Source organism: Arachis ipaensis, chromosome B6 (assembly GCF_059453495.1).
Source record: "Arachis ipaensis isolate K30076 ecotype BB chromosome B6, ASM5945349v1, whole genome shotgun sequence".
Classification (NCBI taxonomy): domain Eukaryota; kingdom Viridiplantae; phylum Streptophyta; class Magnoliopsida; order Fabales; family Fabaceae; genus Arachis; species Arachis ipaensis.
Window position 1 is genome coordinate 19,363,410 of NC_142441.1, and position 72,089 is coordinate 19,435,498.

Genomic DNA, 72,089 nt, shown 5'->3' on the forward strand with positions numbered 1-72,089 from the left:
CACTACGTGCAACACACTTACATAATCAATTTGTATTTTGAACTGTGAACATCTTCATGAAATTAAACAAGTCTGTAAGTTGCGTTTTGGAATAATTACGTTATTTCCTTCTTGTAAGCTTGAGTTTAGTGTACATACTCAGTCAAATTAAATTATATCCAATTCGTTTGGGTAAATGTATTGCCTCATATGGTATGATTTTTATAGCACAACAAAAGCTTATATTCCAGTCTTCACCGTTTAACAGGCCATAGACATTTAGGGAAAAGGGCATTCATTAGCATAGACTTTAACTATTCATATCCACATCTTTGAAATTCACAGAGAATAACTTGTTCTATTTTCTAGACAGGAAATGTTCAAGCCTGAGCCATCAATGTAGTTTCCTTACGAGGCTTTGGAAGCAATACCTCATGTTGTAAATGCTATTTTAGAATATCTGAAAGTTGAGGAAGCATGTTTTGTCGTCACCCTACGCACTCAGTCCAAAACATGTCTCTGAATTCAGAAGATGATGAAGAAAGTTTGAGAATTCTAGAAAGTGATCTTATAAATATGTTGAAAACTAAACATTTTAGTGCACTGGAGGCCAATATATAGATACTTGACAATAAACCCCCTAGTTATGCATTGTTCAACCTCTTTACCACTTTATCCTAGTTATGAATAAAGCTTCTGCTGTATGATCAATTAGATGCCCTTGTTGATCAACTCTTCAAGGTTGCATTACTTTCATATCTGATGCTGCTTCAGAGATCCAAAATATGCATACTGTTAAAAGTGACTTATTATACATTTATACCTATAAAAATGACCCATATTTTTAATATTTGTTGTTGTAATTATTTATAAATTTCGGATTTAATTCTTATTTTGAAACCCCTGAAAATTGCTTGGTAACAACACTACGAGTAACGCACTTACATAATCACTTTGTATTTTGAACTGTGAACATCTTCATGAAATTAAACAAGTCTGTAAGTTGCGTTTTGGAAAATTTACGTTATTTCCTTCATGTAAGCTTGAGTTTACTGTACATACTCAGTCAAATTAAATTATATCCGATTCGTTTGGGTAAATGTGTTGCCTCATTTGGTATGATTTTTATAGCACAACAGAAGCTTATATTCCAGTCTTCACCGTTTAACAGGTCATAGAGATTTAGGGAAAAGAGCATTCATTAGCAAAGATTTTAACTATTCATATCCACATCTTTGAAATTCGTGGAGAATAACTTGTTCGGTTTTCTGAACAGGAAATGTTCAAGCCTGATCCATCAATGCAGTTTCCTGACGAGGCTCTAGAAGCAATACCTCGCGTTGAAAAAGCTATTTCAGAGTATCTAAAGGTGGACAATGCATGTTCTGTCGTCACCATTCGCATTCAGTCCAAAACATGTCTCTGAATTTATAAGTGGATGAAGAAAGTTTGGGAATTCCAGAAATTGATCCTATAAATATGTTGGAAACTGAACAATTTGGTGTCCTAGAGGCCAATATATAGATACTTGGCAATAAACCTCCTAGTTATGCATAGTTCATACTCTTTACCACTTTACCTAAGTTATGAATAAAACTTTCTGCTGTATGATCAATTAGATGCCCTTGTTCATCAACTCTTCAAGGTTGCATTACTTTCATATTTGATGTTGCTTCAGAGATCTAAAATGGGCATATTGTTAAAAATGATTTATTATATATTTATACCTATAAAAATGACCCTATTTTAAATATTTGTTTTTGTGACTTGTTATGAATTTCGGATTACATCCTTATTTTGAAACTTCTGAAAATTGCCTGGTAACAACACTACGTGCAACACACTTACATAATCACTTTGTATTTTGAACTGTGAACATCTTCATAAAATTAAACAAGTCTGTAAGTTGTGTTTTGGAATATTTACGTTATTTCCTTCTTATAAGCTTGAGTTTGCTGTACATACTCAGTCAAATTAAATAATATCCGATTCATTTAGGTAAAAATATTGCCTCATTTGGTATGATTTTTATAGTACAAGAGAAGCTTATAGTCCAACTTTCACCGTTTAACAGGCCATAGACATTTAGGGAAAAGGGCATTCATTAGCAAAGACTTTAACTATTCATATTCACATCTTTGAAATTTACGGAGTAACTTGTTCTATTTTCTAAATAGGAAATGTTCAAGCCTGAGCCATCAAAGCAGTTTCCTTACGAGGCTCTGGAAGTAATAACCCGTGTTGAAAATGCTAATTTAGAGTATCGAAAAGTGGAGGATGCTTGTTCTGTCATCACCCTTCGCACTCAGTCGAAAACATGTCTCTGAATTCAGAAGTGGATGAAGAAAGTTTGGGAATTCCAAAAAGTGATCTTATAAATATATTGGAAACTGAACATTTTGGTGCCTTGGAGGCCAACATATAGATACTTGACAATAAACCTCCTAGTTATGCATAGTTCATACTCTTTACCACTTTACCCTAGTTATTGATAAAAAATCTGCTGTATGATCAATTAGATGCCCATGTTGATAAACTTTTCAAGGTTGCGTTACTTTTATATTTGATGCAGCTTCAGAGATCCAAAATGTGCATACTATTAAAAGAGACTTATTATACATTTATACCTATAAAAATGACCCTTATTTTTAATATTTGTTGTTGTAACTTGTTATGAATTTCATATTACATCCTTATTTTGAAACCCCTGAAAATTGTCTGGTAACAACGCTACGAGCAACACTTACATAATCACATTGTATTTTGAACTGTGAACATCTTCATGAAATTAAACAAGTCTGTAAGTTGTGTTTTGGAATATTTACGTTATTTCCTTCTTCTAAGCTTGAGTTTGCTGTACATACTCAGTCAAATTAAATAATATCCGATTCATTTAGGTAAAAATATTGCCTCATTTGGTATGATTTTTATAGTACAAGAGAAGCTTATAGTCCAACTTTCACCGTTTAACAGGCCATAGATATTTAGGGAAAAGGGCATTCATTAGCAAAGACTTTAACTGTTCATATTCACATCTTTGAAATTCACGGAGTAACTTGTTCTATTTTCTGAATAGGAAATGTTCAAGCCTGAGCCATCAATGCAGTTTCCTTACGAGGCTCTGGAAGTAATAACCCGTGTTGAAAATGCTAATTTAGAGTATCAGAAAGTGGAGGATGCATGTTCTGTCGTCACCCTTCGCACTCAGTCGAAAACAAGTCTCTGAATTCAGAAGTGGATGAAGAAAGTTTGGGAATTCCAAAAAGTGATCTTATAAATATGTTGGAAACTGAACATTTTGGTGCCCTGGAGGCCAATATATAGATACTTGACAATAAACCTTCTAGTTATGCATTGTTCATATTCTTTACCACTTTACCCTAGTCATGAATAAAACTTTTGCTGTATGATCAATTAGATGACCATGTTGATCAACTCTTCAAGGTTGCGTTACTTTTATATTTGATGCAACTTTAGAGATCCAAAATGTGCATACTATTAAAAGAGACTTATTATACATTTATACCTATAAAAATGACCCTTATTTTTAATATTTGTTGTTGTAACTTGTTATGAATTTCATATTACATCCTTATTTTGAAACCCCTGAAAATTTTCTGGTAACAACGCTACGAGTAACACACATAATCACATTGTATTTTGAACTGTGAACATCTTCATGAAATTAAACAAGTTTGTAAGTTGTGTTTTGGAATATTTACGTTATTTCCTTATTGTAAGCTTGGGTTTACTGTACATACTCAGTCAAATAAAATAATATCTGATTCATTTGGGTAAAAGTAGTACCTCATTTGGTATGATTTTTATAGTACAAGAGAAGCTTATAGTCCAACCTTCACCGTTTAACATGCCATAGACATTTAGGGAAAAAGAAATTTATTAGCAAACACTTTAACTGTTCATATCCACATCTTTGAAATTCACGGAGTAACTTGTTCTGTTTTTTGAATAGGAAATGTTGAAGCCTGAGCCATCAATGCAGTTTCCTTACGAGGCTCTAGAAGTAATAACCCGTGTTGAAAATGCTAGTTCAGAATATCGGAAAGTGGAGGATGCATGTTTTGTCATCACCCTTCGCACTCAGTCGAAAACATGTCTCTGAATTCAGAAGGGGATGAAGAAAGTTTGGGAATTCCATAAAGTGATCTTATAAATACGTTGGAAATTGAACATTTTGGTGCCTTGGAGGCGAATATATAGATACTTGACAATAAACCTCCTAGTTATGCATAATTCATATTTTTTACCACTTTACCCTAGTTATGATGAAACTTCTGCTGTATGATCAATTAGATGCCCATGTTGATCAACTCTTCAAGGTTGCGTTACTTTCATATTTGATGCAGCTTCAGAGATCCAAAATATGCATACTGTTAAAAGAGACTTATTATACATTTATACCTATAAAAATGACCATTATTTTTAATATTTGTTGTTGTAACTTGTTATGAATTTCGGATTACATCCTTATTTTGAAACCCCTGAAAATTGCCTGGTAACAACACTACGAGCAACAAACTTACATAATCGCTTTGTATTTTGAACTGTGAATATCTTCATGAAATTAAACAAGTATGTAAGTTGTGTTTTGGAATATTTACGTTATTTCCTTCTTGTAAGCTTGAGTTTACTGTACATACTCAGTCAAATTAAATAATATCCGATTCGTTTGGGTAAAAGTATTGCCTCATTTGGTATGATTTTTATAGTACAAGAGAAGCTTATAGTCCAATCTTCATCGATTAACAAGCCATAGACATTTAGGGAAAATGGCATTCATTTGCAAAGACTTTAATTGTTCATATCCACATCTTTGAAATTCACAGAGAATAACTTATTCTATTTTCTGAATAGAAAATGTTCAAGCCTGAGCCATCAATGCAGTTTCCTTATGAGGCTCTGAAAGCAATTACTCGTGGTTAAAATGCTAGTTCAGAGTATCAGAAAGTGGAGGATGCATGTTCTGTCGTCACCCTTCGCACTCAATCCCAAACATGTCTCTGAATTCAGAAGTGGATGAAGAAAGTTCGGGAATTTCACTAAGTGATCTTATAAATATGTTGAAAACTGAACATTTTAGTGCCCTGGAGGCCAATATATAGATACTTGACAATAAACTCCCTAGTTATGCATTGTTCATACTCTTTACCACTTTACCCTTGTTATGAATAAAACTTATGCTGTATGATCAATTAGATGCCCTTGTTGATCAACTCTTCAAGGTTGCATTACTTTCATATCTGATGCTGTTTCAGAGATCCAAAATGTGCATACTATTAAAAGTGACTTATTATACATTTATACATATAAAAATGACCCATATTTTTAATATTTGTTGTTGTAACTTGTTATGAATTTCGGATTACATCCTTATTTTGGTACCCATGAAAATTGTTTGGTAACAACACTACGAGCAACACACTTACATAATCACTTTGTGTTTTGAACTGTGAACATATTCATGAAATTAAATAAGTCTGTAAGTTGTGTTTTAGAATATTTACGTTATTTCCTTCTTGTAAGCTTGAGTTTACTGTACATACTCAATCAAATTAAATTATATTGGATTTGTTTGGGTAAATGTATTGCCTCATTTGGTATGATTTTTATAGCACAACAGAAGCTTATATTCAAATCTTCACCATTTAATAGGCCATAGACATTTAGGGAAAAAGGGCATATATTAGCAAAGATTTTAACTGTTTATATCCACATCTTTGAAATTCACGGAGAATAACTTGTTCTATTTTCTGAATAGGAAATGTTCAAGCCGGATCCATCAATGTAGTTTTCCTACGAGGCTCTGGAAGCAATACCTCGTGTTGAAAAAACTATTTCAGAGTATCTGAAAGTGGAGGATGCATGTTCTGTTGTCACCCTTCGCACTCAGTCCAAAACATGTCTCTGAACTCAAAAGTGGATGAAGACAGTTTGGGAATTCCAGAAAGTGATATTGTAAATATGTTAAAAACTGAACATTTTGGTCCCCTGGAGGCGAATATATAGATACTTGACAATAAACCTCCTAGTTATGCATAGTTCATACTCTTTACCACTTTACCCTAGTTATGAATAAAACTTCTGCTGTATGATCAATTAGATGCTCTTGTTGATTAACTCTTCAAGGTTGCATTACGTTCATATTTGATGTTGCTTCAGAGATCTAAAATGTGTATATTTTTAAAAGTGACTTATTATACATTTATACCTATAAAAATGACCCTTATTTTTAATATTTGTTGTTGTAACTTGTTATGAATTTCAAATTACATCCTTATTTTGAAACCCCTTAAAATTGCCTTGTAACAACACTATGAGCAACACTTACATAATCACTTTGTATTTTCATCTGTGAACATGTTCATGAAATTAAACAAGTCTGTAAGTTGTGTTTTGGAATATTTACGTTTTTTCTTTCTTGTAAGCTTGAGTTTACAGTACATACTCATTTAAATTTAATAATATCCGAATCATTTGGGTAAAAGTATTGCCTTATTTGGTATGATTTTTATAGTACAAGAGAAGTTTATAGTCCAACCTTCACCGTTTAACAGGCCATAGACATTTAGGAAAAAGGGCATTCATTAGCAAAGACTTTAACCGTTCATATCCACATCTTTGAAATTCACAGAAAATAACTTGTTCTATTTTCTGAATAGGAAATGTTCAAGCCTGACCCATCAATGCAGTTTCCTTACGAGGCTTTGGAAGTAATAACCCGCGTTGAAAATGCTAGTTCAGAATATCCGAAAGTGGAGGATGCATGTTCTGTCATCACCCTTCGCACTCAGTCAAAAACATGTCTCTGAATTTAGAAGTGGATGAAGAAAGTTTGGGAATTCCATAAAGTGATCTTATAAATATGTTGGAAACTGAACATTTTGGTGCCCTGGAGGCCAATATATATAGATACTTGACAATAAACCTCCTAGTTATGCATAGTTCATACTCTTTACCACTTTACCCTAGTTATGAATAAAACTTCTGCTGTATGATCAATTAGATGCCCATTTTGATCAACTCTTCAAGGTCGCATTACATTTAATATTTGATGCTGCTTCAGAGATCCAAAATGTGCATACTGTTAAAAGTGACTTATTATACATTTATACTTATAAAAATAACCCTTATTTTTAATATTTGTTGTTGTAACTTGTTATGTATTTCGGATTATATCCTTATTTTGAAACCCCTAAAAATTGCCTGGTAACAACACTACGTACAACACACTTACATGATCACTTTGTATTTTGAACTGTGAACATCTTCATGAAATTAAACAAGTCTGTAAGTTGTGTTTTGGTATATTTACGTTATTTCATTCTTGCAAGCAGGAGCTTAGTGTACATATTCAGTCAAATTAAATAATATCCAATTCATTTGGGTAAAAGTATTGCCTCATTTGGTATGATTTTTATAGTAGAAGAGAAGCTTATAGTCCAATCTTCACCGATTAACAGGCTATAGACATTTAGTGAAACGGGCATTCATTAGCAAAGATTTTAACTGTTCATATCCATATTATTGAAATTCACGGAGAATAACTTGTTCTGTTTTCTGAATAAGAAATGTTCAAGCCTGAGCCACCAATGTAGTTTCCTTACGAGGCTCTGAAAGCAATAACTCGTGGTTAAAATGCTAGTTCAGAGTATCGAAAAGTGGAGGATGCATGTTCTATCGTCACCCTTCGCACTCAGTCCAAAACATGTCTCTGAATTTAGAAGTGGATGAAGAAAGTTTAGAAATTCCATAAAGTGATCTTATAAATATGTTAGAAACTGAACATTTTGGTGCCTTGGAGTCCAATATATAGATACTTGACAATGAACCTCCTAGTTATGTATAGTTCATATTCTTTACCACTTTACCATAGTTATGAATAAAACTTCTGCTGTATGATCAATTAGATGCCCATGTTGATCAACTCTTCAAGTTTGCATTACTTCCATATTTGATGCTGCTTCAGAGATCTAAAATGTGCATATTGTTAAAAGTGACTTATTATACATTTATACCTATAAAAATGTCCCTTATTTTTAATATTTGTTGTTGTAACTTGTTATGAATTTCATATTACATCCTTATTTTGAAACCCCTGAAAATTGCCTAGTAACAACACTACGAGCAACACACTTACATAATCACTTTGTATTTTGAACTGTGAACATCTTCATGAAATTAAACAAGTCTGTAAGTTGTATTTTGAAATATTTACGTTATTTCCTTCTTGTAAGCTTGAGTGTACTGTACATAATTAGTCAAATTAAGTAATATCCGATTCGTTTGGGTAAAAGTATTGCCTAATTTGGTATGATTTTATAGTACAAGAGAAGCTTATAGTCCAATCTTCACCGATTAACAGGCCATATACATTTAGGGAAAAAGGACATTCATTAGCAAAGACTTTAAGTGTTCATATCCACATCTTTAAAATTCATAGAGAATAACTTGTTCTGTTTTCTAAACAGAAAATGTTCAAGCCTAAACCATCAATGTAGTTTCCTTACAAGGCTTTGGAAGCAATAATTCGTGTTGAAAATGCTATTTTAGAGTATCTGAAAGTGGAGGAAGTATGTTCTGTCGTCACCCTACGCACTCAGTCCAAAACATGTCTCTGAATTCAAAAGAGGATGAAGAAAGTTTGGGAATTTTAGAAAGTGATCTTATAAATATATTGAAAACTGAACATTTTAGTGCCCTGGAGGCCAATATATAGATACTTGACAATAAACCTTCTAGTTATGCATTGTTCATACCCTTTACCACTTTTCCCTAGTCATGAATAGAACTTCTGCTGTATGATCAATTAGATGCCTTTGTTGATCAACTCTTCAAGGTTGCATTCCTTTTATATCTGATGCTACTTCAGTGATCCAAAATGTGCATACCGTTAAAAATGACTTATTATACATTTATACCTATAAAAATGACCTATATTTTTAATATTTATTTTTGTAACTTGTTATGAATTTCGGATTACATCCTTATTTTGAAACTCCTGAAAATTGTCTGGTAACAACTCTACGAGCAACACACTTATATAATCACCTTGTATTTTGAACTGTGAACATCTTCATGAAATTAAACAAGTCTGTAAGTTGCGTTTTGGAATATTTACGTTATTTCCTTCTTGTAAGCCTGAGTTTACTGTACATACTCAGTCAAATTAAATTATATCAGATTCGTTTGGGTAAATGTATTGCCTCATTTGGTATGATTTTTATAGCACAACAGAAGCTTATATTCCAGTCTTCACCGTTTAACAGGTTATAGGCAGTTAGGGAAAAGGGCATTCATTAGCAAAGATTTTAACTGTTCATATCCACATCTTTGAAATTCACGGAGAAGAACTTATTCTGTTTTCTGAACAGGAAATGTTCAAGCCTAATCCATCAATGCAGTTTCCTTACGAGGCTCTAGAAGCAATACCTCACGTTGAAAATGCTATTTCAGAGTATCTAAAGGTGGACGATGCATGTTTTGTCGTCACCCTTCCCACTCAGTCCAAAACATGTCTCTGAATTTAGAAGTGGATGAAGAAAGTTTGGAAATTCCAGAAATTGATCCTATAAATATGTTGGAAATTGAAAATTTTGCTGTCCTAGAGGCCAATATATAGATACTTGGCAATAAACCTCCTAGTTATGCATAGTTCATACTCTTTACAACTTTAGCCAAGTTGTAAATAAAACTTTCTGCTGTATGATCAATTAGATGCCCTTGTTCATCAACTCTTCAAGGTTACATTACTTTCATATTTGATGTTGCTTCAGAGATCTAAAATGGACATATAGTTAAAAATGATTTATTATATTATACCTATAAAAATGACCCTTATTTTTAATATTTGTTGTTGTGACTTGTTATGAATTTCGAATTACATCCTTATTTTGAAACTCCTAAAAATTGCCTGGTAACAACACTACGTGCAACACAGTTATATAATCACTTTGTATTTTGAACTGTGAACATCTTCATGAAATTAAACAAGTCTGTAAGTTGTGTTTTGAAATATTTACGTTATTTCCTTCTTGTAAGCTTGAGTGTACTGTACATAATCAGTCAAATTAAATAATATCCGATTCGTTTGGGTAAAAGTATTGCCTAATTTGGTATGATTTTATAGTACAAGAGAAGCTTATAGTCTAATCTTCACCGATTAACAGGCCATATACATTTAGGGAAAAAGGACATTCATTAGCAAAGACTTTAAGTGTTCATATCCACATCTTTAAAATTCATAGAGAATAACTTGTTCTGTTTTCTAAACAGGAAATGTTCAAGCCTGAACCATCAATGTAGTTTCCTTACATGGCTTTGGAAGCAATAACTCGTGTTGAAAATGCTATTTTAGAGTATCTGAAAGTGGAGGAAGTATGTTCTGTCGTCACCCTACGCACTCAGTCCAAAACATGTTTCTGAATTCAAAAGAGGATGAAGAAAGTTTGGGAATTCTAGAAACTGATCTTATAAATATGTTGAAAACTGAACATTTTAGTGCCCTGGAGGCCAATATATAGATACTTGACAATAAACTTTCTAGTTATGCTTTGTTCATACTCTTTATCACTTTTCCCTAGTCATGAATAGAACTTCTGCTGTATGATCAATTAGATGCCCTTGTTGATCAACTCTTCAAGGTTGCATTACTTTTATATCTGATGCTATTTCAGAGATCCAAAATGTGAATACAGTTAAAAATGACTTATTATACATTTATACCTATAAAAATGACCCATATTTTAAATATTTTTTTTTGTAACTTGTTATGAATTTCGGATTACATCCTTATTTTGAAACTCCTGAAAATTGCCTGGTAACAACACTATGAGCAACACACTTATATAATCACCTTGTATTTTGAACTGTGAACATCTTCATGAAATTAAACAAGTCTGTAAGTTGCGTTTTGGAATATTTACGTTATTTCCTTCTTGTAAGCCTGAGTTTACTGTACATACTCAGTCAAATTAAATTATATCTGATTCGTTTGGGTAAATGTATTGCCTCATTTGGTATGATTTTTATAGCACAACAGAAGCTTATATTCCAGTCTTCACCGTTTAACAGGTTATAGGTAATTAGGGAAAAGGGCATTCATTAGCAAAGATTTTAACTGTTCATATCCACATATTTGAAATTCACGGAGAATAACTTGTTCTATTTTCTGAACAGGAAATGTTCAAGCCTGATCCATCAATGCAGTTTCCTTACGAGGCTCTAGAAGCAATACCTCACGTTGAAAATGCTATTTCAGAGTATCTAAAGGTGGACGATGCATGTTTTGTCGTCACCCTTCCCACTCAGTCCAAAACATGTCTCTGAATTTAGAAGTGGATGAAGAAAGTTTGGGAATTCCAAAAATTGATCCAATAAATATGTTAGAAACTGAACATTTTGGTGTCCTAGAGGCCAATATATAGATACTTGGCAATAAACCTCCTAGTTATGCATAGTTCATACTCTTTACCACTTTACTCAAGTTATGAATAAAACTTTCTGCTGTATGATCAATTAGATGCCCTTGTTCATCAACTCTTCAAGGTTGCATTACTTTCATATTTGATGTTGCTTCAGAGATCTAAAATGGGCATATTGTTAAAAATGATTTATTATATTATACCTATAAAAATGACCCTTATTTTTAATATTTGTTGTTGTGACTTGTTATGAATTTCGGATTACATCCTTATTTTGAAACTCCTGAAAATTGCCTGGTAACAACACTACGTGCAACACACTTACATAATCACTTTGTATTTTGAACTGTGAACATCTTCATGAAATTAAACAAGTCTGTAAGTTGCGTTTTGGAATATTTACGTTATTTCCTTCTTGTAAGCTTGAGTTTAGTATACATACTCAGTCAAATTAAATTATATCCGATTCATTTGGGTAAATGTATAGCCTCATTTGGTATGAATTTTATAGCACAAAAGAAGCTTATAGTCCAATATTCACCATTTAACAGGCCATAGACATTTAGGGAAAAAGGGCATTCATTAGCATAGACTTTAACTATTCATATCCACATCTTTGAAATTCACAGAGAATAACTTGTTCTGTTTTTTAGACAGGAACTGTTCAAGCCTGAGCCATCAATGTAGTTTCCTTACGAGGCTTTGGAAGCAATACCTCCTGTTGAAAATGCTATTTTAGAATATTTGAAAGTGGAGGAATCATGTTCTGTCGTCATCCTACACATTCAGTCCAAAACATGTCACTGAATTCCGAAGATGATGAAGAAAGTTTGAGAATTCTAAAAAGTGATCTTATAAATATGTTGAAAACTGAACATTTTAGTGCCCTGGAGGCCAATATATAGATACTTGACAATAAGCCTCCTAGTTATGCATTGTTTATACTCTTTACCACTTTACCCTAGTTATGAATAAAACTTCTGCTGTATGATCAATTAGATGCCCTTGTTGATCAACTCTTCAAGGTTACATTACTTTCATATCTGATGCTGCTTTAGAGATTCAAAATGTGCATACTGTTAAAAGTGACTTATTATACATTTATACCTATAAAAATGACCCATATTTTTAATAGTTGTTGTTGTAACTTGTTATGAATTTCGGATTATATCCTTATTTTGAAACCCCTAAAAATTGCTTGGTAACAACACTACGAGCAACACTTTATATACTCACTTTGTATTTTGAAATGTGAACATCTTCATGAAATTAAACAAGTCTATAAGTTGCGTTTTGGAATATTTACGTTATTTCCTTCTTATAAGATTGAGTTTACTGTACATACTCAGTCAAATTAAATTATATCCGACTCATTTGGGTAAATGTATTGCCTCATTTGGTATGATTTTTATAGCACAATAGAAACTTATAGTCCAATCTTCACCGTTTAACAGGCCATAGGCATTTAGGAAAAAGGGCATTCATTAGCAAATATTTTAACTGTTCATATTCACATCTTTGAAATTCACGGAGAATAACTTGTTCTGTTTTTTGAACAGGAAATGTTCAAGCCTAATCCATCAATGTAGTTTCCTTACGAGGCTCTGGAAGCAATACCTCGTGTTGAAAATGCTATTTCAGAGCATCAGAAGGTCGACGATGCATGTTCTGTCATCACCCTTCGCACTCAGACCAAAAAATGTCTCTGAATTTAGAAGTGGATGAAGAAATTTTGGAAATTCAAGAAAGTGATCTTATAAATATGTTGGAAACTGAACATTTTGGTGCCCTGGAGGCCAATATATAGATACTTGACAATAAACCTCCTAGTTATGCATAGTTCATACTCTTTACCACTTTACCCTAGTTATGAATAAAACTTCTGCTGTATGATCAATTAGATGCCCCTGTTGATCAACTCTTCAAGGTTGCATTACTTTCATATTTGAAGTTGCTTCAGAGATCTAAAATGGGCATATTGTTAAAAATGACTTATTATAGATTTATACCTATAAAAATGACTCTTATTTTTAATATTTGTTATTGTAACTTGTTATGAATTTTAGATTACATCCTTATTTTGAAACTCCTAAAAATTGTCTGGTAACAAAACTATGTGCAACACACTTACATAATCACTTTGTATTATGAACTATGAACATCTTCATGAAATTAAACAAGTTTGTAAGTTGTGTTTTTGAATATTTATGTTATTTCATTTTTGTAAGCTTGATTTTAATGTACATACTCAGTCAAAATAAATAGTATCTGATTCGTTTGGGTAAAAGAATTGCCTCATTTGGTATGATTTTTATAGCACAACAGAAGCTTATAGTCCAATATTCACCGTTTAACAGGCCATAGACATTTAGGGAAAAGGGCATTCATTAGCAAAGACTTTAATTGTTCATATCCATATCTTTGAAATTCACGGAGAATAACTTGTTCTGTTTTCTGAACAGGAAATGTTCAAGCTTGAGCCATCAATACAATTTTCTTACGAGACTCTGGAAGCAATACCTCGTGTTGAAAATGCTAGTTCAGAGTATCTGAAAGTGGAGGATGCATGTTCTGTCGTCACCCTTCGCACTTAGTCCAAAACATGTCTCTGAATTCAGAAGTGGATGAAGAAAGTTTGAGAATTCCATAAAGTGATCTTATAAATATGTTGAAAATTGTACATTTTGGTGTCCTGGACGGCAATATATAGATACTTAAAAATAAACCTCCTAGCAATTTTACCGAGACAAAGGTGCTAGAAAACAAAGTAGACATTAATCATATTGGAATTTGGATCCTCTAAATTTTAAATTTATACTTTAGAGAGTAAAGTGTGAACTTCTACCTTTGAATAGTTTCTCTCTCATATTTATTTTTGGTCCCACCTAAAAAATAAATGGTGAGAGATCACACTTTATTCTCAAAATTGAAATTCAAACTTTAGAGCAAATCCATTGTATTGAGAAAGTGAGCATTGCTAATTATCAGCATCATTACTTTACCATGACCCACCACAAATGGCTCATCTATCTATCTATCTATCTATCTATTCTTAATATATATTATAAAAGTAGGTGGATAAGTTTACCCACATTACTTTTAAGACATCTTTCTCTTCTTACTAATGCGATGTCAACAACGTCGCTTACTTGGCAAAACTTTAGAATAAACTACTCAATTTTTGCCAAATCAGCTATTATTTCCAAATAAGCAAAAAATAAAATATACAAATAATATACAAATAATAGAAATATATGCAAATTAGACTGCAAAATTACCACTGACAATAATTAAAAATTAATATTGAATCTGTTCCTATAAGAATTGAAACTTTTCACAAGATGCAATTATGTTGCATCCGTCAAATAAAGTAGAACCAAGCACAAAGTTAGTGTGAGCCAGCTGGGAGGACTTAAAGTGATTGTCTTATCTACTAGTTTGTACTACAAACTAAGAAAAACTTACAAGGTATGGATTAAAATTGTTGCATAACTCTGATTAATAATTCAGAAGAGTGGAGTGTCGGGATTCATTAGAAACAAAAAAGTATAACACAAAGACCAAAGCAATTTTACCTAGACAAAGGTGCTAAAGAACAAAGTAGACCTTAATCATATTGGAATTTGGATCCTCTAAATTTAAAATTTGTACTTTAGAGAGTAAAATGTGATCTTCTACCTTTGAATAGTTTCTATCTCATATTTATTTTTGGTCCCACCTATAAAATAAATGGTGAGAGATCACATTTTATTCTCTAAAGTGAAATTCAAACTTTAGAGGAAATCCATCGTATTGAGAAAGTGAGCATTGCTAATTATCAGCATCATTACTTTACCATGACCCACCATAATGACTCATCTATCTATCTATCTATCTATTCTTAATATATAAAATAAAAGTAGATGGATAAGTTTACCCACATTACTTTTAAGACATCTTTCTCCTCCTACTAATGTGATGTCAACAACATCGCTTACTTGGCAAAACTTTAGAATCAACTACTCAATTTTTGCCAAATTAACTATTATTACAAAATAAGAAAAAAATAAAATATACAAAAAATACACAAGTAATAGAAATATATGCAAATTAGACTGCAAAATTACCAATGACAATAATAAAAAATTAATATTGAACCTGTTCCTATAAGAATTGAAACTTTTCACAAGATGCAATTATGTTTCATCCATCAAATAAAGTAAATCTAAGGACAAAGTTAGTATGAGCCAGCTGGGAGGACTTAAAGTGATTATCTTATCTACTAATTTGTACTACAAACTAAGAAAAATTTACAAGGTATGGATTAAAATTGTTGAATAACACTGATTAAAAATTCAGAAGAATGGAGTGTCGGGATTCATTAGAAACAAAAAAGTATAACACAAAGACCAAAGCAATTTTACCCAGACAAAGGTGCTAGAGAACATAGTAGACCTTAATCATATTGGAATTTGAATCCTCTAAATTTTAAATTTATACTTTAGAGAGTAAAGTGTGATCTTCTACCTTTGAATAGTTTTTCTCTTGTATTTATTTTTGGTCCCACCTATAAAATAAACGGTGAGAGATCACACTTTATTCTCTAAAGTGAAATTCAAACTTTAGAGCAAATCCATCGTATTGAGAAAATGAGCATTGCTAATTATCAGCATCATTACTTTACCATGACCCACCACAAATGGCTCATCTATCTTTCTATCTATCTATTCTTAATATATATTATAAAAGTAGGTGGATAAGTTTACCCACAATACTTTTAAGACATCTTTCTCTTCTTACTAATGTGATGTCAACAACGTCGCTTACTTGGCAAAACTTTAGAATAAACTACTCAATTTTTGCCAAATAAGCTATTATTTCCAAATAAGCAAAAAATAAAATATACAAATAATATACAAATAAAAGAAATATATGCAAATTATACTGCAAAATTACCAATGACAATAATTAAAAATTAATATTGAACCTGTAAGACCCGGTTAATTAATGGCTAATTAACCCATAAAATGAGAATTTATTGTAGAAATCCAAAAATGTTATTTTTATGGCTTAATATGATAGAGGAGATTGAGACGAGAATTTCGGTACCAATTTTATAGAAATCGGACCAAGATTGGACCGAACGGGCCAAACCGGACTAATCGGACCCAAAGTGGGCCCTTGGCCCAACTAAACTAAATCAAAACCCTAGTTTTCAGCATTCTCTCTCCTCATTAAACACACACACACGCTGAAATGGGGTGAGGGAGGAGAAGAACACTCTCTCAAGTTCTATCTCTCACTTGATCTTCAAACCACCATAACTTTTGATCTAGAGCTCCGATTGCCGCACCAATTGCGGCCACGCGTTCACCGCGGAGAGCTCTACAAAAACCATACAATCAATTTTGAGGTAAGCCACGTTTTGCTCTTCGAAATTCCAGCCCTTGTTTTCGAGTTTCATGGGTGAAATGTTGAGATTTTGTGTTCTTTGATGTTATAGGACCCAACTCTCTTGAAGGAGAAGGTTAATCTTGTCTCCTTGGACCTTGGGTGTGGTAAGATTCTCAACCCTAGTGTAAATTGTTGTTCTATGATGTTTGGGTATTGAGATGTTGTGTATGGATATGATGATTGTGGCTTAGGTTGTGTATATGTGAATATTAGAGCTTGATTGGTGATTTTGGAAAGCTTGGAAGAGGGTTTTGTGTGATAAAATCTGTTCTTAGAGGTGTTGATACATTGAGTGCTTGTGGACAAGTGGTTTGGAAGTGCTCCGATTGAGCTTGGGTAATCGACTAAGGTATGGTTTCGGTTTCTCGTATCTAATATGTAATATGGTAGGAAATACTTAGGCTAGAGGCTCTAAGATAGGCATTGAATTGATGATGTTGTTGAATGGTTGAGATATATGATGTGATCATATATGTGATTATGAATATTGATGCCTTGATTGTGTGATATATGAGAAAATGCATGTTGTGATATATGCTTGATGAATGATTGAGATTGAATTGGTGGGTGGTACCATGTTGATGGTGAGTATGATGATGATTATGTATAATGATGGTTGATTGGGAATGGTATTATTGGAAATTGGGATGAGAAGGATGTATGACATGATATTGTGTTTGTCCTTTAGCCATTTTATTGAGAAGTGTTAGAATGGTTGGATGTGGTTTTGGGAATTTTGGTAAAGGGTCAATGTGTGAGTTGAGGATGGCTTGTTGTTGATTTTGGTACATTTTGAATGATTTCAAAGAAAAGGGTTGAAATTGGCATGTTTTGATTGATTTTGAAAAGTGTTGAAAGTGGCTTGTTTTGAAAATGGCACTTTGTGGTTTTGTATGAAAACATGGTTTTTGGGCATATTTTGACGGGACATAACTTGGACTACGGATCTCTGATTTGTGCCAAATCTGTTTAGAAATGAAATTGGATCCGGGATGTCCATGCCGTTCGAAGAACGGGTGAAAAATGATTTAAAATGAGAGAGTTATGACCGTCGGAAGATTGGGGGTTGAATCTGTGAATTCTGCAGCTTTTAACTTAGAAAATTTTTAGCAGAATAACCCTCCGCGCATAGGCGCACTTGGCGCGTGCGCGCCATTCTTCCAGGAAGCACCATCCACGTGTGCGCGTGGTGTGCACGGGAGCGTCGATGCGCTGCGCCATATGCCCAGCTATTTTCCAGAGAGTTGTGCCAGAATTGTGCCAGTTTTGTGCCTGGACGCAAGAGCACCCACGCGTACGCGTGGCTGACACTTGCGTGCCGTTTGGATATTTTTCAACCCACGCGTTCGCGCGTATGACGCTTGCGCGTTGATGAGTTTTTGGCCATCCGCGCGTGCGCGTGGAGTGCGCGTACGCGTGGCCCTGTTTTCATCCCAAAGTTGATTTTTGAGTTTTAAAAGCCAAATTTCATACTTCTAAGCCTCCGATCTCACCACTTATGTCTTAAATCATTATGATATACCTAGCATGAGAAAAAGGGCTAGTGAATGTGGTAACTTGCGAGTGAAGCAAGGGGAAAAATGAATGATCATTGAGGATCAAAGATGATTATGTGAGATGCGGAGAATGGCGGTGGGAGTGCTTGTTATGCCATGGGCCGAAGGGCCGTAAATGTTAATGAATTGGCTGGTTATGGATTTAACCGTGAGCCAGATGGCTAGATTATTGCCGTGTGACGGCGGAGCCATGTTTATGGCTAAGTATAAATGCATATATGTTGTTGAATGAATTGTGAATGTTGCACTTCCACCATTGGAGATGAGGGTTTCCCTGGGTAGTAGCAATGGCTAGCCACCATGTGTTCCAGGTTGAGACTCGAAGCTCTGTTAACCCAATGTCGTAAGTGTGGCCGGGCACTGTGAAAGGCCCGGATGAGCTCGCCCCCATAAATATTCACCAGTGATGGTGATGGATAAATATTCACCAGTGAGGGTGATGGATATGGATCATGATTATGATGAAGTTTATGATGAGTATAACTCGAGTTGGGGATGCACGACAGAGGGACAGTCCAATGGTTAGCTACCAGGACTTGTCGGGTTGGCTCTATAACCGACAGATGATATCATCAGCCACTAGGGACAGGCATGCATCATAAGCATACTACATGAATTGTTTGAGATTGCCTATTTGACTGCATATTACTTGCTAATTGTCTAAATGCCTTATCTGTTCCTATTTGTGAATCTCTTGTCTGATATAACTGTGTTTGCTATATTATACTCTTGCTGGTGGTTGGGAGGCCTGAAGGAATTGGAAAGGGAAGTATTAGTTAGACTGAAGGATCTTTAGTCAGTTGCCACTTACGGTTTAGTTTGTTTATAAGCTTTGATATTATCTAGAGGAAGTTCTAGGATTGCCTTCGGCTTTCCTCTATTATTATGTATTATATATGTGGAAGCTGTTACCGTGCTGGGGACCTCTGCTTCTCACCCATGCGGATTTTGTGGTTTTCAGATGTAGGACGCGAGGCTCCTCGTTAAGGCATGCTGGAGACTTCTGGATTAGCGAAGATCCCTTGTTCTCGGGACTCTGTTTTGGGTTTATATGTTTTGCTTAGATACTTTTATCTCCATTAAATAATACAAACTGTGATGACTCCTCTTATAGGAGGTTTTGGAGAATAGGTTTCTGTATTTGTGTCCCTTTTGGGTTTCCTTTGGGGTTTCCTTATTTTATCATATGTATATACTACTACGCTCGGACCGGTTATCTTCGCGGCCGGATTTTGAGTCTTGATATTCCTGTTTTTGACACTCCTTTGTATATATATAATCTCGCGTTGTCTTATCCTTGTTCGTTACGTTATCGATCGGAGTGTTGCACGATCGAGTTACGGTTTTTGTTTACCCCTTTTTTCTACAAAGGCTCCTAGTTATAAATCCTTATTCATACTACTATACGTACTAAATTTTTGTTTTAGAGGTCGTAATACCTTGCCATCTCTGAATTATGACTTAAGCATAAGTCTCTGTATGGTAGGGTGTTACATTATGGTATCAGAGCAGTTCGTTCCTGTAGAGCCTGGGGAATGGACTGACTATGCTTCTGTGCATTCTCTGTGTGTGTGTTATGTGCTACTAGTATATCTGCTTGATATAATTGGCATAAACGTTCATGAGCATGCATTTGGGACTTTGAAGCACTAGACTTCCGATATTGAGACTGATCAACTTAATATCGATTGTTTGGTGTGTATAGGGACCAGATGGCGCCTCGTGGACGCGGTAGAGGCCGTGGGAGAGGACATATGAATGCTCGTGCACCGGAGAATAACCCTAATGACCCGGTGAACTTTATGACTGCGTTGGAGAACATGGCTGCTGCTATGCAAGCCACTGCTGAGGCTCTTGGTCAACAGATGAACAACCATGGTAATGACGGAGGTGGAGTTCAGGGTCCGATGACACTGGCGAACTTTTTGAAGGTTAATCCACCGAAGTTCAAGGGAACTACTAGCCCGACTGAAGCCGATACGTGGTTTCAAGCTATGGAACGAGCACTGCAAGCGCAGGTGGTACCTGAAGGGCAGCGTGTGGAGTTCGCTACCTATTTGCTCACTGGTGAAGCGTTGCATTGGTGGCAAGGTATTCGACGTCTCCTGCAGCAGGGTGATGATTATATCACCTGGGGTGTCTTCCAAGAGGAGTTCTATAAGAAGTACTTTCTGACTTCTGCTAGGACGGCCAAGGAGCTTGAATTGTTGTATCTGAAGCAGGGTACTATGTCCGTATCTGAGTATACTGACAAGTTTGAGGAGCTGTTCAGATTCTCTCGTATGTGTCAAGGGACTCCGGTGGAATATGAGGAATGGAAGTGTGTTAAGTACGAAGGAGGACTCCGGAGCGATATTTTTAGTTCAGTGGGACCAATGGAGATTAGGACTTTCTCCGAGTTGGTGAACAAGTGTAGGGTTGCTGAAGAGTGTGTGAAGAGGGCAGCCGCTGAGAAAGGAAGTCACAAAGGGTCATTTCCACAGAACCGAGGGAAGAGCTTTGCACCTAGAGGTCCGTCTTTCAAGAGGGGAGGTTCTTTTAGGAGGCCCAACAACAACTACTCCCAAGGGAAAAGGTTTGGGAAGCAGCCTCATAATGATCAAGCTTGTACTAGGTGTGGAAGTCACCATCCGGGAGTCGCATGCAAGGCCGGATGGGGTTTGTGCTACAATTGTGGAAAGGCGGGGCATAAAGCCGCAAGTTGTCTGGAGAAGCAGAAACAAGGTGCTGGGAAGGCACAACAAACTGGTCGGGTGTTCACCACCTCAGCTGTGGGTGCAGAGGGATCCGAGACACTCATTCGAGGTAACTGTGAAATGGCTGGTCAAACTTTAAATGCTTTATTTGATTCGGGAGCATCGCATTCATTCATTGCATTTGAGAAAGCCCATGAGTTAGGGTTGAAGATCGTAACCTTAGGTTATGACTTAAAAGTGTATACTGCTACCCATGAAGCCATGGTAACTAGGCTAGGATGCCCGAAAGTTTCGTTTAGGTTCAAACAGCGTGATTTTGTCCATAATTTAATCTGCTTACCGATGATCGGTCTTGACCTTATCTTGGGATTGGACTGGTTATCCGAGAACCATGTCCTGCTTGATTGCTCTACAAAGTCGGTGTACTTTATGCCGGAAGATACAGAAGGGCCAGTCGTGGTGAATAATTATTACTTGAATTCGATGATGGTGAACTATTCTGGAATCGAATGTCAGGGTATCCTGTTGTTAACCGCTGGTGTTTCGGGTGATGATCAAAGGTTGGATCAGATTCCGGTAGTGTGTGAGTTTCCAGAAGTGTTTCCCGATGATATTGAGGAATTTCCACCTAACCGAGAGGTCGAGTTTGCTATTGAATTGGTGCCTGGGGCGGGACCAATCTCAAGTGCTCCTTATAGGATGTCACCGTTAGAGATGGCCGAGCTAAAGTCTCAGTTAGAGGAATTGTTGGGTAAGAACTTTATCCGACCAAGTGTTTCCCCGTGGAGTGCTCCAGTGTTACTGGTAAAGAAGAAAGATGGAAGTATGCGACTCTGTGTGGATTACAGGCAGCTGAACAAGGTCACTATAAAGAATAAGTACCCATTGCCGAGGATTTATGATCTCATGGATCAGTTACAAGGAGCTGGGGTTTTCTCTAAGATCGATTTGCGATCCGGTTATCACCAGATAAGAGTGAGGGGTGAGGATATCCCTAAGACCGTTTTCAGGACTCGTTATGGTCATTACGAGTATACCGTAATGTCTTTTGGGTTGACGAACGCCCCTGCAGTATTCATGGATTACATGAATAGAGTATTTCGTCCGTTTCTGGATAAATTCGTTGATGTCTTCATTGACGACATACTGATTTACTCCAAGACTGAAGAAGAGCACGCAGAACACTTGAGGACCGTGTTGCAGATTTTAAAGGAGAAGAAACTCTATGCGAAACTGTCTAAGTGTGAGTTCTGGAAGAGTGAGGTGAAGTTTTTGGGTCACGTGGTGAGTAAGAAGGGAATAGCCGTAGATCCAACCAAGGTAGAAGCTGTGATGGATTGGAAGCAACCAACCACAGTAACTGAGATAAGGAGTTTTCTGGGTTTAGCTGGCTATTACCGAAGGTTCATCAAAGGCTTTTCGCAATTAGCTTTGCCGTTGACAAAGTTAACTCGCAAAGACACTCCGTTTGTTTGGACTCCCGAGTGCGAGGAGAGCTTTCAGACATTGAAGAAAAAGTTGACCACTGCACCTGTGTTAGTGTTACCTGAGCCGAACGAGCCTTTTGAGGTTTACTGTGATGCCTCGTTAAAGGGTCTAGGGTGCGTGCTGATGCAGCATCATAATGTGGTGGCGTATGCCTCACGACAGTTAAGACCTCATGAAGTTAGTTACCCTACGCACGATCTGGAACTCGCTGCGGTCGTGTTTGCCTTGAAGGTGTGGAGGCATTATCTCTATGGGGTTAAGTTCTAAGTCTTCTCCGATCACAAGAGCTTGAAATACCTCTTTGATCAGAAAGAGCTTAATATGAGGCAAAGGAGGTGGATGGAATTGTTGAAAGACTATGACTTTGAGTTAAATTACCATCCTGGAAAGGCGAATATAGTGGCGGATGCGTTAAGTCGGAAGTCGTTATATGCGTCTTGGATGATGCTTCAAGAGGAGAAGTTGCTCAAGGGATTCGAGAGTTTAAAAATTGGTGTTCGAGAAGTATCTGGAACCTTGTGTTTGAGGCGATTAGAAATCTCGAGTGACTTTAAGTCCGAACTCCTAAAGGCTCATGAGAATGATGAAGCGTTATGGAAGGTGTTACCGGCTATCGAACAAGGAAAACAGTGGAGAGTGTCGGAAGAAAAAGATGGGTTATGGAGATTCAAGGGTAGGATCATTGTGCCGGATGTTGGCACTTTGAGGCAAGATATCTTAAAGGAGGCACACAAAAGCGGATTCTCCATTCACCCGGGAAGTACTAAGATGTACCATGATCTAAAGGCGATGTTTTGGTGGCTGGGTATGAAGAATGATGTGGCGGAATATGTTTCAAAGTGCTTAACTTGTCAAAAGGTAAAGATTAAACATCAAAGACCTTCTGGGATGTTGCAACCTTTAGAGGTTCCGCAATGGAAGTGGGAGAGTATTGCAATGGACTTTGTGTCAGGATTGCCAAGGACTAGGACTGGTTTTGATGCTATCTGGGTGATTGTGGACCGACTGACGAAGTCAGCTCACTTTTTACCCGTTCGGATGACTTACACCCTTGAGGAGCTAGCACGGTTATACATAAAGGAGATTGTGAGACTTCATGGTGTACCTGCTACTATAATCTCTGATAGAGATCCTCGTTTCACTTCGATGTTCTGGGGTGCATTTCAGAAAGCTTTTGCAACCCGATTAAGCTTGAGTACAGCTTACCATCCTCAAACAGATGGTCAATCCGAGAGGATGATCCAAACCCTAGAAGATATGTTGAGAGCTTGTGTTTTGGACTAACCGGCGAGTTGGGATCGGTATATGCCGTTAGTGGAGTTTGCATACAATAATAGTTACCATGCGAGCATCGGAATGGCTCCGTATGAGGCATTGTATGGGAGGAAATGTCAATCTCCGCTATGTTGGTATGAAGCTGGAGAGAAAGACTTGTTGGGGCCGGAAATGATAGCTGAGACCACTGATCAAGTTAAGAAAATCCGAGATAGGATGCTTACGGCGCAGAGTCGCCAGAAGAGTTACACCGATCAGAGGCGGAAGCCCTTGGAGTTTGAGGAAGGAGATCATGTTTTCCTGAAGGTTACTCCAACCACAGGAGTAGGTAGGGCGATTAAAGCAAAGAAGTTGAATCCTCGATACATTGGTCCATTTCAGATCCTGGAGAGGATTGGACCGGTGGCGTATCGAATGGCTCTACCACCTCATCTTTCGAACCTGCACGATGTGTTTCACGTGTCGCAGCTTCGGAAGTACACTCCTGATGCTAGCCATGTGTTAGAACCTGAATCGGTTCAGTTAAGAGAAGATTTGACGCTTCCAGTGGCTCCAGTCAAAATTGATGATTCTAGTATCAAACGATTGCGTGGAAAAGAGGTTTCATTAGTCAAAGTGGCTTGGAGTCGAGGCGGTGTTGAGGAACACACTTGGGAACTTGAGTCGGAGATGCGAACGGATTATCCGCATTTATTCTCAGGTAATTGAATTTGAATTTTGTGGGCAAAATTCCCAATTAGGTGGGTACAATGTAAGACCCGGTTAATTAATGGCTAATAAACCCATAAAATGAGAATTTATTGTAGAAATCCAAAAATGTTATTTTTATGGCTTAATATGATAGAGGAGATTGAGACGAGAATTTCGGTACCAATTTTATAGAAATCGGACCAAGATTGGACCGAACGGGCCAAACCGGACTAATCGGACCCAAAGTGGGCCCTTGGCCCAACTAAACTAAATCAAAACCCTAGTTTTCAGTATTCTCTCTCCTCATTAAACACACACACACGCTGAAATGGGGTGAGGGAGGAGAAGAACACTCTCTCAAGTTCTATCTCTCACTTGATCTTCAAACCACCATAACTTTTGATCTAGAGCTCCGATTGCCGCACCAATTGCGGCCACGCGTTCACCGCGGAGAGCTCTACAAAAACCATACAATCAATTTTGAGGTAAGCCACGTTTTGCTCTTCGAAATTCCAGCCCTTGTTTTCGAGTTTCATGGGTGAAATGTTGAGATTTTGGGTTCTTTGATGTTATAGGACCCAACTCTCTTGAAGGAGAAGGTCAATCTTGTCTCCTTGGACCTTGGGTGTGGTAAGATTCTCAACCCTAGTGTAAATTGTTGTTCTATGATGTTTGGGTATTGAGATGTTGTGTATGGATATGATGATTGTGGCTTAGGTTGTGTATATGTGAATATTAGAGCTTGATTGGTGATTTTGGAAAGCTTGGAAGAGGGTTTTGTGTGATAAAATCTGTTCTTAGAGGTGTTGATACATTGAGTGCTTGTGGACAAGTGGTTTGGAAGTGCTCCGATTGAGCTTGGGTAATCGACTAAGGTATGGTTTCGGTTTCTCGTATCTAATATGTAATATGGTAGGAAATACTTAGGCTAGAGGCTCTAAGATAGGCATTGAATTGATGATGTTGTTGAATGGTTGAGATATATGATGTGATCATATATGTGATTATGAATATTGATGCCTTGATTGTGTGATATATGAGAAAATGCATGTTGTGATATATGCTTGATGAATGATTGAGATTGAATTGGTGGGTGGTACCATGTTGATGGTGAGTATGATGATGATTATGTATAATAATGGTTGATTGGGAATGGTATTATTGGAAATTGGGATGAGAAGGATGTATGACATGATATTGTGTTTGTCCTTTAGCCATTTTATTGAGAAGTGTTAGAATGGTTGGATGTGGTTTTGGGAATTTTGGTAAAGGGTCAATGTGTGAGTTGAGGATGGCTTGTTGTTGATTTTGGTACATTTTGAATGATTTCAAAGAAAAGGGTTGAAATTGGCATGTTTTGATTGATTTTAAAAAGTGTTGAAAGTGGCTTGTTTTGAAAATGGCACTTTGTGGTTTTGTATGAAAACATGGTTTTTGGGCATATTTTGACGGGACATAACTTGGACTACGGATCTCTGATTTGTGCCAAATCTGTTTAGAAATGAAATTGGATCCGGGATGTCCATGCCGTTCGAAGAACGGGTGAAAAATGATTTAAAATGAGAGAGTTATGACCGTTGGAAGATTGGGGGTTGAATCTGTGAATTCTGCAGCTTTTAACTTAGAAAATTTTTAGCAGAATAACCCTCCGCGCATAGGCGCACTTGGCGCGTGCGCGCCATTCTTCCAGGAAGCACCATCCACGCGTGCGCGTGGTGTACGCGGGCGCGTCGATGCGCTGCGCCATATGCCCAGCTATTTTCCAGAGAGTTGTGCCAGAATTGTGCCAGTTTTGTGCCTGGGCGCAAGAGCACCCACGCGTACGCGTGGCTGACGCTTGCGCGCCGTTTGGATATTTTTCAACCCACGCGTTCGCGCGTATGACGCTTGCGCGTTGATGAGTTTTTGGCCATCCGCGCGTGCGCGTACGCGTGGCCCTGTTTTCATCCCAAAGTTGATTTTTGAGTTTTAAAAGCCAAATTTCATACTTCTAAGCCTCCGATCTCACCACTTATGTCTTAAATCATTATGATATACCTAGCATGAGAAAAAGGGCTAGTGAATGTGGTAACTTGCGAGTGAAGCAAGGGGAAAAATGAATGATCATTGAGGATCAAAGATGATTATGTGAGATGAGGAGAATGGCGGTGGGAGTGCTTGTTATGCCATGGGCCGAAGGGCCGTAAATGTTAATGAATTGGCTGGTTATGGATTTAACCGTGAGCCAGATGGCTAGATTATTGCCGTGTGACGGCGGAGCCATGTTTATGGCTAAGTATAAATGCATATATGCTGTTGAATGAATTGTGAATGTTGCACTTCCACCATTGGAGATAAGGGTTTCCCTGGGTAGTAGCAATGGCTAGCCACCATGTGCTCCAGGTTGAGACTCGAAGCTCTGTTAACCCAATGTCGTAAGTGTGGCCGGGCACTGTGAAAGGCCCGGATGAGCTCGCCCCCATAAATATTCACCAGTGATGGTGATGGATAAATATTCACCAGTGAGGGTGATGGATATGGATCATGATTATGATGAAGTTTATGATGAGTATAACTCGAGTTGGGGATGCACGACAGAGGGACAGTCCAATGGTTAGCTACCAGGACTTGTCGGGTTGGCTCTATAACCGACAGATGATATCATCAGCCACTAGGGACAGGCATGCATCATAAGCATACTACATGAATTGTTTGAGATTGCCTATTTGACTGCATATTACTTGCTAATTGTCTAAATGCCTTATCTGTTCCTATTTGTGAATCTCTTGTCTGATATAACTGTGTTTGCTATATTATACTCCTGCTGGTGGTTGGGAGGCCTGAAGGAATTGGAAAGGGAAGTATTAGTTAGACTGAAGGATCTTTAGTCAGTTGCCACTTACGGTTAAGTTTGTTTATAAGGTTTGATATTATCTTGAGGAAGTTCTAGGATTGCCTTCGGCTTTCCTCTATTATTATATATTATATATGTGGAAGCTGTTACCGTGCTGGGGACCTCTGCTTCTCACCCATGCGGATTTTGTGGTTTTCAGATGCAGGACGCGAGGCTCCTCGTTAAGGCATGCTGGAGACTTCTGGATTAGCGAAGATCCCTTGTTCTCGGGACTCTGTTTTGGGTTTATATGTTTTGCTTAGATACTTTTATCTCCATTAAATAATACAAACTGCGATGACTCCTCTTATAGGAGGTTTTGGAGAATAGGTTTCTGTATTTGTGTCCCTTTTGGGTTTCCTTTGGGGTTTCCTTATTTTATCATATGTATATACTGCTACGCTCGGACCGGTTATCTTCGCGGCCGGATTTTGAGTCTTGATATTCCTGTTTTTGACACTCCTTTGTATATATATAATCTCGTGTTGGCTTATCCTTGTTCGTTACATTATGGATCGGAGTGTTGCGCGATCGAGTTACGGTTTTTGTTTACCCCTTTTTTCTACAAAGGCTCCTAGTTATAAATCCTTATTCATACTACTATACGTACTAAATTTTTGTTTTAGAGGTCGTAATATCTTGCCATCTCTGAATTATGACTTAAGCATAAGTCTCTGTATGGTAGGGTGTTACAGAACCTGTTCCTATAAGAATTGAAACTTTTCACAAGATGCAATTATGTTGCATCCGTCAAATAAAGTAGAACCAAGGACAAAGTTAGTGTGAGCCAGCTGGGAGGACTTAAAGTGATTGTCTTATCTACTAATTTGTACTTCAAACAAAGAAAAACTTACAAGGTATGGATTAAAATTGTTGCATAACACTGATTAAAAATTTAGAGGAGTGGAGTGTCGGTATTCATTAGAAACAAAAAAGTATAACACAAAGATCAAAGCAATTTTACCCAGACAAAGGTGCTAGAAAACAAAGTAGACCTTAATCATATTGGAATTTAGATCCTCTAAATTTAAAATTTGTACTTTAGAGAGTAAAGTATGATCTTCTACCTTTGAATAGTTTCTCTCTCATATTTATTTTTGGTCCCACCTATAAAATAAATTGTGAAAGATCACATTTTATTCTCTAAAGTAAAATTCAAACTTTAGAGCAAATCCGTCGTATTGAGAAAGTGAGCATTTCTAATTATCAGCATCATTACTTTACCATTACCCACCACAAATGGCTCATCTATCTATCTATCTATCTATTCTTAATAATATAAGATAAAATTAGATGGATAAGTTTACCACATTACTTTTAAGACATCTTTCTTCTCCTACTAATGTGATGTCAACAACATCGCTTACTTGGCAAAACTTTAGAATTAACTATTCAATTTTTGCCAAATCAACTATTATTTCCTAATAAGAAAAAAATAAAATATACAAAAAATACACAAATAATAGAAATATATGCAAATTAGACTGCAAAATTACCAATGACAATAATTAAAAATTAATATTGAACATGTTTCTATAAGAATTGAAACTTTTCACAAGATGCAATTATGTTGCATCCGTCAAATAAAGTAAAACTAAGGACAAAGTTAGTGTGAGCCAGCTGGGAAGACTTAAAGTGATTGTCTTATCTACTAATTTATACTACAAACTAAGAAAAACTTACTAGGTATGGATTAAAATTGTTGCATGACACTGATTAATAATTCAGAAGAGTGGAGTGTCGGGATTAATCGGAAACAAAAAAGTATAACACAAAGACCAAGGCAATTTTACCCAGATAGAGGTGCTAGAGAACAAAGTAGACCTTAATCATATTGGAATTTGGATCCTCTAAATTTTAAATTTATACTTTAGAGAGTAAAGTGTGATCTTCTACCTTTGAATAGTTTCTCTCTCATATTTATTTTTGGTCCCACCTAAAAAATAAATGGTGAGAGATCACACTTTATTCTCAAAAGTGAAATTCAAACTTTAGAGCAAATCCATCGTATTGAGAAAGTGAGCATTGCTAATTATCAGCATCATTACTTTACCATGACCCACCACAAATGGCTCATCTATCTATCTATCTATCTATTCTTAATATATAATATAAAAGTAGATGGATAAGTTTACCCACATTACTTTTAAGACATCTTTTTCCTCTTACTAATGTGATGTCAACAACATCGCTTACTTGGCAAAATTTTAGAATCAACTACTCATTTTTTGCCAAATCAACTATTATTTCCAAATAAGTAAAAAATAAAATATACAAAAAATACACAAATAATAGAAATATATGCAAATTAGACTGCAAAATTATCAATGACAATAATAAAAAAATTCATATTGAACCTGTTCCTATAAGAATTGAAACTTTTCACAAGATGCAATTATGTTGCATCCGTCAAATAAAGTAAAACTAAGGACAAAGTTAGTGTGAGCCAGCTGGGAGGACTTAAAGTGATTGTCTTATCTACTAATTTGTACTACAAACTTTGAAAAACTTACAAGGTATGGATTAAAATTGTTGCATAACACTGATTAGTAATTGAGAAGAGTGGAGTGTCGGGATTCATTAGAAACAAAAAAGTATAACACAAAGACCAAAGCAATTTTACCCAGACAAAGGTGCTAGTGAACAAAGTAGACCTTAATCATATAGGAATTTGGATCCTCTAAATTTTTAATTTGTAGTTTAGAGAGTAAAGTGTGATCTTCTACCTTTGAATAGTTTCTCTCTCATATTTATATTTGGTCCCACCTATAAAATAAATGGTGAGAGATCACACTTTATTCTCTAAAGTGAAATTCAAACTTTAGAGCAAATCCATCGTATTGAGAAAGTGAGCATTGCTAATTATCAGCATCATTACTTTACCATGACCCACCACAAATGGCTCATCTATCTATTTATCTATCTATTCTTAATATATAATATAAAGTAGGTGGATAAGTTTACCCACATTACTTTTAAGACATCTTTCTCTTCTTACTAATGTGATGTTAACAACATCGCTTACTTGGCAAAACTTTAGAATCAACTACTCAATTTTTGCCGAATCAACTATTATTTCCAAATAAGGAAAAAATAAAATATACAAAAAATATACAAATAATAGAAATATATGCAAATTAGACTGCAAAATTACCAATGACAATAATTAAAAATTAATATTGAACATGTTCCTATAAGAATTGAAACTTTTCAGAAGATGCAATTATGTTGCATCCGTCAAATAAAGTAGAACCAAGGACAAAGTTAGTGTGAGCCAGCTGGGAGGACTTAAAGTGATTGTCTTATCTACTAATTTGTGCTACAGACTAAGAAAAACATACAAGGTATGGATTAAAATTGTTGCATAACACTGATTAAAAATTCAGAAGAGTGGAGTGTCGGGATTCATTAGAAACAAAAAAGTACAACACAAAGACCAAAGCAATTTTACCCAGACAAAGGTCCTAGAGAACAAAGTAGACCTTAATCATATAGGAATTTGGATCCTCTAAATTTTTAATTTGTACTTTAGAGAGTAAAGTGTGATCTTTTACCTTTGAATAGTTTCTCTCTCATATTTATATTTGGTCCCACCTATAAAATAAATGGGGAGAGATCACACTTTATTCTCTAAAGTGAAATTCAAAGTTGAGAGCAAATCCATCGTATTGAGAAAGTGAGCATTGCTAATTATCAGCATCATTACTTTACCATGACCCACCACAAATGGCTCATCTATCTATTTATCTATCTATTCTTAATATATAATATAAAGTAGGTGGATAAGTTTACCCACATTACTTTTAAGACATCTTTCTCTTCTTACTAATGTGTGTCAACAACATCGCTTACTTGGCAAAACTTTAGAATCAACTACTCAATTTTTGCCGAATCAACTATTATTTCCAAATAAGCAAAAAATAAAATATACAAAAAATATACAAATAATAGAAATATATGCAAATTAGACTGCAAAATTACCAATGACAATAATTAAAAATTAATATTGAACATGTTCCTATAAGAATTGAAACTTTTCACAAGATGCAATTATGTTGCATCCGTCAAATAAAGTAGAACCAAGGACAAAGTTAGTGTGAGCCAGCTGGGAGGACTTAAAGTGATTGTCTTATCTACTAATTTGTGCTACCGACTAAGAAAAACATACAAGGTATGGATTAAAATTGTTGCATAACACTGATTAAAAATTCAGAAGAGTGGAGTGTCGGGATTCATTAGAAACAAAAAAGTACAACACCAAGACCAAAGCAATTTTAACCAGACAAAGGTCCTAGAAAACAAAGTAGACCTTAATCATATTGGAATTTGGATCCTCTAAATTTTAAATTTGTACTTTAGAGAGTAAAGTGTGATCTTTTACCTTTGAATAGTTTCTCTCTCATATTTATTTTTGGTCCCACGTATAAAATAAATGGTGAGAGATCACACTTTATTCTTTAAAGTGAAATTCAAACTTTAGAGCAAATCCATAGTATTGAGAAAGTGAGCATTGCTAATTATCAGCATCATTACTTTACCATGACCCACCACAAATGGCTCATCTATCTATTTATCTATCTATTCTTAATATATAATATAAAGTAGGTGGATAAGTTTACCCACATTACTTTTAAGACATCTTTCTCTTCTTACTAATGTGATGTCAACAACATCGCTTACTTGGCAAAACTTTAGAATCAACTACTCAATTTTTGTCGAATCAACTATTATTTTCAAATAAACAAAAAATAAAATATACAAAAAATATACAAATAATAGAAATATATGCAAATTAGACTGCAAAATTACCATTGACAATAATTAAAAATTAATATTGAACCTGTTTCTATAAGAATTGAAACTTTTCACAAGATACAATTATGTTGTATCCGTCAAATAAAGTAGAACCAAGGACAAAGTTAGTGTGAGCCAGCTGGGAGGACTTAAAGTGATTGTCTTATCTACTAATTTGTAGTACAAACTAAGAAAAATTTACAAGGTATGGATTAAAATTGTTGCATAACACTGATTAAAAATTCAGAAGAGTGGAGTGTCGGAATTCATTAGAAACAAAAAAGTATAACACAAAGACCAAAGCAATTTTACCCGGACAAAGGTGCTAGAGAACAAAGTAGACCTTAATCATATAGGAATTTGGATCCTCTAAATTTTTAATTTGTAGTTTAGAGAGTAAAGTGTGATCTTCTACCTTTGAATAGTTTCTCTCTCATATTTATATTTGGTCCCACCTATAAAATAAATGGTGAGAGATCACACTTTATTCTCTAAAGTGAAATTCAAAGTTGAGAGCAAATCCATCGTATTGAGAAAGTGAGCATTGCTAATTATCAGCATCATTACTTTACCATGCCCCACCACAAATGGCTCATCAATCTATCTATCTATCTATTCTTAATATATAATATAAAGTAGGTGGATAAGTTTACCCACATTACTTTTAAGACATCTTTCTCTTCTTACTAATGTGATGTCAACAACATCGCTTACTTGGCAAAACTTTAGAATCAACTACTCAATTTTTGCCGAATCAACTATTATTTCCAAATAAGCAAAAAATAAAATATACAAAAAATATACAAATAATAGAAATATATGCAAATTAGACTGCAAAATTACCAATGACAATAATTAAAAATTAATATTGAACATGTTCCTATAAGAATTGAAACTTTTCAGAAGATGCAATTATGTTGCATCCGTCAAATAAAGTAGAACCAAGGACAAAGTTAGTGTGAGCCAGCTGGGAGGACTTAAAGTGATTGTCTTATCTACTAATTTGTGCTACAGACTAAGAAAAACATACAAGGTATGGATTAAAATTGTTGCATAACACTGATTAAAAATTCAGAAGAGTGGAGTGTCGGGATTCATTAGAAACAAAAAAGTACAACACAAAGACCAAAGCAATTTTACCCAGACAAAGGTCCTAGAGAACAAAGTAGACCTTAATCATATAGGAATTTGGATCCTCTAAATTTTTAATTTGTACTTTAGAGAGTAAAGTGTGATCTTTTACCTTTGAATAGTTTCTCTCTCATATTTATATTTGGTCCCACCTATAAAATAAATGGGGAGAGATCACACTTTATTCTCTAAAGTGAAATTCAAAGTTGAGAGCAAATCCATCGTATTGAGAAAGTGAGCATTGCTAATTATCAGCATCATTACTTTACCATGACCCACCACAAATGGCTCATCTATCTATTTATCTATCTATTCTTAATATATAATATAAAGTAGGTGGATAAGTTTACCCACATTACTTTTAAGACATCATTCTCTTCTTACTAATGTGTGTCAACAACATCGCTTACTTGGCAAAACTTTAGAATCAACTACTCTATTTTTGCCGAATCAACTATTATTTCCAAATAAGCAAAAAATAAAATATACAAATAATATACAAATAATAGAAATATATGCAAATTAGACTGCAAAATTACCAATGACAATAATTAAAAATTAATATTGAACATGTTCTTATAAGAATTGAAACTTTTCACAAGATGCAATTATGTTGCATCCGTCAAATAAAGTAGAACCAAGGACAATGTTAGTGTGAGCCAGCTGGGAGGACTTAAAGTAATTGTCTTATCTACTAATTTGTGCTACAGACTAAGAAAAACATACAAGGTATCGATTAAAATTGTTGCATAACACTGATTAAAAATTCAGAAGAGTGGAGTGTCGGGATTCATTAGAAACAAAAAAGTACAACACAAAGACCAAAGCAATTTTAACCAGACAAAGGTCCTAGAAAACAAAGTAGACCTTAATCATATTGGAATTTGGATCCTCTAAATTTTAAATTTGTACTTTAGAGAGTAAAGTGTGATCTTTTACCTTTGAATAGTTTCTCTCTCATATTTATTTTTGGTCCCACGTATAAAATAAATGGTGAGAGATCACACTTTATTCTTTAAAGTGAAATTCAAACTTTAGAGCAAATCCATAGTATTGAGAAAGTGAGCGTTGCTAATTATCAGCATCATTACTTTACCATGACCCACCACAAATGGCTCATCTATCTATTTATCTATCTATTCTTAATATATAATATAAAGTAGGTGGATAAGTTTACCCACATTACTTTTAAGACATCTTTCTCTTCTTACTAATGTGATGTCAACAACATCGCTTACTTGGCAAAACTTTAGAATCAACTACTCAATTTTTGCCGAATCAACTATTATTTCCAAATAAACAAAAAATAAAATATACAAAAAATATACAAATAATAGAAATATATGCAAATTAGACTGCAAAATTACCATTGACAATAATTAAAAATTAATATTGAACCTATTCCTATAAGAATTGAAACTTTTCACAAGATACAATTATGTTGTATCCGTCAAATAAAGTAGAACCAAGGACAAAGTTAGTGTGAGCCAGCTGGGAGGACTTAAAGTGATTGTCTTATCTACTAATTTGTAGTACAAACTAAGAAAAATTTACAAGGTATGGATTAAAATTGTTGCATAGCACTGATTAAAAATTCAGAAGAGTGGAGTGTCGGGATTCATTAGAAACAAAAAAGTATAACACAAAGACCAAAGCAATTTTACCCAGACTAAGGTGCTAGAGAACAAAGTAGACCTTAATCATATAGGAATTTGGATCCTCTAAATTTTTAATTTGTAGTTTAGAGAGTAAAGTGTGATCTTCTACCTTTGAATAGTTTCTCTCTCATATTTATATTTGGTCCCACCTATAAAATAAATGGTGAGAGATCACACTTTATTCTCTAAAGTGAAATTCAAAGTTGAGAGCAAATCCATCGTATTGAGAAAGTGAGCATTGCTAATTATCAGCATCATTACTTTACCATGCCCCACCACAAATGGCTCATCAATCTATCTATCTATCTATTCTTAATATATAATATAAAGTAGGTGGATAAGTTTACCCACATTACTTTTAAGACATCTTTCTCTTCTTACTAATGTGATGTCAACAACATCGCTTACTTGGCAAAACTTTAGAATCAACTACTCAATTTTTTCCGAATCAACTATTATTTCCAAATAAGCAAAAAATAAAATATACAAAAAATATACAAATAATAGAAATATATGCAAATTAGACTGCAAAATTACCAATGACAATAATTAAAAATTAATATTGAACATGTTCCTATAAGAATTGAAACTTTTCACAAGATGCAATTATGTTGCATCCATCAAATAAAGTAGAATCAAGGACAAAGTTAATGTGAGCCAGCTGGGAGGACTTAAAGTGATTGTCTTATCTACTAATTTGTACTACCAACTAAGAAAAACTTACAAGGTATGGATTAAAATTGTTGCATAACACTGATTAAAAATTCAGAAGAGTGGAGTGTCGGGATTCATTAGAAACAAAAAAGTATAACACAAAGACCAAAGCAATTTTACCCAGACAATGGTGCTAGAAAACAAAGTAGACCTTAATCATATTGGAATTTGGATCCTCTAAATTTTAAATTTGTACTTTAGAGAGTAAAGTGTGATCTTCTACCTTTGAATAGTTTCTCTCTCATATTTATTTTTAGTCCCACCTATAAAATAAATGGTGAGAGATCACACTTTATTCTCTAAAGTGAAATTCAAACTCTAGAGCAAATCCATTGTAAGACCCAGTTAATTAACGGCTAATTAACCCATAAATGAGAATTTATTCTAGAAAGCCAAAAATGTTAATTTTATGGCTAAATGTGATAGAGGAGATTGAGACGAGAATTTCGGTACCAATTTTCTAGAAATCGGACCAAGATTGAACCAAACGGGCCAAACCGGTCCAACCGGACCCAAAGTGGGCCCTTGGCCCAACTAAACTAAACCAAAACTCTAGTTTTTAGCACTCTCTCTCCTCACAACACACTAAACACGCTGAAAATGGAGGCTATGGAGGGAGGAACACTTTCTCAAGTTCTTTCTCTCACTTGATCTTCAAACCACCATAACTTTTGATCTAGAGCTCCGATTGCCGCTCCGTTTGTGGCCACGCGTTCACCGCGGAGAGCTCTACAAAACCCATACAATTAATCTTGAGGTAAGCCACGTTTTACTGTTCGAAATTCCAGCCCTTGATTTCGAGTTTCATAAGCAAAAATGTTGAGATTTTGGGTTCTTTGATGTTATAGGACCCAACTCTCTTGAAGGAGAAGGTTAATCTTGTCTCCTTGGACCTTGGGTGTGGTAAGATTCTCAACCCTAGTGTAATTTGTTGTTCTATGAGGTTTGGGCATTGAGATGTTGTGTATGGGTATGATGATTGTGGCTTAGGTTGTGTATATGTGAATATTGGAGCTTGATTGGTGATTTTGGAAAGCTTGGAAGAGGATTTTGTGTGACAAAATCTGTTCTTGGAGGTGTTGAGACCTTGAGAGCTTGAGGACAAGTGGTTTGGAAGTGCTCCGGTTGAGCTTGGGAAATCGGCTAAGGTATGGTTTCGGTTTCCCGTATCTAATATGTAATGTGGTAGGAAATACTTAGGCTAGAGGCCCTAAGATAGGCATTGAATTGTTGGTGTTGTTGAGTAGTTGAGATATATGATGTGTTCATATATGTGATTATGAATATTGATGCCTTGATTGTGTGATGTATGAGAAATGCATGTTGTGATATATGCTTGATGGGTGATTGCGGTTGAATTGATGGGTGGTACCATGTTGATGGTGAGTATGATATTGATCATGTATAATGATGGTTGATTTGGAAATTAATATTATTGGAAATTGGAATGAGAAGGATGTATGACATGAGATTGTGTTTGTCCTTTAGCCATTGATTAAGAAGTGTTAAAATGGTTGGAGGTAGTTTTGGAAATTTTGGTAAAATGTCAATGTGTGAGTTGAGAATGGCTTGTTATTGATTTTGGTACATTTCGAATGATTTCAAAGAGAAGGGTTGAAATTGGCATGTTTTGATTGATTTTGAAAAGAGTTGAAAGTGGCTTGTTTTGAAAATGGCACTTTGTGGTTTTGAATGAAAACATGGTTTTTGGGCATATTTTGACGGGACATAACTTGGACTACGGATCTCTGATTTGTGCCAAATCTGTTTAGAAATGAAATTAGATCCGGGATGTCCATGCCGTTTGAAGAACGGGTGAAAAATGATTTAAAATGAGAGAGTTATGACCGTCGGAAGATTGGGGGTTGAATCTGTGAATTCTGCAGTTTTTAACTTAGAAAATTTTTAGCAGAATGACCCCCCGCGCGTAGGCGCACTTGGCGCGTACGCGCCGTTCTTCCAGGAAGCACCATCCACGCGTGCGCGTGATGTGCGCGGGCGCGCCGAATGTGCTGCACCCAATGCTCAGCCATTTTCCAGAGAGTTGTGCCAGAGTTGTGCCAGTTTTGTGCCTGGGGCACAAGAGTACCCACGCGTACGCGTGGCTGACGCGTGCGTGTTGTTTGGCTAATTTTCAACCCGCGCGTTCGCGCGTATGACGCTTGCGCGTAGATGAGTTATAAGGCCATCCACGCGTGCGCGTGGAGTGCGCGTACGCGTGGCCCTGTTTTCATCCCAAAGTTGATTTTTGAGTTTTAAAAGCCAAATTTCATACTTCTAAGCCTCTGATCTCACCACTTATGTCTTAAATCATTATGATATGCCTAGCATGAGAAAAAGGGCTAGTGACTGTGGTAACTTGCAAGTGAAGCAAGGGGAAAAATGAATGATCATTGAGGATCAAAGATGATTATGTGAGATGCGGAGAATGGCGGTGGAAGTGCTTGTTATGCCATGGGCCGAAGGGCCATAATTGTTAATGAATTGGCTGGTTATGGATTTAACCGTGAGCCGGATGGCTAAATTATTGCCGTGTTATGGCGGAGCCATGTTTATGGCCAAGTATAAATGCATATATGCTGTTGATTGAATTGTGTATGTTTGCACTTCCACCATTGGAGATGAGGGTTTCCCTGGGTAGTAGCAATGGCTAGCCACCATGTGCTCTAGGTTGAGACTCGAAACTCTGTTAACCCAATGTCGTAAGTGTGGCCGGGCACTGTGAAAGGCTCGGATGAGCTCGCCCCCATAAATATTCACCAGTGATGGTGATGGATAAATATTCACCAGTGAGGGTGATGGATATGGATCATGATTATGATCAAGTTTATGATGAGTATAACTCGAGTTGGGGATGCACGACAGAGGGACAGTCCAATGGTTAGCTACCAGGACTTGTCGGGTTGGCTCTATAACCGACAGATGATATCATCAGCCACTAGGGACAGGCATGCATCATAAGCATACTACATGAATTGTTTGAGATTGCCTATTGACTGCATATTACTTGCTAATTGCCTAAATGCCTTATCTATTCCTATTTGTAAATCTCTTGTCTGATATAACTGTGTTTGCTATATTATACTCCTGCTGGTGGTTGGGAGGTCTGAAGGAATTGGAAAGGGAAGTATTAGTTAGAATGAAGGATCTTTAGTCAGTTGCCACTTACGGTTTAGCTTGTTTATAAGCTTTGATATTACCTGAAGGAAGTTCTAGGATTGCCTTCGGCTTTCCTCTATTATTATGTATTATATATGTGGAAGCTGTTACCGTACTGGGGACCTCTGGTTCTCACCCATGCGGATTTTGTGGTTTTCAGATGCAAAACGCGAGGCTTCTCGTTGAGGCATGCTGGAGACTTCTGGATTAGCGAAGATCCTTTGTTCTTGGGACTCTGTTTGGTTTATATATCTTGTTTAGATACTTTTATCTCCATTAAATAATACAAATTGTGATGACTCCTTCTAGAGGGGATTTTGGAGAATAGGTTGTATGTATTTGTGTCCCTTTGGGTTTCCTTTGGGGTTTCCTTATTTTATTATATGTATATATTATTATGCTCGGACCGGTTATCTTCGCAGCCGGATTTTGAGTCTTGATATTCCCGTTTTTGACACTCCTTATATATATGATCTTGCGTTAGCTTATCCTTTGCTCGTTACGTTATCGATCGGAGTGTTGCGCGTTCGAGTTACGGTTTTTGTTTACCCCTTTTTCTACAAAGGCTCCTAGCTATAATCAATTATTCATACTACTATACGTACTAAATTTTTGTTTTAGAGGTCGTAATACCTTGCCATCTCTGAATTATGACTTAAGCATAAGACTCTGTATGGTAGGGTGTTACATCCATCATATTGAGAAAGTGAGCATTGCTAATTATCAGCATCATTACTTTACCATGACCCACCACAAATGGCTCATCTATCTATCTATCTATCTATTCTTAATATATAATATAAAAGTAGATGGATAAGTTTACCCACATTACTTTTAAGACATCTTTCTCCTCCTACTAATGTGATGTCAACAACATCGCTTACTTGGCAAAACTTTAGAATCAACTATTCAATTTTTGCCAAATCAACTATTATTTCCAAATAAGCAAAAAATAAAATATACAAAAAATATACAAATAATAGAAATATATGCAAATGAGACTGTAAAATTACCATTGACAATAATTAAAAATTAATAGTGTCTAACCAAATTTGTAACCTATAAGAATCTATATCCCGATATTTATTATATTTTACAATTATAAACAATACAATAAATTTATAACTCTAATAATTAATTTATTAATTTCTATAAATAACTCATTAAATGTAATAAACATTCATAATACAAATGTTATAATAATCTATTAATCATAATAAATTTTACGTTACAAATATTCAAATTCTATACTATTTGAACTACTTATATAAGATTATTATCACCATTTCTTCAAATAATATCAAATTTAGCACAAAAAATTTATTTTTGCACTACACAACATCTCAAACTTATTAAATAGAGCATAATAGCACCAAACAAACATACAATTGGTTTATCAAAGTTCGCGTGGTTCATCTATGGGAAACATTAACACCCACAAATAAAGAAGAATTTCTTTACTTAGAAATGATTATATTAGATGAAAAGGTACAAAACAAATATATTTATTATATTTTTAAATTGAACATTTCCTAACCCTATTTTGAATTTGCAACACTTGAGACATTGTTGTGTCAAAGAAAAATATTAACAGGTAATTTCACTTTATACTATTTCAATTATTCTTGTTAAAATAACTTATTTAAAAAAAATTCTACACATTTTTGTTCTTTTTATTGTAAATATTATTGGAAAACTGCATGCACATGAAGAGATTAAAGAGAAAGAAAACCATACAAATTCAAGACACATCTTCGGAAGAAGAACATACATACAAAAATGGAACAAACAACACAATAGAAAGTGCATACAACTCAACAATTCATAAAGAACATGTCTTCACAAGAATCTACGACAGAAAGAAGAAAGCAACAACTCTAACAATAACCAATAAAAAAATGGAGGACGAGCACTAAGTCCATCAACCAAAACAAATACAAAAATCAAACCACCAAATAAAAATGTCACTTTTTACAACTTCAATATCCAAATTTTTTGTACTATAAATTATTTTAAACAAATACTTTTTAAATTTAATTTTAATTTACACATATTTAATTTAATTCTACAAAATATAGCCATTTTTAATATTTATTATATATTATCATTAATTCACTGCTTCCGCGTTGCGTGGACCTCATTTTAGTTATGATAATGATAAGGTAACAAGGGTGATTTTGAAAATTTTGGAAATAAAAGGTAACAACAATTAGGATTAAAGGCAAAACTGAAAAATGTGACACTTCCATATTGCAAAATTACAATCAAACACATAAAATTAGTAAAGAGCCAGCAAGGCATTCCCACTAACGATACCAACTTTTTATGAGGCCCCTCAGAACCCTGTTTAGTCAATTATTGTCTTTGTCTTGTTGCTAACAAATTATTGAGAACTACTTCTTCACTATAAGCTTTGATATACCAACACACAGTTCGGTTACAAAGCTTGCAAGCATTGCATTTTTCACTCTTCTCCTTCATATCTTAAATTTCTGATCACTTGTTGAGATCATATCATGGCTGGTACACTTGTTGGTGGAGCTTTCCTCTCTGGCTTCATTAACGTCGTCTTTGACAGGTTCCTTACAACTGATGCTGTCAACTTGGTCTTGGGCAAGAAACTTGGCCCTGACTTGGTTCAAAGGCTGAAGACTGCTCTGTTGGGTGCTGAAGGTCTTGTTGCTGATGCTGAGATGAAGCAGTTTGGTAATTCATCTGTAAGGAAGTGGCTCGATAGTCTCCGGGATGCTGTTTACTGTGCTGAGGACTTGCTCGACACTGTCCTCGCCAAAGCCGCCACTCAAAAGGAGCTAAGTTCTTCCTGGTGGTCCCCTAGCTTCTTCATCAACCGAGATAGAGATGACATGGTAGACAAGATAGAAGGGGTGGTTACACGAATTGAGGATCTTGGAAAACAAAAAGATTTCCTTGGTCTTGAAAAGATTCCCACTGGTAGCTCATCATGGAGGACTCCATCCACTTCTCTTGTAAAAGGGAGTGTGTATGGCAGGGAGGATGACCAGAAGGCCTTAGTGCAGATGCTGAATGACAACAATGAGCATCACCTCTCTGTGATCGCTATTGTTGGCATAGGTGGGGTTGGTAAAACAACTTTAGCCCAATGGGTGTACAACAACAAGGAGTTTATGAAGGGATTTGATCTGAAAGCATGGGTTTGCGTTTCGGAGAAGTTTGAAGTTGTTGAGACTACAAGGAATGTCATAAAGCAGCTCCATGGAGGTTCTTGTAGTCTCGATGATTTCAATTCACTTCAACATACTTTGAAAGGAGAATTGTCCAATAAGAAGTTTTTCATTGTTCTTGATGATGTTTGGAGTGATGATGGTGACAAATGGAGTAATTTTATGACCCCTTTCCAACAAAATGGGAATAAGGGAAGTATTGCTCTTCTGACTACTCGGGAGGAAAATGTTGTTTCTGCAGTTCGAAATTGTCAGCCTTATTTTCTCAGGAAGTTGTCGGAGGACTATTGTTGGTCAGTGCTTGCAGAAAATGCATCTTTTCCACAGTCAAATGGGAGAGCAGCACTTGAAGAAATAGGAAGAAAGATTGTCAAAAAGTGTGATGGCTTGCCATTAGCTGCAGAAACACTTGGTCACTTGTTACGTACTAAGCATGATATTGAGGAATGGAACAAGATACTAATGAGTCATATTTGGGAATTTCCGGTGGAGAAGAGTAAGATTATTCCAGCATTACTGATAAGTTACTTCCATCTTTCTCCATATTTAAAGCGTTGTTTTGTTTATTGTGCTTTGTTTCCCAAGGATTTTCAATTTGAAAAAGATGGATTAATACTTTTGTGGATAGCAGAAGATCTTTTACCACCACCAAAGAGAGGAGAGAGTTTAGAAGAAGTTGGTTGTGAGTGTTTTGATGAACTTACTTCCAGATTATTTTTCACAGAGATTCAAGATGATGACGATCATTATTTTGTGATGCATGATCTGTTGCATGATTTAGCAATATTCCTTGCTGGAGATTTCTATTGCAACTCAGAAGAACTTGGTGAAGAGGAGGAAATAAGGATTCAGACTCGGCATTTGTTTGTAGATTTACGTCGTTGTAGCTCAAAACTTTATAATTCTATTTCTAAAGTAGAATCTTTGAGAACATTATTATTGTTTGGCGATTTCTCATCTCCCAACTGCAACTTGTGACATATTATCAAAGTGTAAATACTTGAGAGCTTTATCCTTTAGTAAACTTAATGTGGTGCTTGATTCAATAGGAGAATTGATCCATCTACGCTACTTGGATCTCTCTTGCACTAATATTAAGACATTGCCAGAGTCTTTGTGTAAGTTGTGTAATTTGCAAACATTGAAGTTGAATCATTGTTCTAATCTAAGTATGCTGCCTAGTGGCTTGCATAATCTTGTGAGTTTGCGGCATCTTGATATTAGGAAAACTTTGGAAGAAATGCCCAGAAAAATGAGCAAATTGAATCAATTGCACGTTTTAAGTTTCTTTATCATGGGCAAGCACGAAGAGAATGGAATCCAAGAGTTAGGAGGGCTTGCAAATCTTCATGGATCCTTTGAGATTAAGAAATTGGAAAATATTGTGGATGTGAATGAAGCAAAGAGCGCAAAGGTGATGGATAAGAAGCACATTGATGAATTATGCTTGGAATGGTCTCCAAGTAATGATTTGGTTTCAAGCACACAAAAAGAAAGAGACATGCTCGATAACTTGCAAATGCACAGTGGGTTGAAAGAGCTGAAAATAAGGGATACAAGGGTACAATATTTCCAAATTGGATTGGGCATTGTGCCCACCAAAACATGACAAGTGTATCTCTAGAGTCTTGTGACAATTGCTGCATGCTGCCTTCGCTTGGACAGCTGCCATCTCTTAAGTCCCTGTGCATTGAAGGTTTTGATCAGCTGAGGAGTATTGGCGGCGAGTTTTACAAGAATGAAGGAGATCATCATGCTTCACATATTGCACCATTTCCCTCACTAGAGACATTGGAATTTCATTATATGGCATGTTGGGAGGTGTGGCACGTATCTGAGTCGGAATCATTTCCTCAACTTAGGTGGCTTCAAATAAGAGAATGTCCAATGTTGAAGAAAGAGATGCTTAATCAGGTATTCTTCAAAATTGTTTCTTCTTTGTCGGATGTTTCCAAAGTTCGCAAACTACGTATAGGCTACTATATAGAATAGCACAACGGCATGTATCTTGATGGGGATAGTTTATCAATTGAGGGACGTGAATCTGTGAAGGAGTCTGCATTTAAGGCAATGATGAGCATCAACCATCTAACTTGCCTCCAAGAAATACACATCTGGAGGTGTAGCAAACTAGAATTCCCCCAGCTACAGCTGCAGAAGTATGATTTGGTAGAACTAAAAATACATTCCAGCTGTAATTCACTGACCTCGTTGTCATTGGAATTCTTTCCCAATCTCAAGAATCTGGAGATAGAAGGGTGTAGGAATCTGGAATCAGTGTCAATGTCAGAGGCACCACACGCTGCTCTTCAACGTCTCTCCATCAGTGGATGCTCCAAATTAGTGTCATTTGCAGGAGAAGGACTGGCTGCACCCAACTTGACTCATCTTCAAGTCACAAATTGTGAGAAGTTGGAGGCATTACCACGTGACATGAAGAGTCTACTCCCAAGTTTACAGTCTCTCGAGATATATGGTTGCCCAAACATTTGCAGGTTGCCAGAGGGTGGTTTGCCGCCTAACTTGAAATCACTTGAAGTGGAAATTGGCGAGCAACAGATGAGGGATCTATCATGGATGGGTAACTTGCACGCCCTCACTCATCTTACTATTGATGGGTGGAAGAACATAAAGTCATACCCAGAGGTGGGTTCGCTGCCTCACCTTCCCTCCCTTACCACTCTCAAGATATGCTGGTTCAAGAATCTGGAGACATTGGTCTGCAACTAGCTTCTCCGCCTCACCTCCCTTCAAAGCTGGAGAATATGGAAGGACAAAAGCTGCCTCCCTCTCTCTTGCTACTCAAAATTGAAGGGTGTCGTTTGCTGGGAGAACACTGCAAGAACAAGCATCAACTAATCTGGCCCAAAATTTCCCACATCCCTGACATTAAAGTCTTCTAAACAGAGATTTCTGAGCAGGTAATTCTCTAATCTTCATGATTCACACATGCACAACTGACAAGTCATACTTATTAATACATATTTTTCGATAAAATTGCATCTACAGAGGAACATAAGAATTAATTACCATGAAATAAAAATTGAAAGACAATTAATATCTTTTTTCGTGTATCCAGCACTTAAGAATTTCTTCTGATATATTAAACAATTGGATGAATCAAATTTACTGTTTTTACCATCCTCTGCAGGTAGCTTCTACCGAGGTACAAGTGCCCAGATGGCTAAGATTTCAGCACATATTCTTTATATAAAACAAACCATACTTACATTACCTTCATTCAATATTGGACAATGAATTCTTGGGGTACAATATGGAGTAATTTTATGAATTCAATATTGCACAAAAATATATAGATCGTAAAGACCCCTTTCCAACAAATTGGTCTTTATATAATATTGGGGTACAACATGGACTTACGATCTATATATTTTTGTGCAATTAAAAAATAACGCATAAAGACCAATATTACACAACTGAAAATTAATCCTACCCTTTTCAAGAATTCACCTCATGAGAATTTAACAGTGAATTATTTTTTCTTATAATTTCTACATAGTTCCATTCATTCAAAGGTAATCAATAACCATGGATTACTATGCCGACATTAAAGTTGCATTATCTAGCCTTATGTGCATGAGGAGACCATTATTGCAGCAAAAATCAACTTTTCTAAGGATTTTTATTGTGTTGAGTTACAAAAATCTAATGCAGGTGGACTATGTTTGAAATTAGCTAGCAATGCATGAAAGACAAGTATAAGCCGTGGACATTGCTAATCCCAGTCAAAGTCCAGAAGAGACACTTCAATTGCAAGCAAACATCCAAAGCAATAAATAAAGGTCAAAGATATGTTGTGCTAAAAGCGTCATAATAATTTGGAAACATGTATTCACCATGCAGGGAGAACTTATATTTAAGGATATGTAACAAATAGTCTAAACAAGAGTTAATACTCAAATTCGTCCCTGAAAGATCATACGATCTTTATTTTCATCATCGAATGGTTTTTTTTAATCAAATTAGTTCCTGAAAGATAAAATGTAAGTCAAATTAGTCCTTCTGTTAGTTGGATGATGACGTGGCACGTTAAGTGCCACGTGGCAGGTCAGCGACATGTGGCACTTGACATGTAAAAAAGTTTTTAATAGTCAAAATAGTCCTTGAAAGTCCAGACATAAATCATTTTCATCCCTCAAATTTTAAAAATTAGTCAAACTAGTCCTTATATAATTTTTTTTTATTTTTTCTTCATAATATTAAATTTGAAATATTTTTTGATACTACTAATTTTAATAGAAATGTAATTGACAAACAAAACATTCGTAATCGTATCTTTTCTTCTTAAAAATATTTTCAATAAAATTATCTCTCTCCTTTAATTCTTCTCAAAATCTCTCTTATTCTTTTCTATTCTAAAACCTTTTTCTTACATTATTATATATATATATATATTCAAAATTAAAATGTATGTATTTATTAACCTAAACAAAGTTATATGCTCAAAATTAAAATTTATGTATGTTAAACTAATGTAATAATGTAAGAACAAGGTTTTAGAATAGAAAAGAATAAGAGAAATTTTGAGAAGAATTAAAGGAGAGAGATAATTTTATTGAAAAAATTTTTTAAGAAGAAAAGATACGATTACTAATGTTTTGTTTGTCAATTATATTTCTATTAAAATTAGTAGTATCAAAAAATATTTCAAATTTAATATTATGAAGAAAAAATAAAAAAATATTATATAAGGACTAGTTTGACTAACTTTTAAAATTTGAGGGATAAAAATGACTTACGTCTGGACTTTCAAAGACTATTTTGACTATTAAAAATTTTTTTACATGTCAAGTGACTCGCTGACCTGCCACGTGTCATTGACCTGCCACGTGGCACTTAACGTGCCACGTCATCATCCAACTGACAGAAGGACTAATTTGACTTACATTTTATCTTTCCGGGACTAATTTGATTAAAAAAATTATTCGAGGACGAAAATGAAGATCGCGTGATCTTTCAGGGACGAATTTGAGTATTAACCCGTCTAAACAAATTAAAGACTTGAAATTTGAAAAGATTAAACTAGGAGTATTCATGGATCGAGTATAACCGGATTTGATGTGATCCAGATTCGGCCGAAAATATATACCAAACCTATTTGTTAGACCCGAACCCGGTCCTAGACCTGATGAGACCTACACACTTTCGGGCCATAGTTATACCGAGTGAAAATCGAGCTGTTAACATTACATTGCCTTGATACCTTCTTGTAAGCTAACATGTGAAAATATCCAAATTTTCAATACTCCAACCATGATTTGACATGGTAAAATTCACTTAAAAAAATATTACAAGAACCAACCATTCTCCAAAATTAAAGCATAATCACAATCAATACTAATATTGTCTAATAACACCAAATATTTAAGTCAATACAAATAACACAATATTATGCACTAGTCTAAAGTCTTATGCATTCTAAACATAAAATATTAACTTATAGTCTTATAATGACTAATAAATTAGGCTGCGTTTGTTTCTGAGAAGAGGACAAGACAAGACACTGAGAACAAGATACAAAGGATAGAGACACAAAATTTTGTGTTCTTATATTCTGTTTGGTGATAAACTAGAACAAATTATGAAATCCAATTTATTCTCATTTTTTTCATTTAAAAAATTTGAGAAGAAAAATATATTAATAAAAAATATAATTATAAAAAATTAACAAGAATAATGAAAGAAAAAATAAAAAATAAGTTGTGTCCCTTGTTAGTGTCTCTGTGTCTTTCCTGTTAGGATGGACACAAAATATACTAATTCAGTGTCCCTGGACATAATGTCTATGTCTATGTCTCATCTGTCAAACACGATTTTGTGTCTCCGTGTCCCTGTCTCAGTGTCCTATCTTTGAAAACAAACGTAGCCTTATAGTCTTATAATGACTAATAACATTAATTGCGTATGATGACCGGGCTGCCGGACCAGGTCCGGGTGACCTGGGCTATGACCCGGTCCCGGTCTCACTCACTTTCTAGATTTCATTTCTTTTCCTCGGGTCACTTCGGGCCCGGGTCTTCATGGTCCAAAATCCTTCGGTCCCTGGCCGGGTCTTCTGGCTGAGGCGTGCACACCCTTGTATTAAAGTACAAGGACAAAAGCTTAAGGACTAAGGAGTATGAATTAGGATAACAACCAAACAGGAGGACAAAAGAACTAACAATAGTCTCTGGGAACTTCCATGGTCCAAGTCGAAGATGCCGATATCTTGAGCAACAGGATCGTAAAATGATTATTGCAACCCTATTTGGTTATCTGTAAACCAAATCTGATTTCCTTTGCTTAGAAAAGGCACATGAATTCAGAAGAATTAAATCCAATCACTAGTATATAGTTACCTAAATTATCTAATGTTGACCACTCTTTTCTGTTTCTTTTTAACTCATAGATATCGAATTTGAAAGTTTCATCTTCTTTGCTTTTTCTCACTGTATATCTTACCAACATCAATAAGCTTCCATTGGCGCACCCAATAAGATATTTAGGCTCGAGAGGGCCTACAGGAATTTCAGATGGAGATCTGGTTTCATGGATTCCTCCCTTAAGCCCTGCTCTTGTCTTTGTATCAAATTCATATAGCTGCCCCTCTTCGTTGATGGCATATATCTTTTCTTGAAAACATATTACGTCTTCAAACTCCTTATCTCTTGTTGGAAATTCTACCCATCTCATATTGCCAGGCTTGTAAAAGGCTAGTCTCTGGTTAGGTCCGAATATCACCACCGCCATAAAATTTTCAATGTCATGCTCAGGAGATGAGTTTATAATAACCTTATAAACTTGGAATCTATGCACTTTATCTCTATCCACGGTGCTCCTAATATCATGAAAATCCCACAGTGTGTATTCATTCCCATGATTATCAGGCTGGTAATCAATTATATCGGGTAAAGTTGAGACTGGAGGAAGATCAAAACTACGATTTGTAAATGGATTTAACATTTGCATAGTACCATCAGATATGCATTGGACAATCAACCATCCATGACCAGAACCGTGGATGAACTTGTTGTATGACTGCATCTCTGGCAGCATGACATGGTAAATATCTTTCTCTTCAAGGGCACAAGTATCAAGAGTTTCATCATCTGCATCAGCTAATTGCATGAGATGATGAATCTCCTTGTCTTCGTACGAATGATTCTGGACAGTTTCCTCAGGCAACAATAACCACGGAATTTTGTTTCCATTGGGTTTGGAAGTTTCAAGCTCCATTCTTTGCAAACAAATCGAAGTTAGATGTAATCATCGTAGGCATGGAACCGTTTTAAAATTTCTTTCAACAAATCTTCATCAATGTCTGCCCGTCAATTAATCTCGTCCATGTCTTTGGCGCAAGCTATGTTGAGTTACAAAGAGTCAGATCTTAAAAAAAAAGGGCCAGAATTTGAAAATTCATAGAAATTAAAACGTCAATTCACTCCACCCACAAATAAAACTACAAACACGAAAAATGATTCATAATAATCGTTAGAACCAAACCCTAGAAAAAAGTCACTTTGTGCTGCACCGAAGAATCATAAGCATAATTCAACCAAACCATATGAAGCCATATAGGAAATTCAATGCAGAATTGTGGCAATGTTTTTATTTTGATTCAATAACAGCAAAACAACAATTCACCAAAACAAATACAACATATTGGATTTAAAAATCAATCTCAACAGAATTAATAAATTAAACAATTGAATTTATAACTCAATCTCAACAGAATTAATTCAATATCAACGGACTGAATTCAAATAAAAATTCAAAACATTAATATCCCAAAATTCAGCAGAATCATTGACGAACCGGATTCCTGCTAGTAAAGAATTTTACAAAAATAATCATGTTGTAAGTATAGTTTCTAAACCAACAGAGAATCCTTTCGTACAAAAAACTTGTTTGTCACTTAAGCAAACCCAATAAAAATAAATAACCGAAGTATTCAAACCTCGGGTCGTCTCTCAAGGAATTTCAGGGAAGTATGATTTATTATTGGTTATGGAAAAAGGTATATTTTGGGGGGTTTTTGAATTAAAGAACAATTAAATTAAATGATAAGAAAAATAAATTAATAATTAAAAAAACTCTTGGCAAGGTATGAGAACTGAAAATCTCATCCTAGTTATCCTTATCAGGTGTGATGAGAATTGTTATTGCTCCCACTTAGTTAACCCTTACTAAATAAAGGAAAGTCAAGTGGACTAATCAACTTGATTTCTCAAGTCCTAGTCAACTCCTATGGAAAGACTAGCTTTAGAGGGATCCAAATCAATCAGCAATTTCTAATTTTCAATCAATAGCTGAGTTTGACAACTCAAGTATCACCAATTACTTAACCAAAGCCAAAAGAGAAAAAATCTAAATTATTTATATCATAAATAGAAGAAAGCAATCATGAATATGAAATACCTCAAATTGCATTAAATAGAATATTCAAATCTAATATGAAGAGTTCATAAGCCAATTTGGCAACATAAGTAATTAACAAATAAAAGCATTAGAATAAATAAAAGTAGAATAGAAACATAAATTAAAGGAACATTGAACCTGGAATTGGAGAAATAACCATACTCTAAGAGAAATCCTAATTCTAAAAACCTAAGAGAGAGGAGAGAGCCTCTCTCTCTAGAAAACTACATCTAAAACCTAAAATTATGAATTATGAATGTTATCTTTATGAATGAATGGATTCCCCCACTTTATAGCCTCTAATATGTGTTTTTTGGGCAAAAAACTGGGTCAAAAACATCTCAGAAATCGCCCCCAGCAATTTCTGATACATCCAGCACATGGCAAGGTCACGTGGGAGCGTTGTCCATGCGTTCGCGCGGATTGAGTTTTTGCCAGGTCACGCGTGCGAGTCACCTATCTTCGGGACAGCTATGGCAAATATATCATTGCGAAGCCCCTGATGTTAGCTTTCCAAAGCAACTAGAACTGCCTCATTTGGACCTCTGTAGCTCAAGTTATGACCGTTTTAGTACAAGAAGGTCAAGCTGGACAGCTTTAGCAGTTCCTTGAGTTTCTTGTATTCCTTCCACTTTTTCATGCTTTCTTTCCATCCTCTAAGCCATTCCTGCCCTGTAGTCTCTGAAAATACTTAACACACATATCAAGACATCGAATGGTAATAAGAGAGGATTAGAATTAGCTGAATTAAGACCAAAGAAACATGTTTCCAATCATAGCACAAAATCAAGAAGGAAATTGTAAAACCATGCATTTTGTATGGATAAGTGTATGAAAGATTGATAAAATTCACTCAATTGAGCACAAGATAAACCTTAAAATAGTGATTTATCAACCTCCCCACACTTAAATATTAGCATGTCCTCATGCTAAGCTCAAGAGAAGCTATAAAGGGTGAATGGGGAAAGTAAGAATGTATGAAATGCAACCTATCTGTATGAATGCAGCTAAATGCAAAATGCTTTTACCTACTTAGTGAAAAGTAAATAAATCTTTCAAGAACAAATATGAACTGGATTTCACTAATTCAAATCATAAAAATGAAGTACAATTAGACTTGCAAGAAGAAGATAGCTCATGAAAGCCGGGAACAAGGAATCGAGCATCGAACCCTCACCGGAAGTGTATACACTCTAATCACTCAAGTGTTTAAGGTTCGATCTCTCAATTCTCTACTAATCTTGCTTTCTAAGGCTTGCTCTTCTTCTACCAATCAACAAAGAATTAATGCACAGATACACATATCAAGAGGTCTTTTAAGGGTTGTAATGGGGTTAGGGTCAAGGTAGGATTGTATTTGGCCAAGTGGACTAAAATCTGAATCCTTAATTAACTTAAACTTTCCACCTAACTTTAGACAATCCATGTAATCATAATACCACATCTAACTATCCATTAACCATGTTTTCCACATATTCATGCATCCTAATTTCAAGTACAGTACATATGCATTGCTTTCACCATTTACTTTGGAGCATTTTGTCCCCTTTTACTTATTTGCTCTTTTTTTCTTTTTTTTCTCCTTTATTTATTTATTTATTTATTTTTTTATATATATAATTTTTTTCTCAATGCATATGATTAAATTATTGAATGCATGAACATGTCCTAAACATTTCTTTCACATTTTCATAAAGATATATAACACCCAATTCTTAAACCAAATGTTTCCAAACCCAACTTCCCCACACTTAAATCATGAACACTCTCACTAGTCTAAGCTAACCAAGGATTCAAATTAAGGACATTATTGTTTTTCTCTTAGAGTTAATGATGTGCTAAAGTAAAGAACAAAGGGGTATAATAGGCTCAACATTGGTTTGCAAAGGATAATGAAAGGGTAAGGCCATATGGGTATGTAAGCTCAGTGAAACAAAGGCCTCAATCATATAAGTGCATGCATACATCAAACCATGGAAATATAGAATTAAGCAAGACAAAGATCACAATTTTAGAGAGAACAACACACACCAAAATAAAATATTGGTTGATAGAATGCAACCAATTCAAATAGGCTCAAAATCTCACAGGTTTTGTGTGTTCGAGCTCTAAACCATGTTCCAGTAAAATATTTCTTCAAACAAGTTCAATAAAAATTTTAATTCAAATTAGTGAAATTATAACACCCTAATATTCAAATCCTTATGCTCGAGTCATAAGTCAATGATATTACGGTGGTACGACTCTCAGGTGGATTTTTAATAAATAAATATAGGTAATTTCGAAAGGAGTATTAATCGAGAAGCCTGAAAAGAGTAGAAATAAAATCGCGAAGACGTATCTCTCACGTTTCGACAACAAAAGATAAACCGTGAAGCCGAAAACGATATGCGGATAAGGCGTAGAGGAGATTAAGAGATAGATAACAGATAGATATATATAACATAAGTAAATAGCCACTAGTCGCGACCCGCGAAGTTTAGGTCGGCTAGGGTACAGTATGAAAGTAGTTGACAACAGTATGTCCTAATCTCTCCCGAAGGAAACATGAGAGCCTCTATAGGCAAATTCAAAGAGTTCAATACATAATATAAACTTTCCAAAACAAAGGTGGAGAGATTCTAATCAAAACACAAAGTAGAGGAAATAAAGATCTTCGTCGTCTCTCAGACGACCCACAACTCACTTCTGAGCACCTGGACCTGTATCTGAAAAACAAAAGATATATACGAAATGAGAACCCTGGGCCCATGGGTTCCCAGTACGGTAAAAGTGCCAAATAAATACAATGCACTGCAATAAAACTCACTAAGCATCCTAAGCTTCTTCACCAATTATTCATCTTAGGTTCTCGCTAATCCATGAATAGGCAACTGTCATAAGGGAGTGCTAAATCTAATTCATATTTCACATGTTTCCCAACTCGCTGACTCTTCCACGAATCAGACTCAGAATTATAAGCAAAACCATCACCAGTTGTTCTGCCTCAGCAATTCTATATCAATACATCATACACTCGCCTGGAGCTAGTGAAACCACATCACTGCGTCTACCCAGGGAGCTACAATTATCTCATTCAATAATCATCATCATCATGCAATCGCATCATCAATTCATCCCATCAAGAACAACCCTCAACACCCACCGACACCAGCATGAGGGGCCTCTCAGTTGTACAAACACAAGCAATACAGGCAAGTAATACACAAATATGGTACAAGTAGAACAAATAACATATAGTCAGGTAAGATGGCATATATGATGTAGAAATCCAAAACAAATGGCAAACCCAAACAATTCAAACATATGCAAATGATGAATGCCTGCCCTATGGCTGATGATATCATCTGTCGGTTATATAGCCAACCCGACATGTCCTGGTAGCTAACCATTGGACAGAAACACCCATTGCGGAGCAAGTAGGTTTGAGCTACAACCCCCTTGCTACTACCCGCTCAACCCAGAGCCAGTGGAATAACCACTACTGCGGCTACTACCCAGGCGGGTGTTTAAAAGCTCAACCTGGAGCGAGTGGATTCATCACTACTGCCGCTACTACCCAGGCATCACAATCTCTGACCTGGAGCAAGTGGGACGAACCACAACCCTTGCTACTACCCAGGTATCTCAAGCATTGGCCCGGAGCAAGTGGGACGAACCACAACCCTTGCTACTGCCCAGGTATCTCAAACATATATTCATTCAATCTCAATTCATATTATCAACATTCATTGTTACCAAATCTCAAACATTAACTTGGAGCAAGTGGGACGAACCACGACCCTTGCTACTACCCAAGTATCACAAATAAACATTTATTTATAATCACCCTTCATTATTATCAATTCTCAGACAATGACCCGGAGCAAGCGGGACGAACCACGACCCTTGCTACTACCCAGGTATCACAAATAAACATTTATTTAAAACTCCATGATTAAACTCGTTTATCATAATCCTCCTTTCCCGTCTCATACCCGGAGCAAGTGGACAACGCCACTGCCTACTACCCAGGGTCGCACATCACATTTCAATATCTTTTCATTATTATCCATTTAACATATTCATTCATTAATCATATATGCATTTATACTCAGCTATAAACAATAATGGCTTTGCCGTAACCCGGTAATAACTCAGCCATCCGGCTCATGGTCCAATCAAGAACGGGCCATTTATCAATAAATATAGCCCTCCGGCTCATGGCATACACGGTATTTCCACCGTCATCCTCCATATCTCATATAATCATCTTTGATCATCATTGATCATAACTTTTCCCCTTGCTTCACTCGCAAGTTACCACATCCCCTAGCTCCTTTCTCATTGCTAGGCATATCATAATGATTTAATACATAAGAGGTGAGATCGGAGGCTTAGAAGTATGAGATTTGGCTTTTAAAACTCAAAAATCAACTTTGGCATAAAAACAGGGCCACGCGTATGTGCACTCCACGCGCACGCGTGGATGGCCAAAAACTCATCGACGCGCAAGCGCCATATGCATGAACGCGCGGGTTGAAAAATATCCAAATGGCGCGCAAGCGTCAGCCACGCGTACGCATGGGTGCTCTTGCGCCCAGGCACAAAACTGGCATAACCCTGGCACAACTCTCTGGAAAATGGCTGGGCAATTGGTGCAGCGCATCGACGCGCCCGCGCACACCACGCGCACGCGTGGATGGTGCTTTCTAGAAGAACGGCGCGCACGCGCCAAGTGCGCCTACGCGCGTAGGGTCGTTTTGCTAAAAATTTTTCTAAGTTAAAAGCTGCAGAATTTACAGATTCAACCCCCAATCTTCCGACGGTCATAACTTTCTCATTTTAAATCATTTTTCACCCGTTCTTCGAACGGTATGGACATCCCGGATCCAATTTCATTTCTAAATAGATTTGGTAGAAAACAGAGATCCGTAGTCCAGGTTATGTCCCGTCAAATTATGCCCAAAAAACCATGTTTTCATACAAAACCACAAAGTGCCATTTTCAAAACAAGCCATTTTCAACTCTTTCCAAAGTCAATCAAAACATGCCAATTTCAACCCTTTTTGAAATCAATCAAAATGTACCAAAATCAACATCAAGCCATCCTCAACTCACACATTGACACTTTCTCAAACTCAAGCACATTTACATATCATATACTCTTCCTCATGCCAAATTTCAACAACACTATTTCCAATCAACTATCATTATACATAATCAATATCATACTCACTATCATGTGGTTTCACCCACAAATCAACCTTAATCACTCCTCAAGTATATATCACAACATACATATCTCTAATGCATCATAATACCATCAAAGCATCAATAATCATAATCACATATATGACCACATAATATATCTCAACCAAAACCAAACATGCCTCATCTATATAATTTCACCCAAATTTACCAAATTCCACACTTCAACTCCTCAAACCTTATTGTTCAATAACCAACCCAATCATTCATATATTCATTATCTGAAATTCATCCAATCACTTGTGTCATCATACAATGCACACATCAACTTACCTTTCTTACCTTTCCCCGGCCTCCTGCCCAAAATTCACGACCTCCGGCCCAATTTCACAATTTAAATGGATGAACCACAATTCAATACTCATTACCCAGTACATCAAATTCTCAATACACCAAGCATACAAGGCTACACAATCCTCAACCCAATCATTAATTCACATTACATACCAACTATGCATATTAGCACCAACCATTTACGCAATCCAAACTTAATCCTAGGGGCATCTAGCCTAGGAATTCTCATCACAACACACGGTACTTAAATGAAACTTAAACCGTACCTCTTGTAGCCAAACCAATTGAGCCTCTTCTTTGGAAGTCTTCACCAACCTTAGCTCCAAGCCTTACCAAAGCTCCTCAAGCAATACCAATCTCCCAATTGTGCACCAACATCACCAAATACACTAACATAACCAATATCACATACATACATCAACCTAGGGCTCATAAAAATGATAAATCACAAGGGTTTGAGCACTTCTTACCTCAGCCCATATGAAGTAGAGATAGAACTCACTTAGAATCCATGTTAGAGTATCCCTAAACACCCAAAATCACAAGATTTCAACACTAACTACCCAAAAACGTGTAACAGTGGGGAATTTCGAAAACTGGGCAGAGATGAATGGAATACTCACCACCAAACTTAGATAGAATTGTAGAGGATGAGAAGATCGACGCGTGGCCGCAAACGGCTCGTCAATCGGAGCTCCGTAGCTCAAGTTATGGTGGTTTGAAGATCAAAGAGAGTTAGGTTTTCTCTCTTCTCTTCTCTCTTCTCAAATCAGCGCCCCAACCCCTCTTTTTAGGGTAAAATAAGTTGAAATGCTCACAACTAATGTTTATATATGTTGGGTCTTGGGCCCACTTAGGCCCGGTTCACTTATTTTTGCCCATTGGCCCAATTTTGGGCCAAAACCTTTAAGATTAGCGCTCTAAATCGCACTTTAAATATTTCTACCTTCCCTAATTATAATTCCTCATTTCTTAATCTTATTTACCCATAATCAATTTCCTCAACTGTAGTACCAGACAGATCTCAGCCGGTACTGCCGGTCAGAATTCCACTGCGCGCTTTTACGCAGAAAACTATATTTTCCGACTCGGAAAAAATCACTGAATCCAAATATCATATTTAAATTATCAAATTCCAATTGCCAAATCTTCCAACCATATTCGCTCCTATTTAACTTATTATTTAATTAATTTCGGTTAGACCGGGTATTATAGAAATGTTATAAAATAATTTTATGAAAAAGAAAATATTACTTCAACCAAGTGATAAAATATGCACAAAAATCAAACAAACATGTAAATGCAACAACTCATTTAACAAAGAAAATTTAAACATTGGTGTTGAGAAGGAAATAACTAACCCATGGAGATCGGTATCGACCATCGACCTCCCCACACCTAAAGATTGCACCGTCCTCGGTACATGCTGAGATGTGCAGATGGACGGGCTACTACAACTGATGCTTTTATCTAGAGATTGTGCAAATGGACTTGCCTGTTGCCCCATATAGAAGGTTCTCTTTCCCTTTCTCGGTGGCCAGCCTGAAAGAAGAGGAAAAAGAAGAAAAGTAACCTAAAAATAAAGATAAGAAAACAAATAAAGTCTGGGTGGGTTAATGCCAAATAATGAGGGTCTTAATTACATGGTAACTACAATATGCAAGTGAGAAAACAATAGAAGCACATGGCATACCAGTGGTACAAAAGTTGCAACAATGGGGGAGAGAGTGTGGGTAATGCAAGATAGTGTAAGTTCATATCAATGCAAGATAATATAAGTATCATGAAGGAGTAGCATTGACTTATGAAGAATAATATCCAGTCAGAGTAAAACAAGTCATGAAGCACCAGAATAATTCAAGAAAAGATGCAACAGTTGAAGAAGAAAATTTAACACCAATGGAAAAATAATAAATTTAGAAAAGAAAATAAAAATATGCACAAAATTAAAATGCAATGAATGAAAGTATGCAACTAAATTAAATAAAATAGAATGAAAGAAAAGAAGGATGAGAAGTTAAAGAGATGAAGAAGAAGAAAGTAAGAAAAAGGGAAGAAAGAATTAGGATTGGGGGAGAAAAGATAAGAATTCTGGTGCAGGTCTAGTTAAACTATGCGTCGCATGCGACACGAATGCGTGTATCACGCGTTCGCGTGGTTGGCGCTATTTTCAAGTGACGCGTACGTGTGCCTGACGTGTACGCGTGACTTGATTTGTGCTATTGGCGCGAGTGTAGCCTCGCGCACACACAACTCTCTGTTTTATATGCACATTGCCAAAATTTAGGGTGACGCGTGCGCGTGAGGGATGCGCACGCGTGGGTGGCCTTATTTTGAAAAATGACGCGTACGCGTGGTGACGCGTACGCATGATGGAGTTTGTGCTTCCAGCATAGTTCCAGCCCCACACCATCATAACTCTCTGCCATACACCTATTTACGTCGATTTTGCAAGGTCACGCGTGCGCGTGGGTGACGCGCACGCGTGGAGGGCTGGTTTTTCAAGTGATGCGGACACGTCAGGACGCGTTCACGTGGGCATGTTTGTGCCTAAGGCACGCCTCCGGCCACGCTCCCGCGTGACTCTCTACTTCTTTTCTTCCCTGTTTCGAATGCACATATAACACGGACGCATCAGCAACGCTTGCGCGTCGCGTGCAAATTTTTTTTTTATGCAGAATACAAATGCTGATGCAGGCACTATGAATGAACACTAAGAAAAAAAATAAAATAAAATAGAACTAAAAATAAAACAAAATAAAATAAAACTAAGACTGAAAAAGAACGATCATACCATGGTGGGTTGTCTCCTACCTAGCACTTTTAGTTAAAGTCCTTAAGTTGGACATTTGATGAGTTCCCTGTTATGGTGGCTTGTGCTTGAACTCATCCAGGAATCCCCACCAATGTTTGCAATTCCAATATCCTCCGGGATCCCACACTAGTTGCATAAATCCTTCAAGCAAGTTAAAGCAAGTGACAAGGCCCCAAGAGTGTTGATTGCCAGAATGAATTCCGGGGTCCCAAACCTTACTTTTGCACCCGTCTTCTTGTTGATTATCATTTTTCTACTTGGGTGGTGAACAGTCGGAATTCTTACCGAGATATCCAAATAATTTCCTAGACCCATTCAATTGAGAATTATAACAACCCTTATACTTCAATTTGGAGCATGCAACCATATTGAACCTTGCATGACAACTCTTACCACTAACCATCTCCCTCTTACTCTTATAGCCACAAAGAGCTCTAAGTTGCCCATCCGTCTCAAGAAAAGCATATTCAAGTGGGCTAATTAAGTTTAGAGATGAAAGATTTACCCACTTGAATGAAAGAATAGATGGTGATGGCTTTGGGGGAGAGGTCTCCAACAACTTTGGCAAGGTGATTTCCAGCTCCATTTCCTTGAGCTCTTCCTTGACAACTTCCACCTCTTTGCAAGCTTCTTCAATTTCAACCTCTTCCTCTTGGTACCTTTCTTCCAATTCGATCTCTTCTTCACTGTTCACCAAGGGCATGGGAGGTTGTGCTTCTTCTTTTTTAATCTCCATGTCAAGTCCAATGGGAGAGAATTCAAATGTAGATAAGAATTCATCAATGATTGAATCCATCTCTTGATCATCCCCTTCAAAGTCTTCAACCATGATATGCCTTGGAGTTGTACACCCTCCTAAACATCAAATTCAAACTCCTTAGAAGGGGGTTCTATGACTGGGCTTTCCCATGGACGTTCCGCATCTCCTAAGTCTTCAACCACTTCTTCCTCTTTAACGATTACGGCTTCCTCCAATTGTTCCAATACAAAGTCATGCTGCTCACTGTCCACCGGAGTTTCTAGTGTCTCCTTCATGCTACGTTCTTCATTAAATTCTCCACATGAAGCCATGGAAGTTCCTTGAGTGTCCGAACGTCGAGAAGCTAATTGATTTATCGCTTGTTCCAGTTGATGAAGGGTTGCATGAAATTGATCTATTATTTTCTTGAGGCGAGCCTGTGATTCTTGGGTCAATGGATATGGACATGGTGCATATGGAAGTGGTGGTTCTTGGGAGTAATTGGATTGGAATAGGGGTGGATAAGGGTTAGGTTTATATGGAGGTGAATGGTGTAAAGGGGCTTGTGAGTTTGGTGGTTTAAAGGTATGTTGGGGAGGTGGTTCATAAGGATATGGTGGGGCTTGTTGGTAACTACAAGGGGGTCCACCATATTCATCATCTTGGTACGCTCTCTAGAATGGCTCTTGACCATAGTAATTTGGTGGAGGTGGTTTGTCACGAAAGGGTCTACCATAACTATTGTCTTGGTATGCATCACAGAATGGTTGTTGGTTATAGCGTATTGGAGGGGGTTGTTGCCAAGAGGGTTGATCAAATCCTTGTGGCTCCTCCTATCTTTGATTCTTCCAACCTTGACGCCTGTTTTCATTATAGCTTCCATTCCTTACAACAACATTGGAACCAAACTTGAAACCAGATGGGTGAGAATTCATAGTAGCTAAAGAAAATAAAAATTAATAAAAATTAATGAAAATAAACTCCTAAAACTAGAAACACTAAAAAAAAAGAAACGAAAAAGCAAATATTTACAATAACCAATAATAAGACACACGTTTGCAATTCCCCGGCAACGGCGTCATTTTTTGACGAACCGGATTCCTGCTAGTAAAGAATTTTATAAAAATAATCACGTTGTAAGTATAGTTTCTAAACCAACAGAGAATCCTTTCGTACAAAAAACTTGTTTGTCACTTAAGCAAACCCAATAAAAATAAATAACCGAAGTATTCAAACCTCGGGTCGTCTCTCAAAGAATTGCAGGGAAGTATAATTTATTATTGGTTATGGAAAAAGGTATATTTTTGGGTGTTTTTTGAATTAAAGAACAAGTAAATTAAATGACAAGAAAAATAAGTTAATAATTAAGAAAACTCTTGGCAAGGTATGAGAACTGGAAATCTCATCCTAGTTATCCTTATCAGGTGTGATGAGAATTGTTATTGCTCCCACTTAGTTAACTCTTACTAAATAAAGGAAAGTCAAGTGGACTAATCAACTTGATTTCTCAAGTCCTAGTCAACTCCTATGGAAAGACTAGCTTTAGAGGGATCCAAATCAATTAGCAATTTCTAATTTTCAATCAATAGTTGAGTTTGACAACTCAAGTGTCACCAATTACTTAACCAAAGCCAAAAGGGAAAAAATCTAAATTATTTATATCATAAATGGAAGAAAGCAATCATAAATCTGAAATACCTCAAATTGCATTAAATAGAATATTCAAATCTAACATGAAGAGTTCATAAGCCAATTTGGCAACATAAGTAATTAACAAGTAAAAGCATTAGAATAAATAAAAGTAGAAGAGAAACATAAATTAAAGGAACATTGAACCTGGAATTGGAGAAATAACCATACTCTAAGAGAAATCCTAATTCTAAAAACCTAAGAGAGAGGAGAGAGCCTCTCTCTCTAGAAAACTACATCTAAAACCTAAAATTATGAATTATGAATGTTATCTTTATGAATGAATGGATTTACCCACTTTATAGCCTCTAATATATGTTTTCTTGGCAAAAAATTGGGTCAAAAACATCCCAGTTATCGCCCCCAGCAATTTCTGATACATCCAGCACGCGGCAAGGTCACGCGGGAGCGTCGTCCACGCGTTCGCGCGGATTGAGTTTTTGCCAGGTCACGCGTGCTCGTAATCCACGCGTGCGCATCACCTATCTTTGGAGCAGCTATGGAAAGTTATATATCGTTGCAAAGCTCTTGATGTTAGCTTTCCAAAGCAACTGGAACCGCTTCATTTGGATCTCTATAGCTCAAGTTATGACCATTTTCGTACGAGAAGGTCAGGCTGGACAGCTTTAGCCGTTCCTTGAGTTTCTTGTATTCCTTCCACTTTTTCATGCTTTCTTTCCATCCTCTAAGCCATTCCTGCCCTGTAGTCTCTGAAAATACTTAACACACATATCAAGGCATCGAATGGTAATAAGAGAGGATTAGAATTAGCTGAATTAAGACCAAAGAAATATGTTTCCAATCATAGCACAAAATCGAGAAGGAAATTGTAAAACCATGCATTTTGTATGGATAAGTGCATGAAAGATTAATAAAATTCACTCAATTGAGCACAAGATAAACCGTAAAATAGTGGTTTATCAATCATCAATAATACATCCTATGCATGTTCAGAATAAATTTCAAATTTCCATGGGATAAAGTCATGGAGATAGAATCAGGGAGAGTTAGAGACTGAGACCTGAGACCTGAGAGGGTTAAAGCAGAGACTAGAGACTCCACGCGAAGAAGAGAAGCAACGACGGCCAGACACGATGCGGAGTAGAGAAGTAGAAACGACGCCGGTGAGGAGGGGAGAAGCAGAAATGATGCACGGTGAGGAGGGGAAAAGCAACGACAACCCACGCGAGGAGCAGCGACAGAGAGATAAGGGAGAGAAGGGTTCCACGATGAGTTTGAGCTCTGAAGTGGGATGGTGGGTAGTGGCTGTTCTTCGAAGAGAAGAGAGGATTACGGGTGGTGACTATTCTTCGAATTCGAAGAGAAGATTAGCATTTTCTGCTGGGTGGGTGAGAGAGAGAGAGAGGGGTGGGGTGGGGCCCTAGGGGTGTAGACTATCTCCAGTAGAGAACTCATCCCAGTTTTTATTTATGGTCTACCTGTCATAAAAAGTAACTCCACATCAGCTTTTGCGTCATAAACAGTAAATAGGAACTCAAAGCATCTCTCTCTTCTCCATTTTAGGAGGAACTAACTTAGTCCCTATTGTGGTCCCACTTAATTTGTAAGACTCAGAACTTTTGAAAAGTCTTATTATGATCAGGTCTCAAATCATATAGTTATTTATAGCCTTAATTTCAGAGATTATTTTATTAAAGGTAATTAAGGCAGTTTTTGATTTATTGAATTTGAGATAAGTTATGATTATTATCCAATTTTATAATTATTGGATTATTTTCTATATTTAAATTATAAAGTTGATAGTTATGAAATAATAAGAATTTTATATGATTTGGATTAGATAATTAATATTTTAAATATTAATATTGCTATTTTGGAAAATGAAGAAATTAAGTATATTATTTCTAATTATTTGGTTGGGACATTTTATTGAAAATAATTTGTAAAAATAAAGAGCAAATAGTATTTTTTATATACAATTAGTGTTTGATTTAATTTGGGTTTCAATTACTATATTATCCCTATTTTTGAGTGAAATTACAAAAGTAACCCTAACCCTAAGTTTCAAAAATGAAACCCTAATCCTATACCCAGTAGCCGCCACCTTTCTTCTTCCCCTCAGTAGCTGCAACCCCCCTTTCCCAAGCAGACACACACACGCACAACTTCCCCCACAACCCAGCAGCTGCGCAGCCCTATCCTAGCCACAACACACAGTTTTCTATCTCTCTTTCCATGAACGGAAAGCAATAGAAGCAGAAAGGGAGAGATGGAGCAGAGCTGCGATCCGGGGAGGAAATGAGCCGCGTCGTCATCGGTCACCTCGGCACTGTGCTCAGATCGCGTCCAGCCCTCGTCGCCGCCGACCCGTGACGCTGCCTCCAGAACCGCGCGAAGGACAGAGGGAGGAGAGAGAGAGTTCGCGTCGGAGGAGAGAGGGAGCTCGTGCCTCACCGCCGTCACCATGGAGCCACGAGCTGTGCAGGTCGCCGCCGCGTCGCGTCGAGGAGGAAGCCTGAGACTGAGCGCCGCTGGGAGAGAGAAAGACGCGGGCTGGAGGAGCTGCATCTAGTCGCCGCTGTCGCGCCACTAACCGCCGCCGTTCCGCCGTCGCCGTCAAAGGGGTTTTGCCAGGAGAGAGGAAACCGGCGTGCGTGAAGAAGGGGAGAGGTCCGAGGCTGAAATGGTTCCCGTCACTGCCGTCTGCCTCTGTCACTACCGACTTGCTGCTCCGCGGTGCTTAACTGGAGCTTCTGCTACTGTCGCCGGGGTTCTGAGGCTACTGGAACCACCGCCAAAGCTTCTGGCCGCTTCTGCCGCCGGAAAAACTCCGCTGCCATTGCCGGAAAACTCTGCCGGTAAGGTCTTGTCAATGGATCCTGTTTCTTTTGAATTTTGAGAATACCATAGTCACGGTTTGTTGCTGCAGCGGTCATCTGAGTCGCGTGGAGGGAGAAAGAGCCACTGGGTGTCGCCGCACCTGGCCTCCGCTGCCTCTGTCGCCGGAAACAGCCACCGAGTTCTCTGTTTTGGTAAGAATTTTTGAGTCGCAAGGCCTTTTGTCGCTGCTCTGTAAACTTATGCTGAGGCATTGCGGTGTTGTCCATCATAGGGTTGTGGATTCGTGCTTGCATTCCGTGCTCGGAGTTGCAGCTGCCTTGGTTTGTCATCCCAGTAGGTATTTATGTTTCGGAAAACCTCGTGTTAGTATTTTGTTGTGTTCGGTTAATGAATATGAGTTTTGATAACGTGGGGTTGAGTCCTGATTATTGTATGTTGCGATTAGTGTTGCTATGGTTATTGCGAACGTGACTGGGAGCTGAGGTTTTGGTTGCTGTCAGTTCGGGTTGAGGTGGAAAGGACTTGATGAGGCATTTGGGTTATGGATTTGCGTTTTGAGGTAGGGGCGCTTTCCAAAAACTATGTTTTGTGTATTGGAATTATTACATATGGATACTGGTGTGAGATATTGTGTATTCGGTGATTGTATCTGCCTTATGTATTATTTGATTGACTCGAATGACTATGGATGTTGGTTTGGCTGAATTGTTGTGTGGCTTGTGAAATGTAATGCTTGGAAGTTGATTCTTTAAAGATTTGAAATATGAGTTTAATCCGTTGAGGATTGGTTTGAAGTGAGTCAATTATTTTGATGATGTGAAAGATAGAATACTCTTGAAATTCAGCCTGGGTTGCTTTAATTGATTTGGTTTTGATAAATGATTTATTGCTGACCCGATTCTTTAAAGCTTTAGAAATGAGTTAAATCGGTTGATATTGAGTTGATTTTGAAATGGTTTCCTTGAGATATGCCACTGAGGCGACTGTTGGATTTAGCTTGCTTTTGAATTGATTTCTGGTTTTGGGCTGTTGAAAAGGAATGAGAAACGGTTTAGTTGGGACCCGAACCGGGTGGCAAAAGTCCAAGTTTTAGGGGAGGTGCTGCCGAAATTTCTACAAGATCCTAGTCTTGTTTGAAAAGTTATTTAAAAAGGGTTGGATTTGAGAAATTGTATTATTTGATTTATTAAGAGAATATTTATGTTTTCAAGCTTAATTTATTTAATGAACTTTATGCATTGAGTTCAGCTTATTTAGAAAGGAACTATTTTTACCGTTTGAATCACTGAAGGAAATAATGATACTCTAATATTGATTTCAATATAAAAAGGAGCTTTTAGTGATTTCAAAGGAATCTAGACTTTTGATTGAGTAATTAAGTTTGAGGCATTTTGGAAGAGTTAGAAAAATGGGTTCCAAAAAGAAACCTGAAAGTGGTTTGATTCAAATGAATCGGTTCCTTTTCAAATGAGTTTATTTTTGGACCGGGTTGGAACTTGTGATTTTGTATGGTCGGTTTCATAATAAATTCAGTTTTATTTACTTGAACCGAGAATCCATGATTTTAAGAGTTTCAATGAATTTTAAGGAATTGATATAGGTTGACATTCCCTAAAGACTTGGGACTCTGCCGAGAAACTTTTGTTATAAAATCCCATTGTTGGATGGGTGATTTTGAATATCTCAAAGAGATTTTTAACTTGCCATGATTATGGAAGTTTTGGAAAGAGGGTGCCGAGAGTGGCATTGTTTTTAAAAGGGAAATTTACCTTGAGTAAAAGTGGCTTATGAGCCTGAGATGATTTGAGAAATGAGATCTTTAAAGCCAAGGCTGAAAAGAGTTGAAATTTGATTTCAAAGTGAAATGACTTGAGAAAAGTGATTTATGGCCTAAAAGCCGGTTTTATGAATTTGATGATTTTAAATGGTGGAAGTGCTGTTTTTATTATGGGCCGGAATGGCTGTGTATGATTATGAATATTGGCTGGTTCTGGATTGAACCGTGAGCCGGAATGGCTGTGTATGATTATCAATATTGGCTGGTTCTGGATTGAACCATGAGCCGGATGGCTGAGATGGATGTTGATCCATGGCTGAGAATGAATGCATATATGCTAAGATATTGATAATTGTGAATGTTTGCACTTCCACTATCGGAGACGAGGGTTTCCCTGGGACGAAGCATTGACTAGCCACCACGTGCTCCAGGTTGAGACTCGAAGCTCTTTTGACCCTATGTCGTAAGTGTGGCCGGGCACTGTGAAAGCCCGGATGAGCTCGCCCCCGTAAATATTCACCAGTGAGGGTGATGGATATGGATCATGATTATGATCAAGTTTATGATGAGTATAACTCGAGTTGGGGATGCGCGACAGAGGGATAGTCCAATGGTTAGCTACCAGGACTTGTCGGGTTGGCTCTATAATCGACAGATGATATCATCAGCCACTAGGGACAGGCATGCATCATATGCATCTATGTGACATTGTTTGGGTGTGCATATTATACTTGGTTTGCCTATGTGAATAATTGCTAATTGTTCTACTTACAATAACTGTTTGTTTGTGCTTGCATCTTCCTATTTGTGTTTGCTACTGAGACTCTGTTGGACTGTGGTGATTGGTTGATGGTTGGATTGTTTGGGCCTAGGGCCGTGGTTGAAATGAGATGAACCGATGGTTGCTTTCGGTTTTGTGTTTCTGGTTTGGAATAAAATATGAACGGCTGTTTTGGTTCAGCATAGATAAACTGTTTTGAAAGGCTTTTGAGTTTTTGAGAATTGAACAGTTCTTCCTTCAGAAAAGATTTTTAGACTTTACTTCTACTGTAAACCGTTGTTTTTGAAAAGGAGGCATAAGACGGTTATTAATCACTAGTACGGTTTATCTTCACGTATCCTATTATAGTAATTCCCAAAAACCCTCTACTGAGAACCCTTTCGAGGATGATGTTCTCACCCCCCTACATTTTTCCCCTTTCAGGATATGGGCGCAGAAGTTACGAAGAGCTTATTTAATTGTTGTTGTGATGCTCTGTATTGTTTTAGTTATGGTCTATTGTACCCTCGCCTTTATCTTGATATAATCTGTAAGAGGGATAGGAATTGTATTGGATTATGTTTGTAATATTACTTTTATATATATATATGGATGTACTCTTTATGAGTTTTTGTAAGTTGTATGGTATTTATGGATGTACGTTATCGAACGAAAGTATTTTGGGAGCGGTATTGCGGTTTAAAGTTTTAAACAGGCTCATATTCTAGTATTAAATAGTATAAGTGTCGTTGTAATGTCCGAGCTATCAGAGTTGCGCAGCCGGAAGCGTGAGCTTTGGTAGTTAGGGTGTTACATTATGGTATCAGAGCAGTCCTTCCTGTAGATCCTGAGGAATGGACCGACTATGCTTCAGTTGCATACTCTGAGTGTTTGTCATGTATTAGGTCTTGTCGAATGACGAGAATTAGAGCTTTATGTACATGACGATCTATTGATTGACGCCGTTAGTCTTGCATTGCATAATTCTTGGTATTAAGTTTGGCCGGCTTAATACTAGTGAATTATGTACATGAGAGCACTGATGGGTTATCATAGGCGATATATGAGTTTCGAGTAAAGCGAATCGCGGGTTTTGGGAACGTTGGAAACTATTTCACGAGGCTATTCAGTAGTGTGTCTTGATTTCTGTTCAAGTCGACCTGTTCTTTCATATCCTAATTTGAAGTTCTTGTTTGCTAATCCTTTTGAAAAGTAGTTTGATTTTTCAACTCTATCCCTCCATTCATATGCATTGTTGTTTTGATCTTAATTGCATATGCTTGTTTGGAATCCTTGTTGCGTCTATCTTCCTTTGTTTGAGTTCTTCTTGATTCAGGTGTTCTTTGATATAGCTTTGAACTTGTCTTAATGCGCTGTGCTTTTTAACTCCGGGTTCTGAGTCCATTCTTTGAGAAATTGTTGATTCATTTTTTCTCTTATTTGACAGTGATTATAGCCAATTTTGAGATTTTTATAAAAGTTGCTGTTGATTAGATATATACTTATCTATATATGAAGCTTTGAAGATTTCTTATACAGTTTAACAACTATTTATTTCTAATACCTTGCTTGTACTTTTACTGGTTTACAGAATTGCACTTACTTTAAAAGTAAATTGACCTTCTAGTAATATTACTATAGTTCCAACGGACATTTTTATTCGATTATGTATTTGGGGTATTTTTCAAAATTCTGGAAAGAAAGGGGATTTCTCGCTTTTATCCCGGTTGAGTTTCGTTTGATAAACTCTACTTAATTCATTTTGATTTGAGTTTGATTTAGCATACTACATGGTTTATGCCATTGTTGTTCTTTTGAAAATGTTGGACTCATAGCTTTCTTCTTATGAACGGACTTGTTCCTTCTTAAGCTTTTCACCTCTATGAATGTCATACGCGATTCTGTTTTTAACTAATCTTTTACATCTTGTGAAATTACCATTGATCTTGGTTTGTCCTCTCTTGTGAATGTCATCCGTATGTGAGTCAGTTTGATTCGTTTCAAATTAGTGCATTGTTTATTCTCTCATTTTCTCTACAAGAGTTTTTAGTTAAAGATTTATCTTTGAGAAATTACTAATGATTGAGTTGTCTTTTCCTATGACTTTTGTATTCTTTTGGATCAATTGAAAGCTTGTTTGATGACTCATGCCTAGTGAATCTTGTTTGGACTACTTTGGTTTAAGATCCTTTCTTGCAAGGCTTGACTCCTTTTTAGTACATCTTAAACTTCTTGAATGTTCTTCTGAGATGGTGATTTTAAGAACACTTTTGGGAGTCTTGTTCTGAACATTTTAAAGAAGTTTTGAATTCTCTTTGAAGAAATATTAAACGGAATTTACTTTCTGTTGCTTGATTGAGATTGAAAACCATTGTTCAATTTTGATGAAGTTAATTTAAAAATCGGCATGTGCTATTTTAAATGAGGCCTTGGAGAGCTTCCTTGTTTAGTGAAAATCGGTTCGTTTGTAACGTATCACTTATTTCCTTTACCAAATTGTAAGCAAATTTTTACTTCTGAGTTTTCTTTTTCTAAAAAGAGTTTAACTTCCTCTTTCGTACTTGCTATAAATGTTATACACGCTTGTTTGAATATGAAATTTTGAGAATTTTGAACAAGCATTTGATTACTTCCGAGTTTTCATGAACTGCCTTTGGTTAAGTTGTGCATCTAAATATCTTTCTAAAATATTTGAGGAAATATTTTAGCTCTTAGCCAAAGTTGTGTGCATTTTTTTTTTTGGAACTCTACAAAATCTACTTCAACATGAACTTGTATTGAAGTAAAGCCGCGTTTCTGCTTTTGTTACTCCCTTGAAGGATGTTTGTTGTTTAACTTCTCTTTCAGACTACGAAGTGATATTTTTACAAGTTTTCGATTCTTTTAAGAACAATGTATTCGGAAGTATTTTAATTATGCTCTTGAGTTCTGTGAGCTTTGTCTTGGGTCTGAGATATTCTTTTCTGTAAACCTCATACTTCTTCGACTCAGCTTGAGTTTGTTTCAAACTGATGCGCTGGTTTTCTTCTTATTGATCCAATTGAATTTCCTTGATCTAAGGGTTATTTTTGGAGTTGTTAATCGATTTATTTCTAGCAAACTTCTTTGCTTGAGCACCCTTGTTTATCTGGAATTGGATACATTCTCTCAAAATCTATGAGTACTATCTTTGACATTTGACTCTCCTTTCTAGAATCTTGTATCCTTCTGAGTAGACTCGAGAATTGTTTTGATATCACGTGTGACTTGTAGATGTAAGACCCAGAACTTTTGAAAAGTGTTATTATGATCAAGTCTCAAATCATATAACTATTTACAGCCTTAATTTCAGAGATTATTTTATTAAAGATAATTAAGGCATGTTTTGATTTATTGAATTTGAAATAAATTGAGATTATTATCCAATTTTACAATTATTGGATTATTTTCTATATTTAAATTATAAAGTTGGTAGTTGTGAAATAATAAGGATTTCTATATGATTTGGATTAAATAATTAATATTATAAATATTAATACTGCTATTTTGGAGAATAGAGAAATTAATTATATTATTTCTAATTTTTAGATTTGGGCATTTTATTGAAAATAATTTGTAAAATTGATGAGCAAATAGTATTTTTCCATATACAATAAGTGTTGGATTTACATTGGGTTCCAATTACTATATTATTCCTAATTTTATGTAAAATTACCATAATGCCCTTAACCCTAATTTTCAAAATGAAACCCTAAAACCCTAACCCGATTACCCAGTTTCCCCATCAGCAACACACTCTCCCCCTTTCTCCAATTCGGTGCACAGCAGCAGCAATGTTTCCCCTCCCTGAACCAGCAGCAGAAGCTGCTGCCCCTCTAACCTAAACACACACAGCTTCCCTTCTTGAACAAAGGAAAAGAATGAAACAGAGAGGGAAAGGGCTTGGCGCCGCCGGCTGGGTACTGCCACCGTGACCGACGGACTGCCGCACGCGAGGAGCGTCGTTCGTCCCTGCCCAGTCGCAGTTCTTCCATCCGGCACTCAGTCCCGTCGCCTGAGGAGAATCGCGAAGGTGAGAGAGGACTCGCGCCGCCTCCGCCACTATTGATCCATCGAAGCTGGCGCGAGAGAAGAGGAGGAAGGGCGCTGTGTTACGCTGTCGCCGCCTCATCTGGGCGCCGTTGCTGCAAGCTCACGTTGCCACGTCGCCATGTCATCATCACACCATGGATCTTCTCTGTTCGCGACCTGAGCTAAGGGAGAAGAGATGAACGCAACAGGGATGGGTGAGTGAGCCACGCCGTCGACAGTCCTGCATGTTCTGTCACCGGGAAACTCGTCGCTGTTGGGGTCTCACCGCCGCCGTTCCTGCTGTGGCTGGTGTCGCGCCGGAGAACCATCATCGCGGGTTGGGGCTAACCCTTTTTGCTGTCATTTCATCGTTGCTGCGGCTGAGTTGCGGCCGTTGGATCTGATCAGAGAGGTAGGTGGTGACGGTGGTGGATGTTGGTGCTGGTTAGCGCCGTCACTGCAGCTGGCTATTCGAGCTGCTCCGCCGTCTCTGCCGCCGGAGAATGTAGCTCAGTCGCCGGAGAACTCTGTCGGTAAGGGTTTTAATTTGTGGTTTCGGTCATTTTGGATCTTGATAAGGTTTTGATGTTGCGTGGTTTCTATAGTTGATCCACCAGAGCTTCTGGCCGCCACCGAAGCTGTTGCCGGGGCCGGTTCGAAATCGCAGCTGCTTCGTGTTGTTATTCCGGTAAGAAATTATGTTTCGAAAAGCCTCGCGTTAGTATTCGGTTGTGTTTGGTTAATGAATATGAGTTTTGGTAATGTGGGGTCGAGTCCTGATTATTATATGTTGCGATTAGAGTTGCTATAGTTATTGTGAAAGTGGCTGGGAGCTGAGGTTTTGGTTGCCGTCAGTTCGGGTTGAGGCGGAAAGGACTCTGAGACGTTTGGATTATGGAATTTGCGTTTTAAGGTAGGGGCGCTTTCCAAAAACTATATTTTATATATTGGAATTATTACATATGGATACTGATGTGAGTGAATGTGTATTTGGTGATTGTATCGGCCTTATGTATGGATTGATTTGCCTTGGTTGGTTATGAACGTTTGTTGGTTGAATTGTTGTGCGGTTTGTGAAACGAAATGCTTTTCAAGTTGATTCTTTTAAAGTTTTGAGATCGAGTTTAACCCGTTGAGAATTGATTTGAGTTAATTTTATTGAGAATGCGAAAAATAGAATCCACTCTTGAATTCAGCCTGGCTGGCTTTAAATGATCTGGTTTTTGATAAATGATTGTTGCTGAACCGTTTCTTTAACGCTTTAGAAATGAGTTTATTCGGCTGATAATGAGTTGATTTTGAAACGGTTTTCTGGAAATACGGTATTGAGGTTGACTGTTGAATTTTGGCTTGCCTTTGAATTGATTTTGGATTTTGGGCTGTTGGAAAAGGATTGTGGAATGATT

At 36.7% G+C, this 72,089-nt stretch overlaps 1 protein-coding gene and 2 pseudogenes across 2 annotated transcripts in view; 2 read left to right on the top strand and 1 right to left on the bottom strand.

Annotated features, from left to right (window-relative positions):
* Positions 1–41,257: 41,257 nt before the first annotated feature.
* On the top strand, positions 41,258–46,219 carry LOC107645700 (putative disease resistance RPP13-like protein 1; annotated as a pseudogene). The gene is made up of 2 exons (XR_015886245.1): positions 41,258–45,010; positions 45,241–46,219. The product of XR_015886245.1 is annotated as a putative disease resistance RPP13-like protein 1 (transcript).
* A 2,014-nt stretch (positions 46,220–48,233) lies between these two features.
* Positions 48,234–49,435, bottom strand: LOC107646380 (uncharacterized; annotated as a pseudogene).
* A 14,503-nt stretch (positions 49,436–63,938) lies between these two features.
* Positions 63,939–72,089, top strand: part of LOC148554793 (uncharacterized) — a 10,343-nt gene continuing 2,192 nt past the window's right edge. Inside the window, exons 1-5 of the mRNA XM_088490498.1 lie at positions 63,939–64,113; positions 64,166–64,429; positions 70,908–71,216; positions 71,289–71,371; positions 71,484–71,596. Of these exons, the coding sequence (XP_088346624.1) occupies positions 63,939–64,113; positions 64,166–64,429; positions 70,908–71,216; positions 71,289–71,371; positions 71,484–71,596 (944 nt within the window). The remainder of the gene's footprint in view (positions 64,114–64,165; positions 64,430–70,907; positions 71,217–71,288; positions 71,372–71,483; positions 71,597–72,089) is intronic.